The 72,089-nt window shown below is 32.4% G+C and overlaps 5 protein-coding genes and 2 pseudogenes across 11 annotated transcripts in view; 1 reads left to right on the forward strand and 6 right to left on the reverse strand.

Annotated features, from left to right (window-relative positions):
* The window catches only part of LOC144545508 (putative disease resistance protein RF9), a 3,986-nt gene extending 1,560 nt beyond the window's left edge, over positions 1 to 2,426 (reverse strand). Inside the window, exons 1-3 of the mRNA XM_078294076.1 lie at positions 2,422 to 2,426; positions 1,317 to 2,102; positions 1 to 92 (exon numbers count right to left, since the gene is read on the reverse strand). The exon at positions 1 to 92 is cut by the window's left edge and continues 416 nt beyond it. Of these exons, the coding sequence (XP_078150202.1) occupies positions 1 to 92; positions 1,317 to 2,102; positions 2,422 to 2,426 (883 nt within the window). The remainder of the gene's footprint in view (positions 93 to 1,316; positions 2,103 to 2,421) is intronic.
* A 2,762-nt stretch (positions 2,427 to 5,188) lies between these two features.
* On the reverse strand, positions 5,189 to 9,801 carry LOC144545973 (scarecrow-like protein 14). 2 transcript variants are annotated; one of them, XM_078294524.1, is made up of 3 exons: positions 9,527 to 9,801; positions 8,634 to 8,751; positions 5,189 to 7,465 (listed from the first exon to the last, which is right to left on the reverse strand). In XM_078294524.1, exon 3 carries the CDS (start codon positions 7,410 to 7,412, stop codon positions 5,331 to 5,333), a length of 2,082 nt encoding a protein of 693 aa, XP_078150650.1. In that variant the 5' UTR covers positions 7,413 to 7,465; positions 8,634 to 8,751; positions 9,527 to 9,801; the 3' UTR covers positions 5,189 to 5,330. The 2 variants fall into 2 exon arrangements, with proteins under 2 accessions (XP_078150650.1, XP_078150651.1); XM_078294525.1 differs by lacking the exon at positions 8,634 to 8,751.
* An 8,087-nt stretch (positions 9,802 to 17,888) lies between these two features.
* LOC144545944 (scarecrow-like protein 14) lies at positions 17,889 to 23,599 on the reverse strand. Of its 3 annotated transcripts, none has more exons than XM_078294493.1 (3): positions 23,377 to 23,598; positions 21,532 to 21,656; positions 17,889 to 20,264 (listed from the first exon to the last, which is right to left on the reverse strand). In XM_078294493.1, exon 3 carries the CDS (start codon positions 20,209 to 20,211, stop codon positions 18,763 to 18,765), a length of 1,449 nt encoding a protein of 482 aa, XP_078150619.1. In that variant the 5' UTR covers positions 20,212 to 20,264; positions 21,532 to 21,656; positions 23,377 to 23,598; the 3' UTR covers positions 17,889 to 18,762. The 3 variants fall into 3 exon arrangements, with proteins under 3 accessions (XP_078150619.1, XP_078150618.1, XP_078150621.1); XM_078294492.1 differs by having other exon boundaries at positions 21,532 to 21,668; XM_078294495.1 differs by lacking the exon at positions 21,532 to 21,656 and having other exon boundaries at positions 23,377 to 23,599.
* LOC144545509 (scarecrow-like protein 9 pseudogene) lies at positions 18,126 to 18,596 on the reverse strand (annotated as a pseudogene).
* Positions 23,600 to 28,867: 5,268 nt separating the features above from the next.
* On the reverse strand, positions 28,868 to 34,547 carry LOC144545943 (scarecrow-like protein 9 pseudogene; annotated as a pseudogene). Of its 2 annotated transcripts, XR_013508642.1 has the most exons (3): positions 34,421 to 34,547; positions 32,603 to 32,727; positions 28,868 to 31,184 (listed from the first exon to the last, which is right to left on the reverse strand). The product of XR_013508642.1 is annotated as a scarecrow-like protein 9 pseudogene, transcript variant X1 (transcript). The 2 variants fall into 2 exon arrangements; XR_013508643.1 differs by lacking the exon at positions 32,603 to 32,727.
* Positions 34,548 to 44,410: 9,863 nt separating this feature from the next.
* Positions 44,411 to 46,776, forward strand: LOC144545987 (G-type lectin S-receptor-like serine/threonine-protein kinase At4g03230). 2 transcript variants are annotated; one of them, XM_078294536.1, is made up of 6 exons: positions 44,411 to 44,609; positions 44,701 to 44,882; positions 45,092 to 45,314; positions 45,673 to 45,910; positions 46,107 to 46,257; positions 46,408 to 46,776. In XM_078294536.1, the coding sequence occupies exons 1-6, from the start codon at positions 44,426 to 44,428 to the stop codon at positions 46,714 to 46,716; spliced, it is 1,287 nt and encodes a 428-aa protein (XP_078150662.1). In that variant the 5' UTR covers positions 44,411 to 44,425; the 3' UTR covers positions 46,717 to 46,776. The 2 variants fall into 2 exon arrangements, with proteins under 2 accessions (XP_078150662.1, XP_078150663.1); XM_078294537.1 differs by having other exon boundaries at positions 45,104 to 45,314.
* A 9,457-nt stretch (positions 46,777 to 56,233) lies between these two features.
* LOC144545510 (cis-zeatin O-glucosyltransferase 2-like) lies at positions 56,234 to 57,625 on the reverse strand. The gene has a single exon (XM_078294077.1). The coding sequence runs from the start codon at positions 57,623 to 57,625 to the stop codon at positions 56,234 to 56,236; it is 1,392 nt and encodes a 463-aa protein (XP_078150203.1).
* Between the last annotated feature and the right edge of the window lie 14,464 nt (positions 57,626 to 72,089).

Raw genomic sequence — 72,089 nt, forward strand, 5'->3', positions numbered from 1 at the left:
CTTCATGAATAGCCAGGTCCCGTAGAATAACGTGCATACTGCAGTATTTGCAGTATCCATTCCAAGATTTTTCAGTGACTTGAATTAAGCACCTGCAACATTATTTTCCTTACAAATTGACATCAAAGAAGAGGAGAAATTTTGTTTTATGAATAAGTAGGTATTCCTTAATTCTAATTACAATGAAAAAAGATCAGTGCTCATCTATATCTTTCATCGAAAGAAAGTTCATATAAATGAAGATGTAGATGCAAGGAGGTGAGCTTGGATACCTAATGGTGTTGTAAAAGAAATATTAATATATTTAGGCAACTTGAAATGCTAATATTATTTTTAATAAAAGTTCTTACATGTTAATATACTTTATTATGTTGCAAAATAACTTTGTTTGAGTCTAGATAGTATAAGTTGCATTATAAGTTAGTCTATATGGAAAAAAATTAAGAATGTTCATAATATTGACGGTGAAACCATTAATAATAGGTCTCTGTTCAATTTATTTTGGTTTGATGACTCTCTAATAGAAGGATAGTATAAGTACTTAAACTGACTTGTGACAAGCTGCATACATATATACTAATCACCGAAGATGATCATTAGCATGTAAGCACTTGTTTAGTTTTTATTTTATTTTATGAAAAATAAAAAAATTGGGCCATCTTAGGGCTTCACTCTTTCCAAAATTTTATTTGTCGGTTATGTACTTTTAGATCGATGTCATATTAATTTGGATAGTTCCAAGGGGAAGTCGTAAAAAGAGAGAAAGACAACCTCTTAAAGCTTAAATTTTGTTTTTCTTCAGATTAGAATGTAACGTGAGAATAACAAAACCAATTAAGAGAATAAAATATGGAAACCTCCGTTTCGTAGATTTCCACTGCATCCTACTCACATCATATAAACCAAACAGATTGTTAGTTGGACGGCCGGGTAGGCATCGTCCATATAATATATATTTTATTTTGATTACATTTATGAATTATAATTATTGCTTATAAACTACCGACCTCTGAACCAACCTCTGAATCACTTGTATTTTTTCTTCAATTTTTTTTCTTAAGCCAATTTCTATAATTAGTATGTATGCATATCTATTATTTGTTACTCACTAAATTTCAATCCTAATTATATGTAGTTTTACAGTAGAACTATAAGTATATTATAGTAATGATAAGAAAATCATAGTAAAAGAATTAAATTTGGAATTAGCAAAAAAAATATTTTTTAATTAATCTCGTAATAAACCACTACTATAATATAATATATATTAAGAGCTGAAGTACCCTAAATAAATATAACTAAAAAGGAATGTATACCTATGCACTAGCTCTTCAAGGTAAGCCTCAGCTCTGTCCTCTATTGTTCCAGCTCCATGTTTCGGTATGAATCCTTCAGCGATCCACATTTTAGTGACATGCTTTCCTGAAATCTTGTAATCTTCAGGAAATGAAGCAAAATAAAGAAAGCATGGTTTGAGACGGTATGGCAAGGCTTCGTAACTCATGGCTAGGATCTTCATGCACTCTTCTCCATCATCAAGATGCCAATTCATGGTCTCCTCCAATGTGTTCCAACCATTGTACGTGCGCCCCCTCCTTGCGAGGATACTACCCAACACAACCAATGCCAAGGGTAGACCACCACATTTTTTTGTTAATCTTTTAGCAACTTCCAAGAGATCAGGAGGGTAATTATCTGGTTTTATATGTTCTTGAAAAGCATTTCTAAAGAGGAGGGCTAGACTCCAATCATCATTTAGGCAACGGAGTTCATATGGTCTTGTCTTGCAATCTGCCGCTTTAGCAACATCAAGCGATCTAGTGGTAATTATCACGCGGCTCCCATTGTTCGAATCAGGTAATGCTATTTTCAATTGATCCCAAGGATCAATCTTCCAAACATCATCTAGAATAATTAAGTACCTCTTATGTCTCACTGAGCTCTCAAGCTTCACCAGTAAATCCTCATATGTCACCGGTGGATTTTGTTGTCTTGTTGTAGGTTCGATTGAGTAAAGAATTTCTCTCAATAGATCAATAACATTGAACTTTTGAGAGATGGACAGCCATGTGCGACAATTGAAATGCCTCCCCAATTCTGGACTGTAAATTAATTTATATTGATTAAAATAAATTAATTGCCACACACTGTACGGCCAACAGAAAGTAACAAAAAAATTGTGTAAAACACATTTCCAGGTTGTTTTTCACTTCTGGGTAAAACATATATATATAGACCCACAATATGTGTTTCATCAATGTAAAACACATTAGCAGCATGCGTTACACCCCTCGATAAAATGCATTGTCAGGCTGCATTTAAGCTAATATTTGAGATATAAAGAAAATCATGCTATTTTTTTAATTTAATATTTTTTAAATAATACTATACAATTTTTTTTTAAATTTCCCCATTCCCTACCTCATTAGATCAATGAAATTGAAGTATTTCATCACTTCTTAAGAATGGAAACAAATCCAAACAAAGGATTAAATTTGTACAGTTTACTTCATAATAGACAGTTAGTTTTTGATTTTAAGCAATTTTCTTGTTATCGATTGTTCCACAATAATTTACCCACTTTATGTAAAAACATGGGTTTAAAAGAGAACACATGCACCTTTTGTATACTTTTTGAGCCAGGGTGGTCTTCCCAAGGCCGCCAGTGCCCACAATGGAGAGCACTATACGCCTTGAAATCTTTCTATTGAACAGCTGCTTGATGATCTCGCACTTGTCGGCCTCAATGCCAACAACTTGTGAATCATCAACATCAGAAGGTTTTGTCGGCCTCAAAGGTTGCTGACCATTTACTTCACTACCACCACCCAGATGCTTAATTCCCATGTCGGTTCCACGCCGGTAAATCAAATTTAGTTGCTGTGTGATTTCTTCGAGCTCATCGCCCAGGCTCAGCTTCTTATAGGTTTTTTTTAACCAAGCAGAACTTCTTGGACGGTTTTCTTCAATCTCAACAAGGAAGATATCAATCACATCTTCTATTCTGTAGGCCATGTCTCTGACCTGGTTCACCCACTCCTTTACAAATTCATTTCCCTTACGCTTGTAACCGGCATCTCTAAGAAAACCTTTTACCAAGCCAAGCTCCAGCTTCATCTGCTCGATCTGCCCACTCACACCCTGCAGGTCCTGAGCTTTCTTTTGCAAGATGTCCAAGGCATCAGTAAGCTTGCCCAACACATAGCTCACAGCTGCCTCTGACATGTATTTCTGATTGTGGGAAGTGTCTTTCTGGGTGGTGGCTAGGGTTGAAAAGTGAATTGAGCTCTGTTTGGCAGGGACGATTGGTAGAGCAGCTAGCTTGTGTTTTTTATATACAGAGAATATGGCTGCATTCAAAATTAGACAAACAACTGGTTAATTTTTAATTATATCCATGCTATTGCTATATAAAACAATATTAAAATCAGGGAAAATGAAACTTTATCCATGTTATGAATGATTTTGATATGTCAAATTTCGTGGTAAAATGAACGACCAAATCATATTAAAAAGATGCCTCGATCACAGGATGCCAAAATTACCCGTCTCTGTTCTTTCACTTCTTTGAGCTAAATGTTTTCTCTGGCCTAACATTGGTAAAAGGCTTTTGAGTCACAGCAGATTCTTTTTGATGACCTTTGGAGTTGATCAAATTTTGCTACCTCATAGTTATAAACTTATAATGGATACATATATAACAGATCTATAAAGTTATCACTATTACATTTCTTCTTTCCTAACTCACGCCTTTTTTTATTCTTGAAATATTCTTTAATAATTCATTCCATGCTCTTCTTACTTGATATGGATGCTAATTCTTATTTCTTAATATAATGTTCACAACCACTACTAGGTTCTATAAAATTTGCCAATTATTTCCTGTGCTAATTAATCTAATATCTCTAGTAGTTGTCCTCTCTATATCATCCACTCTGTGACTCATGGTTATGTACACATGTGACCATTGAAATACAAAGCTCAACAGCTAGTTTGAAACTTAGCTAAATAGATTGTACAAAAAGACAATCAAATAATTAGGTCCTCAAGATGTTAGGTACTGCTTTTTTCAAAGAAAAAACAAAGAAAAAAACAAAACAACAGAGAAATCTTTGAATATGTAACTCAGAGGATTCCCTTCCCCAGACAGAGACAAAATTGAGCTCTTTTTAAACTGCTTAAATTCCTCATATGATGCCAAACTACTTTCATATTTATCCTGCCTCTTTGATTGATTTTCAAACCATCTTAATAAATAATAAAAAAATTCCAAAAAATATAAAATTTAGTCTCCAAGCACATTTTAATATAGATTGAATATCTAACGGTTTGGATCGACTGTTTGGCCTTTGAAAATCGAAAAAATCAACTCTCATTGCTCAGTCTTTTCTTTTTGTGACGGTACTTTTTCTTTTGGCCTTTGGATAGACTGTTTGGCCTTTGAAAATTCCAAAAAATCGACTCTCATTGCTCAGCTCTTTTTTTTGCGACGGTACTTTTTGCGACGGACGACCGTCATAAAAGCGTTTTTTTCCTTGCAAAAAGTGTCTATTTTGTTGTAATGTAAGTACAAAGCCAAAGCACATCATCACAATTTCAAAATATACAAAATTAATTAACTAAATAAAAACTTGATATCAATGAATAGATTAACTACATATCACCAATCATTATAAAATTATCGCACAAAAATAAAACAATGGATAAAAATATATGTTTATTGTCAAAATTTACATCAAATATCGACATCATAATTAAATACAGAAACCCAAAGCACATCTTCTTAATTTTTAATTAACGCAAAAAGTTCTAATTAAAATAATAATACTTGAATTCAATGAATAAGTAATTAATCCCAACAAATTACGAAGTTACTCCATGAAAAACCGGTAAAAAAAAACATGAATTTGTTGTCAAAATCTATAAAATAATGCACTCCGAATATCAAATAACGATTAACATGAACTTGAGTAGTAATTGAAATTCAATTCACATATCAAATTTTTTATTATATTTTTTTATCTTCAATATACCATCCAGACCATGTAAATGTGAGGTTTATGTTCCATACGAGCTAGATTCATATTTTTCTTCAAAAAAAAAAAACTCGAGCTAACATTTTTTTTTTAGTGTGAGGTTTATGTTCCAATTGCTTCATCATAACACACTAAATATAATTTTAGAGATCGAAAAGTGAATTGTTGAACTTATAGAATAAATACACGTCCCATTCTTCAAATTAATTATAAGTGAAAAAGTAAAAAAAAAAAAAATATTCAAATGAAAGATCAAATCCATTAAAAAAATTATCAAAGCTTATCATGCCATTACTATTTGGTCTTGCAATCAATACTCTCATACTCATTTGGTATCCACGTGGACAACCCATATAAGATCGTTCCTTTCCATCCCAATAGAAGCCATTTGTTATCTTCATCAACTACAAACTCCTTGTGGTAAAACTCACTTACTGTTCTCTTTATCTTTTTCTTGATTAGTGAATCCACCGGCAATTGCACAAAACCGGCCCGAAGATTCCTAGCCTGCCACTGCCTATACGTCTCAGGCCTCACCCTCTCTGAACCCTCACAAGCTATTATATTAATTGCTTTTGGACTTATAAAATCCCTTTCTAGATGGAGCCTCCCCTCACTCTCTCGAGGCATAGTTGACTCAAAAATATCAAATATTGAAGAGTACTTGGATAAAACTTCCTTAAATCGACTTGTATAGAATGGCGTACTGTACCGGCCATTAACAATTCCATGAATAAAGACACGCGGTTTGATCTCTTTTATCATTCTTAGAACTTTATCCCGAGGGCAGCTCATGGCAATTGTCTCATCTGCAAGGTTTTCAAGTCGATACAAATAATTTACTACTAAAATCTCATCTTTTTCAATTTTGAGGTCTTCTATTCTAATGTTCTCCCATTTTGATGCTATACCTTCATACTTGAAGCGGATATTAAATCTCTGAGCATATTCTGACAACCGCCTTCCTGTCTCTTCAATAAGTTTGCTTGGACAGAAACCTTTTTCTGGAAATTCTACCCCAGTTATACGGATTTTAGGAGTACTTCCTAATCTTGAGATACGTTCCAAGAAAGATGGCCAGATGAATCCCATGTGGATGCCAAAGTCAATTATATGAACCTTTGTGGCATTTTTTGACACGTTAATAATTGTTTGGTTAGAGAAGTAAAATGATGCCCTCATAAATGGACAAATTGCATGATCAATGCGGAATGCCTTCAAAAAGTTAGTCACATTTCCTTGCCTTGCGAGTAGTTCATGATGGATGTCACTTCCCGTACCAACCAAACGTGCTTCGAGTCCATCCACCAAATAATATGCCACACGCTGGTCACAACTCCCCAGAGGTGATGAATGTTTCCTTATTTGATTGATGAGCTCAGAGGCCCAGCTGTAGTCGTTGGAAGAAACTGCTTCAGAACAACTAATTAGGAGAGAACGAAGATTCACCAAGCCATCTCCTGTTTCCTTATTTCCTAATGCCTTCTTACTCATGTGAACCTGATGCTCCGGTGACTCATTTTTCATGTCTTGTTTCATACTTTCACGTACGGACATAATCTCTTTCACATATTCGCCACCACGAGAAATGAGAAATTGATCCAAGTTCTCATTTCTTGCCGGTTCCTCTGAAGAAAATGCTTGTTGCTTGCAAGATCGCCCCTCTGATAGATCTGGTTCTTTTTCATTATGGGCACACCTTTTTGCACAGGTCTCATAACATATTGCTTTGTTCTCACTAACATTTTTTTGGTTGGGTTTCTCAGGGAGCTCAATTTTATTTGGCTCTAAACCAACAAACAACTTTTCAACAGCTGGAAGAAACTTCATTGCTTCTTCAGCACCCATTTGGACTTGTGTGGTCGGAAGGTTCTCCATAAATAAAGCAGATATACGGTCCTCACTGATCAAGAGGGGTTCGGAATTACTGTATAATGGCACATCATTTTCTGAAACAGTTTCAATAGTATTACTAGAACCACTATTTGTAGTATTATAGGTTTGAGGTGGATGGAATTTGGTCAAGGTAGGTGAAAGAGGGAGCTCTTTTCCAAGGAGATCATAGAACGATTTCTCAGTTTCTCGAATAGTTGCCTCTTCTTGATATACGTTTATATCATCATTTATATCTTCTTCTAACAGAATTTGGCCTATGTAGTTGATTACTGCATTGGATGTGAGATCACATACCTCTTGGCTCTCTGCACCATTGCTTATCACAGGATTAGGTGTGACATTCTGGCTTAGGTTGTCACTTGGAAAAGTTGGGGGTATTGTCGGGTAACATTCAAAAATGGCATGTGGTGCACTTGGTGTATCTACGACATTATGCCCATCTTCTTGAAAATTTCCATACCAAAAACCTTTTGAAGCCATATGAAGCTATGATATTAGAATTTCTGCTTTCCAAGTTGCAAACTGTCCAATAACTGCAATTTGCACCAAATTGACTTTTTAGTTTCGTATTGCTGAATAGAAAGTTACAACCCCAAACTGTTAAGGTAACAATTTGAGATGATTGAATTGTCTATAAAACGAACTTGCAAATTACTTAATTTTTCCTTGCTTTTACTTGTAAAAAAATGACAAGAATAACAACCTCTCTAAGGACTTGCTACTTCATCCAATTATCCTAATCATAGGCTGCTTGACAAGTTGTTTTAAGGGAAAAGGAAATGTTGAATTGTGCGTTCATTTACATTTAGCATTATATATATGGTTTAGATTTGCAAATATATTATGGATCAGAATTACATTCATTTCAGATTAGTAAAAACTTTTTTGATTTGTACCAGTTGGTTTTGGGTTGGACTGTTTGACTGTTTGCATGATTTCACATCAATTCACATCATAATGTACAAAAGAAACTTAATTGAAACATTAAAATTTGAAAAAAAAAAAGTTAGTAGAAAACTCGTTTAATGGTTTTCTCTAGTTTATTTGGATAAGTTATTAAGGTCTGGGTCAGGTTTGAAGTTCTCGTCATGGCTGGTACTGGCCTGATTAAATAATGTGGTTGTTAGGTACTTAGGTTCCAATGTTATGTAGTTGGTTCGAATTAAAATCAAGAGAGGTAATGAGGATCGACTGTTGATTCCAATGTTACGTAATTGGTTATAATTATAAACAAGTATGGAGTAGTATGCGGTATCCTCAGCGTTGATGTACCGTTTGAGTTTAGATCTGATCGGTTCGTTACAAATTAGCACGAATCTTAAAGGGGTCCTGCGCATTACAAGCGTGAGCCGGATTGGCCAATTCTGATCGGACGGTCCAGATCTAAACTCAAATGTTGTGTTAGTGCAGGGGATGCGGACCCATTAGCCGTGGTGTTTGGAATAACATTTTGTTTTTGTTGCTTCAGTTGCATTTTTGGTTGATGCATCAGTATGTAATTGTATAAACATCTATGAATGAATGGAAACATGTATATCTGTTTGGGATACCTCTTTCAAAAACAAAAAATGAAAAAAAGCAGTGTGCTACATATGCTTTGTCATTGAAAATAATAATGTCCGTAGATTATGGTTCTTTCAAATATACCACAAAAATTCATTAGAAAAACTAAAGTGTAGAGATGATATATCAAGCCAGTACCTTTTCCGTGGTCCTTCTGTTGCTATGTTCTCTCTGTTGTGAATACAAGAGAATACTTCCCTGTTTGGAAACACCTCTCCTCTTCAGTTCTTCTTCTATCTACCTTTCTGCATTCTCTCTGCAAATGGTGATAATAAAGTATACAAAAATCAACTATGACCGAGGAAGCTTGATACAGGTAGTCATCTCTTCTGGGCTTTATTTTTAATTTTTCTTTAATGATTGGAGAGGATTGTAAAGGCCAACATCATTATGTTTTAATCTAGAGAACTTATATATGGTATTTTATTGCCGATCTAGAATTGTCACTATACCTAATTCATTATACTTAATGATTGTCATTATTTTTAATCTTAAAGACCAACGAATAATTAAAGACCATAAGTCTATACCTAATTCTAGTAGGTGGGTCTCTGCAATTTTATGCCAGAACCTCATTCATGTAGCTCAGTAAATAAATATTTGGATTTATATTTTGTTTAATTCTTCAATTTAAATCTAATATAGAAATTCTATCTTAACGCTTTTGAACATTTCAATTTTCCTTGACAGTTTTTACATGCAACAACAAAGTCATAGGCAAACGGTAAAATGAAAAGTGTAAAAAGCAACATGTTCTTTCTAGGTAAAAATAGGAGATCATGAGTGAATTGGCTAAAAATGAACTTGCAAATTACTTGTTTTTTCGCTCTTTTACTTGTAACAAAAAATGGATGAGGAAAACAACCTTTCTAAGCTACTTACTCATTTATCATATCCCTGAGCAGCTGCTTGACTAGTGTTAAAGGAAACGGAACTTACAATTTGATTTGAGTCGGAATATCATCATGACCTCTGATTATTTGATTTTCTTACTATCGAAAGTAGGTTCAAGTCGGAATATAAAACCGTACCTCTATCCGCAGTCCCTCTGCAGCTATGCTTTCTCTGTTTTCTCTCTGTTGTGAATACAGAGAACACTTCCCTGTATGGTAATACCTCTCTTCTTCTTCTTCAACCTACCTCTCTTTTTTCTCGCTAATGAATTATGGAAAAATGAACTAAGACAGAAGGAGCTTCATACAGGTAGTCATCATTTAGTTGCTTTATCTGTTTTCTCTATGTGGTGAATACAGAAAAACACTTCCCGGTGTGGTAATACCTCTCTGCTTTCTCTCTGCATGTGGTGAGAATGAATTGTAGAAAAATCAACTAAGACGGAAGGAGCTTCATACAGGTAGTCATCATTTAGTTGCTTTCTCATCATGTGGTGAGAATGAATTGTAGGACATGAAGAGATAAGTATATTCTTTTCAGCTTGTGTTATTCCGCTCCCAGATATCATGGCCATTTTTATTAATATCCTTGAAAAAAAACTTAATTTTAAAAATAAACCTACATTGAATTTTTTATCAAAAATGCCCCAACCGTTAGGCCCACGGGCGGCCCAAAACACAAGCGGACCACCCGTGGTTGGAGCGCTCCATACCACTAGCGGACCACCCGTGGCTGGGGCGCCCCATGGTCTTTTTTTTTTTCTTTTAGAGATCTTAATATTTTGATTTGTGAAAAAAAAAAAGTTTTCTTATTTAAAGTGTATGCCAAAAAATAAAATATTTGATATATTTACGAAGTGATGTCGTAAATTTTTATAACTTTGATTTTTTTTTTTTTTTTTTTTGGTGAACTTTGATTTTATTTGACAGTTGGATATCACAAGTCTAAATATAACACTAATTAACGACTTGGCCTTTATTATGGTTTTTATAATATATGTATAATATATACATATACACACACTAGTGTAAAAACTGGAATCAGGATCGGCCTATTTGGATCGGTTATATGAGCCAACCGATCCTAAAAGGTATTTGAATTGGTTTTCTTAAAAAAACCGATCTTAAAAACTATTCATATCGGGTTTTATTGTCAACCGATCATGATTTATGAACTATCAGGATCAGTTTTTTGTTAGAACTGATCATGATACTATCAGGATCAGTTATTCTAAATAACCGATCTTAATAATTCAAATATCAGGGTCGGTTGTTTATAAAACCCGATCCTGATAGTATCAGCATCGGTTCTAACAAAAAACCGATCATGATAATTGAAATATCTCAAATAAATCTTATTAATTGAAATATATCAGAAAATAGCATCTGGATCGGGTCTATACATAATAACTGATCCAGATAACTTAAATACATCTAACAAATTAAAATATATCAGAAAATAGCATCTGAATCGGTTCTGTACATGATAACCGATCCTGATAGTATCTGGATCGGTTTTATTGCTAAAAACCGATCCTGATACTTTTTTTTTTTCAGAACCAACTTTGAAAAAAAAATAGTATTAGAATCAGTTATTTCAAATAACCAATTCTAATACTATTTTTTTTTTTTGTAGAACCAACTTTGTGTGGTGCGCTGTATGTAGTCTAAAATGCTCTGTTCGGATTGAAAGCAAATTGGCATAGTGACAGCTTCAAAATTGAGATAGCAAATTTCATTTTATAATTAGTTTTTTTTCAATATTTTAAAATATTTATGTTTGTAATTTTAATATTGAGAAGTATATGTAATTAGGCATTTGTGTTATATGTAATTAGTGTGGTGATTAATAGAATATATATATGGCTGTTGTATATGGCATATGGTTCAATTATAAAATTTTTTTGATGAAAATTAATGTAATTTATATTATTAAAATTTATGTGATAAATAATTAATTATTTGACATTGATATTTCATTTTGAAGTCATTTTGACTATTGAATTTTTTTATACAATCATGCATGATGCATCAATGACTTGTGCCATATAATAATATACATAGGACTTGAACCCTTGTTGTGTGGGGTTGTGAAGGAACGAATACGAATATTAGCATTTGGTCGATCGGAACCGTTAAAATGAAAGAATGTCATATTAATTTCACCATTATAAAATTTGATACAATTCGGGATTCGTGTACTAGTTCATCAAAGCAAAACAATATAGTAACATCGCACGGCCGTAAATAATTTACGTTGGATCAAAACTTACAGTTGTCTGGCCTTCGGCACTTTTACGTTATTAATGTTCCATGTTATATCTTGATCATTTTAAAAATTATTACATGTCATTTAATTACAGACCCACCGTTGGATGATCATGCAGAAATGAACGGTCTGCATTCCATTTAACAATTTGATGCCATTAATAATAATAAAATTGTACAAAATTGATCATAGTAGAGTTGATTTGGCCATACAAACACAAATAAATATTTTTTATATTTTTTACATTTTTCTTAATATTTATCTGTGTACATGCATTACCAAACAGAAAAGAAAATAAATGGTAGCCGTTTGATGGTTGATAGACCATCAATATGAGTGGGGTTTACCTCAGTGATCTTTCTTATATATAGTATCAGGATCAGTTTTTTATAAAAAACCGATCTTGATACTATTTTTTTTTTTTCAAAGTTGGTTCTGCCAAAAAAAATTAGTAGCAGGATCGGTTTTTTATAAAAAACCGATCCTGATACTATGAGGATCGGTTTTTTTATAAACAACCGATCCTAATACTATTTACTCCCTATATAACCTGATTAGGGTTCTTCTTATTTTCATTTCGCGCCTCTCATTTTCAACTTAGCGTCTCTCTCTCTGTGTCTCCGTATCTCCCTCTCAAATCCTCAGTACTCTTTGTGTCTCTCTCTCTGTCTCCGTCTCTCCCTCTCCTCCGTGTCTCTCTCTCTCTTTCTCTCCGTCTCTTCCTCTCAAAGCCGAGCCTCTCGCACCTCCGGCTCAATTGTTTCAGTTTTTAATTTTTTTTATTGTTTCAAAAATTAATTAATGGTGTTTGTATATTGTTTTACAGTCTTGAGGACATCTCGCTCAAGTTACTTAATCATCCGGCGGATCAACTATCACGGTATTAGCTTTATCTAATTTTCTCATTATTATACTTTAAAAACACATTTTTTTGTATTTTTTATTGTAAAATGTTTTTCCATCTAATTGTTACCTTTGTTTTTATTTTTAGGATCTCTTTTAATCTCAAGTGATGTGATTGCAAAAGAGGTAATTATTGATTTTTTTATTGGTGTGCTTTACATTAATTGCATAAATGTGTGTTAATTGAAGTAATAGCTCAATTAGTCACTTGTATGTTTGTTAATTAATTTTTTTTGGATTTAAATTTTTCTTGTTATAATATGTAATGCTTCACAAAACTTTGTATGAACATGAATTTTTTGTAATAATTTAAGATGTGTATGATATTTAATTTAGGATGTGTATATGATATTTGATTATTTTTTCTTATTGTGCAAAAAAAAAAATATTTAGGATGCTGGCCAGCAAAATATATATGGAAGCTGGTCAAATAAATAAAAATATTTTTTTTAGCTTCAATAAAACATCAGGATCGGTTATTTTAAACAACCGATCCAGATTACTACTATTAGGATCGGTTATTTTTTAATAACCGATCCTAAAAGTTTTTTTTTTCAGATCCTCATTCCAAAAAAAAAAAAAAAAAAAAAAAAAAGTATCAGGATCGATTTTTATATAAAAAACCGATCCTGATACTATTAGGATCAGTTTTTTATAAACAACTGATCCTAATACTATTTATTTTCAAAGTTGGTTCTGCAAAAAAAAAAATAGTATCAGGATCGGTTTTTTATAAAAAACCGATCCTAATACTATTAGGATCGGTTTTTTATAAACAACCGATCCTAATACTATTTATTTTCAAAGTTGGTAAAAAAAAGTAGTATCGGTAAGGAACCGATACTAATAGGTATTAATTTGGATCGTTTATTTTAGAGAACCGATCCAGAATATAACTATTAGGATCAGTTCGTTAAGAAAAACCGATCCAGATAACTGCTATTAAGATCGGTTATAATAAACAACCGATCCTAATAGTTCCTATTTGGATCGGTTCTTTAAAAAATAAAAAACCGATCCTGATAGTATCAGTATCGCCTTCATCAGGATCGGTTGTATTCCTATACTGATATGCGTATATAACCGATCCTGATTCCATATTTTCCACTAGTGACATATACACATATACATATACATATACATATACATACACATATACACATATACATATACATATATACATACACTTTTGCTTTGGTCTATACTACAATTATAATTTGATATTAGTTAGTAACAAAAAAATGTAGAAGATTACAATTCATGCAACATATATATATACAAAGCCTTTTGTACATGCAATCTCATGTAATAAAACATAACATATACTCCTTAAGATCCAATACAATGTTTGTATAAAAGTTATATCCTTACCACTTAGTAACCACATGATCAAGCTTTGGCCCAAAATTCTTGGTTATGATCTAGTTTGGACCGAAATTTCATACAAACTAAGGCGTATTAGATCCAACATATCAAAAAAAGAGTATGTATGTGATCCATGACATGATGTCTCTTGGTTAAAGATCTCCAACATATTGCATCTCCAAATGACATTCATGAACATATATGTGCATACATAATAAAAAATAAAAATTCTCAGTTAAAATTTTCGTTCAAAATTATAAGAAAATATTTATACATAAAATTAATTGAATCTGTATAACTTTTATACGAATCACTGAAAATCAATTTTGTAAAAAAAAAATTATTGCATATTATATGAATTTACGACATCACTTCATAAATATATCCAAATGTTTTATTTTTTTGCATACACTCTAAACAATAAAACTTTTTCTTCACAAAATTATTTAAATCAAAATACTAGTATATGTATATGTATATGTATGTGTGTATGTGTGTATGTGTATATGTATATATAATACATATATTATAAAAACCATAATAAAGGCCAAGTCGTTAATTAGTGTTATATTTAGACTTGTGATATCCAACTGACAAATAAAATCAAAGTTCACCAAAAAAAAAAAAATCAAAGTTATAAAAATTTACGACATCACTTCGTAAATATATCAAATATTTTATTTTTTGGTATACACTCTAAATACGAAAACTTTTTTTTTTCACAAATCAAAATATTAAGATCTCTCTAAAAAATAGTAAAAAAATTTCAAAAAATGTAAAACCAATCTTTGACTTGTAGATCACATATTTATTTTGTCCTCATAATATATATATATATAGAGTAAGGCTTGGGTGCTATGGATAGCATAGAGGCCTCTATGCTACGGCTCAATATTCGAGTTTTCAAAATCCAAACGGTCGATCTGAACCGTTCATCTTATTCTCCATATTAATATCTGCTTGGAGACCAAATTTTACATTTTTCTGAATTTTTTTTACTATTTATTAAGTATTTTACAAAATTGTTGATCCAACGGTGGCTGCACAAAACAATAAAACCGTTGGATTAGCGATTTTCAAAGTGGCTTAATAAATAGTAAAAAAATTCAAAAAATTATAACATTTGGTCTCCAAGCAGATATTAATATGGAGAATAAGATGAACGGTTCGGATCGACCGTTTGGATTTTGAAAACTTGAATATTGAGCCGTAGCATAGAGGCCTCTATGCTATCCATAGCACCCAAGCCTTACTCATATATATATATATATATATATATATATAACAACTGATCTTGATGTTATATTAGATCTAAAAAAAAAAAAAATTATTTACTATTGATTTATTGGAGCTCAAAACCAATTAAGAACACAAAATACAATTAATGAAACACAAAAAGAAGTGCAATAGTTGAAGAAATTTGGTGCAATAGCAAAATAAAATTCAGCCACATGTATGGCACTCCCTTTTTTATCGTGCATTTTCCGAACACCTATATTGTAAAATTTCCCATGGGTTAAATAACTTTGGTTTTGAGAAATTGAGAATAATCTCATATTAAAAAATTTCATTCACACAAAATTTTCTTGCTGCCGAACATGCTCTAAGTCAGAATATATGACTTGGAAGGAGTCCATTGAATAAAATGCAAAGCAAAAATTATGCTAAACTAAGAAAAAAGTGTAGATCCAAAACAAATATAGCCTTTAAGAAAATGAAAATAATCAACAAATATACATAAAGCATGGATAATTCTTGCAAGATCAATTTACATCTCAAAAATCAAAAGCGAAAAAATTCCATCTGCATCTGCTCATAATCGTTGTATATGCTCATCTGATCCTAATTTTTATATATACAAAAGATTATCCTAACTACATATTCGCCGATTGTGCTGAAGGTGCTCGCAATGAAGTCTACTAAACCACCAATTACAAATTATCCAGGCGTTATGAGCAGAAATGTGGTCCCTCTAAGAACAAAAAGTGTGGTTACTTGTGTTAATGATCTCAAAAACCACTTTATAAGCTTGAGAATCATCTCTTAATTATTTCCCACTATGTTCCCCCTCTAATGTAATTTGGGTTTTTTATTGGGAACATTGTATTTTGGAAACTGGAAAACTACATTTAGGAATTCGATAATGTAATAAATATAGAGAGTTCATGTAAAAATGGAAAGGTTTTTCTTTGACAATTTTTCAATTTTATAATTGAGTACAATTTCCAGGGTACTTGCTAAATTTTCAACTGTGCAAAAATATAATATTTCGTATTTGAAAGTTGTAAGTCGGCATCCTTCATATGCCTAATTTAGGTGGATAATGTCCAGACGGTATAGATATATACAAAATTATATATAGTACTAAATTTTATATTTGTACATACAGTTATATAATATTTAATATTATGATGACATTTATTTATACAATATTGATTTATACAATATTGATTTCTATAAAAAATATTAATTTATGACAAGATTGATTTATACCACATATTATATAATTTTATGAAATTAGCAAAACAAAAAATTAAATTCGGTTGTTTCAAACAACTGATCCTGATACTATCAGGATCGGTTATTGCGAAACAACCGATCCTGATAACTCCCTAGGGTTCTTATTTTCATTCCACGCCTCTCATTTTCAACTTAGCGAAAATCAAACTCGCCTCTCAACTCCTCCATCTCTCTCTCTGTCTCCAACACCTCTCAACTTAGCGATCTCTGTCTCGATCATGTCAAAAAAAGGCGAAGAAGACAAAAATTGACAAGGATGTGCTACCCGTCTCTTCCAAGTTCATGGAATGAGATGAAGGATGATGCCCCGGCTTATGCCCTTAAATTATACTTAAGGTACATACTGTTTATTTCCTCAAATCTCTTATGTACATTTGAGCATCTTTTATATTTTTAATTTACAATAAATTGCAGTATTACAGTTCATGGTTTCAAATTTTTTTTTTTTTCATTTGAGCAAGGCTTTTTGAGATTATTCCATTGGCGATGAAGAGGTACACTTTGAGGTATGCTAGCTAGGTTTTCCTTGTCTTTCAATTTAAATAATACATGTATCGAAGATGCACAAGCAAGCAATTAATGATATAAATATTTGTTTAGATTTGAAGTTTGCACTGGTGGAGACGATAAAAGAGGGAGTGCCATACATGTGGCTGAATTTTATTTTGCTATTGCACCAAATTTCTTCAACTATTGTACTTCTTTTTGTGTTTCATGATTTTTTTTTGTGTTCTTAATTGGTTTTGAGCTCCAATAAATCAATGGTAAATAAAAAAAAAATTTATGCTGACCAGCAAATATATATGGAAGCATGCCAAATAAAAAAAATATTTTTTTTAGATCCAATATAACATCAGGATCGGTTGTTTGAAACAACGGATCCTGATAGTTACGATTAGGATCGGTTATTTAACCGATCTAGATTAGTGTAGTATCAGTATCACCTTCATCAGGATCGGTTGTATTCCGATACTAATATGCGTATATAACCGATCATGATTCCATATTTTTCACTAATGTATGGTTTTAACTGATGTATTAACAAGATGGTGTATGCTTATCATCAACTCGCGCAACCTTGCATTTGTTAGACTGCTTGCTCAATTGATTCGATGAAGAGAACATTTTTCTCATTATCCGATTAAGAAGATGCGTCTAGACAATACTGGTGAATTTACATCTCAGACATTCAATGATTACTATATGTCTATTCAAATTGATGTCAAATATCTTATAGCTTATATTCATACACAAAATAGACTTGCAGAGTCGTTCATAAAGATATTACAATTAACTATAAGATCATTGCTTATGTTGCATGCAGCAGTACTAATTCCCATCATACCAACTAACTATAATAAAATTTCTCCTTTACATTTGTTTGGATGTGAGGTATATGTTTCAATTACCTAATATTTCCATATTACCTAATTCCCATCATATACCTAATATTTTCATATAAATTTGTTTGGATGTGAGATATATGTTTAAATTGCTCCATCACAACGCACTAAATATAATTTTAGGGATAGAAAAGTGAATTATTCAACTTCTACAATAAATATACGTGTCATTCTTCAAATTATAAGTGAAAAAGTAAAAAAAAAAAAAAAAAAAAAGTTCTTCGAATGATAGATCAAATCCCTTAAAAAAATTATCTAAGCAATTACCATGCCATTGCTATTTGGTCTTGCAATCAATACTCTCATACTCATTTGGTATCCACGTGGACAACCCAAATAAGATCGTTCCTTTCCATCCCAATAAAAGCCATTTGTTATCTTCATCAACGACAAACTCCTTGTGGTAAAACTCTCTTACTGTTCTCTTTATCTTTTTCTTGATTAGTGAATCCACTGGCAATTGCACAAAACCAGCCCGATGATTCCTAGCCTGCCACTGCCTATACGTCTCAGGTCTCTTCCTCTCTATACCCTCACAAGCTATCATATTAATTGCTTTTGGACTTATAAAATCCCTTTCTAGATGGAGCCTGCCTTCACTCTCTCGAGGCATAGTTGACTCAAAAATATCAAATATTGAAGAGTACTTGAATAAAACTTCCTTAAATCGACTTGTATAGAATGGTGTATTGTACTGGCCATGAATAATTCCATGAATAAAGACACGCGGTTTGATATCTTTTATCATTCTTAGAACTTTATTCCGAGGGCAGCTCATGGCAATTGTCTCATCTGCAAGGCTTTCAAGTCGGTACAAACAATTTACCACCAAAATCTCATCTTTTTCAATCTTGAGGTCTTCTATTCTAATGTTCTCCCATTTTAATGCTATACCTTCATACTTGAGGCGGATATTAAATCTCTGAGCATATTCTGACAACCGCCCTTCCAGTCTCTTCAACAAGTTTGCTTGGACGGAAACCTTTTTCTGGAAATTCTATCCCAGTTATACGGATTTTAGGAGTACTTCCTAATCTCGAGATATCTTCCAAGAATGATGGCCATATGAATCCCATGTGGATGCCAAAATCAATTATATGAACCTTTGTGGCATTTTTTGAGACGTTAATAATTGTTTGGTTAGAGAAGTAATATGATGCCCTCATAAATGGACAAATTGCATGATAAATGCGGAATGCCTTCAAAAAGTGAGTCGCAGTTCCTTGCCTTGAGAGTAGTTCATGATCGATGTAACTTCCCGTACCAACCAAACGTGCCTCGAGTCCATCCACCAAATAATATGCCAAACGTTGGTCGCAATTCCCCTCAGGGGATGAATGTTTCCTTATTTGATTGATGATCTCAGAGGCCCTGTTGTAGTCGTTGGAAGAAACTGCTTCAGAACAACTAATTAGGAGAGAACGAAGATTCACCAAGCCATCTCCTGTTTCCTTATTTCCTAATGCCTTCTTACTCATGTGAACCTGATGCTCCGGTGACTCATCCTTTGTGTCTTGTTTCATACTTTCACGTACGGACATAATCTCTTTCACATATTCGCCATCACGGGAAAGGAGAAATTGATCCAAGTTCTCATTTCTAGCCGGTTCCTCTGAAGAAAATGCTTGCTGCTTGCAAGATCGCCCCTCTGATAGATCTAGTTCTTTTTCATTACGGGCACACCTTTTGGCACATGTCTCATAACATATTTCTTTGTTCTCACTGACATTCTTGTGGTTAGGTTTCTCAGGGAACTCAATTCTATTTTGCTCTAAACCAACAAACATATTTTCAATGGATGGAAGAAACTTCATTGCTTCTTCAGCACCCATTTGGACTTGTGTGGTCGGAAGGTTCGCCATAAATAAAGCCGATATACGGTCCTCATTGATCAAGATGGGTTCAGAATTACTGTATAATGGCACATCATTTTCTGAAACACTTTCAATAGTATTACTAGAACCACTATTTGTAGTATTATAGGTTTGAGGTGGATGGAATTTGGTCAAGGTAGGTGAAAGAGGGAGCTCCTTTCCGAGGAGATCATAGAACGATTTCTCAGTTTCTCGAATAGTTGCCTCTTCTTGATATACGTTTATATCATCATCATTTATATCTTCTTCTAACAGAATTTGGCCTATGTAGTTGATTACTGCATTGGATGTGAGATCACAAACCTCTTGGCTATCTGCACCATTTCTTATCAAAGGATTAGGTGTGGCATTCTGGTTTAGATTGTCACTAGGAATAGTTGGGGGTATTGTCGGGTAACATTCAAAAATGGCTTGTGGTGCATTCGGTGTATCTACGACATTATACCCATCTTCTTGAAAATTTCCATACCAAAGCCCTTTTGAAGCCATATGAAGCTATGATATTAGAATTTCTGCTATCCAAGTTGCAAACTGTCCAATAACTGCAATTTGCACCAAATTGACTTTTTAGTTTCGTATTGCTGAATATAAAGTTAAGGTAAAAATTTGAGATGATTGAATTGGCTATAAAACGAACTTGCAAATCATAGGCTGCTTGACAAGTAGTTTTAAGGGAAAAGGAAATGTTTAATTGTGCGTTCATTTACATTTAACATTATCTACATGGTTTGGATTTGCAAATATATTGTGGATCAGAATTACATTCATTTCAGATTAGTAATTTTTTTTAGATTTGTTCCACTTGGGTTTCACTTAGAATATTTGACTTTTTTGCATATTTCACATCAGTTCACATCATTGTGTGCAAAAGAAACTGAATTGAAACATTAAAATTTGAAAAAAAAAAAAAAAAATTTCAAAGAAAACTCGTTTAAATTTCTGCTCGTGGCTGCTGATAGTGGCCTGATTAAATAATGTGGTTGTTAGGTTCCAATTTTATGTAGTTGGTTCGAATTAAAATCAAGAGATGTCATGAGGATCGACTGTTGGTTCCAATGTTATGTAGTTGGTTCGAATTATAAACAAAGTGTATGGTAGTATGCAGTATCATACAAATAAATATATATGCGGTATCATACAAACATGTATGCGTTAATATACGGTAATATGCGGCTGAAAATGCAGAACCGCATATTTGATCAAATACAGATTTTCTATTCATATTGTAACCGAATAGGCATATGCGGCTGAAATGACCGAATTTTAATACTTTGGTGGTGACTAGTACTTGCTTGATTTGACCGCTGAGGGATACTTCACGAAGGACCCCATTAGCCATGAATTCATATCCTCTGCATTGATGTACCATTTGAGTTTAGATCTGATCTTTTCGTTACAAATTAGCACGAATCTTAAACGGGTCCTGCGCATTACAAGCTGGAGCTGGATTGGCCAATTCTGATCGGACGGTCCAGATCTAAACTCAAATGTTGTGTTAATGCAGAGGATGCGGACCCATTAGCCGTGGTGTTTGGAACAACATTTTGTTTTTGTTGCTTCAATTACCTTTTTGGTTGATCATCAGTATGTAATTGTATTAACATCTTTGAATGAATCGAAACATGTATATCTGTTTGGGATACCTCTTTCAAAAAAAAAACAATGAAAAAAAGCAGTGTGCTACATATGCTTAATTTGTCATTGAAAATGATAATGTCCGTAGATTATGGTTCTTTCAAGTATACCACAAAAATTCATTAGAAAAACAAAAGTGCAGAGATGATATATGTCCATATATCAAGCCAGTACCTTTTCCGTGGTCCTTCTGTTGCTGTGTTCTCTCTGTTGTGAATACAAGAGAATACTTCCCTGTATGGAAAGAACTCTCTTCTTCTACTTCTTCTTCTTCTTCTATCTACCTCTCTGCATTCTCTCTGCAAATGGTGCTAATAAAGTAAAACGTAGATTAGATAAACTAAAAGAGTCAAAGATAGTATGCGCTTGGATGCTCTACAATTGTAGGATCTAATAGCACGGTACCCATCTATACCTAATTCTTTTACTGATCTAGAATTCTAGTAGATGGGTCTCTGCAATTTTATGCCAGAACCAATATTCATGTAGCTTAGTAAATAAATATGTGGATTTATATATTTTTTAATTCTTCAATTTAAATATAATATAGAAATTCTACTTTAACACTTTTGAACATTCAAATTTTCCTTGACAGTTTTGACAACAACGAAGTCATAGGCAAACGGTAAAATGAAAAGCGGAAAAAGCAACATGTTCTTTCTAGGTAAAAATAGGAGATCATGAGTGAATTAGCTATAAAAAGCAACCGTGTTGTATTGGATAATATTGCCCTTTTGTTTTTTCATTGCTTTTAGGTATGTAATTGTATGAACTTGTTGGAAGTACCTCTTTCAAAAAGAGAAAGAAAGCATCTTAGATATGCTTTGTTATGGTAATTAATATGCTAGAAGAATTAATTCCATGACAAATTTACACCATGGTTCTAAAAATCTGAATCGGAATCAGAATCAGTCACTTGATCATGGAATCGGAATCGGATAAATTGGCAAGAATTGAATCGACAACCCGGATTTTTTTTGCAGAAACTTGTTTTCTACTAAAAAAAATAGAAAAATTGGTATTTTGATAGTTAACATTTTAAATATTTATAACACTCATAATAATTAAATTCTGATGCATAACAATTAATTTAATTTGTAGTGTAATTACTTAAAATATTAAAATTATCTAATTTTAATATAAAATAGACAATTTCATAAAATAAACTAAAAGTGAATGATATTCACAAAAGAGAAATAAAATATTTAATTTCTACATTTTATATTTTCTTAACAATCAAATTTAATTTGTAATATAGTACAATCTCATTCTTTACTTAGTAAAATATTAAATAAACAAACCACGATGTATGCATCTCCTACACTAGTTAAATATAAAAACTATAAATAACATAAAATAGTAATTAATGGCTTCACAGGCTACAAGCTTAGCAAGGCACTCAAACAAACTAGCTAAAGATTCTAATAAAATGGACAAGGTTTATTATGAACCATTACAAATTCCAATTTTCTGTAGTACAAAATTATACACCAAGTCTAGCCATAGAAATAACTAAAGATTCTTCCTCCTAACTCAGCCAAGGACTTCCCCTTTCCAAATTTTTTCCAAGCACCATTTCCGTTTTCAAAAGATGCAAAACTGAACTTAAATCTCAAATCAATAAGAATGATTTTCTTGTTCTCAACCTCAAAAGATACAACAGAAAGCTAAGCACGGGAGACCAAATTAGTCTAGGACAATGATTTTCACTGCCCCTGTATGATTTGGGTGAAAGTCGATTTGACTCGGCCTGACTCTACCTAACTCGGGTGAACTCGGTCGGACTCAGCTTGAAAATTGGATAACTCAGCCGAGTCAAACACTATTTATCTGATTTTTGATCAAAAACTCGCACAGGCGCGAGACTCGGGTGAAACTCGGACCGGTTTGGTCCAATACCGAGTTGACTCGGAATCGGCCGAGTTTCAGAACCATGATTTACACGGAGAATAATAATGTCAGGGGGAATTCATTTGCAGAACAAAACTGTAAAGATGAGGTTCATATATAAAGCCGTACCTCTATCGGTAGTCCCTCTACAGCTCTGCTTTCTCTGTTTTCTCTCTGTTGTGAATACAGAGAACACTTCCCTGTATGGTAATACCTTTCTTCTTCTTCTTCTTCTTCTTCTTTAACCTACCTCTCTGCTTTCTCTCTGCAAGTGGTGAGAATGAATTGTAGAAAAATGAACTAAGACGGAAGGAGCTTCATACAGGTAGTCATCATTTAGTTACATTGACAATTCAGAGAAAAGGAATAGTAAAGCGACATGTTCATTGACAATTCGTAGAAAAAGAATGTAGATCAGATATACCAAAGGAGTCAAAGATAGTCTGCGCTTCGATGCTCTCCAATTGTAGGTTCTAAATGCACGGTACCCAATCATAATGACAAATGAAAAATTCGGATTCAGTTCGGCAAGGTTAAAATTTTGTGATTCGAAAATAATTTGAGTATAATTATGAATAATTCGGAATTATGCTTTGAGTTCGAACCGAAAATTCTAGTCTAATGCGAATTCTAATTGGACTGTTCAGATCAAAACTCAAAATTTGAGTTACTTTAGGGATCCAGACTGCCAAATATGGACTGCCAAACTTGCAATGCTTTAAGTCCATGGATCAAAACTTAATGTTTAAACCAAATCCATCTGAGTTATTACCCTTCATTTTTTAAATTTAAACCAAACTTTGGGAATCACAGCATTATAGTGGACAAAAGAGGACCCACCACGCGACAAGTCTGGGAAATGAGAAGTTTCAACCACACGTTGCTTCTACAGAGTACATGATATTTTTTTCTGAACGAGTGCGACAAATTGTTAGTAGAAAACGCGAATAAAATGGGAAATTCCTCAAATACGTGAATAATTCGTGAATTGACCGTTTAATACGCTGGTGACTCCAAAACGTTTAATTCGTAGATAATTCGCAAATTATATCCAAATTCTGTTACTATGGTACCCATTTCTTCTGGGCATATCTTTTACTATTTTTTTTTAATGATTGGAGGGGATGTCCAACATCATTATTTTTTAATCTAGATAACTTATATAGGGTATTTTATTGCAATATAATTTGTGATAATCCAGAGAAAATTATTCTGTGCAAGATAGTGATTATTTCAGCTTGTGTTATTTCGGTGGAAGGGATAATTGTGGAAAGCAAAAAAAAACTACATTAGGCCGCTAACCATCTTTGACTCGTTACATGTGATGTTGATGGAACCTTGAACTATATATATATATATATATTTTCCAAAGGGAAATGTTTTGTTAGCATGCCAAACCAGGACCAATGCTGTCCTTTTCTCACCTAACCTTACTTAACGACTAATTAAAGAGTATACCTAATTCTTTTACCGATCTAGAATTATAGTATGTGGGTCTCCGCAATTTTATGCCAGCACCTTATATTTCAATTTTTAAAGTTCAAACAGTCGATCCAAACCGTTAGATATTCAATCTATATTAAAATGTGCTTGGAGGCTAAATTTTATATTTTTTTTTTTAAATTTACTATTTATTAAGATGGTTTGAAAGTCGTTGTTTTTGGTGCGGAAATTTAATAAAAACAACCATTTTCAAACCATCTTAATAAATAGTAAAAAAATTCCAAAAAATATAAAATTTGATCTGCAAGCACATTTTAATATAGATTGAACATCTAATGGCTTGGATCGATGATGACTCTAAATGAGACTAGTAATTTTTAGTATATATAAATGAGTATGGCTAATATAACATCAATGTCATATCAGTCTATATAACACCAACTTCAAAACCTATCAAATCGAGTTCAAATGGTGAATCCAAACCGTTCAAACCAATTTACTTTATGAGTGATGCATTTACATGCAAACTTTTTATATTTTCAAGTTATTTTAGTATCAAATCAAGCGGCAAAAAAATTGAAAAATGAATGTATTAAAATTAACTTAAAAACTCAAACATTTGACCACTTGACTTGATATCAAATAAACTCAAAAACTTATAAATTTTACATGTAAACGCACAACTAATGAAGTAGATCGGTTTGAACGGTTTGGATTCACCATTTGAACTCGATTTGATAGGTTTCGAGTTGGTGTTATATAGACTGAAATGACACTGATGTTATATTAGCCATACTCTATATAAATATATACTTAGTTACCATAATGCTACTCTGTCGGATTACAAGCGCATAATCCTATCGTGTAGTAGTGTCGGGTGTCGATCCACAGGGATAGATCTTAGTAGTTCAAGAATAATAACACTAGTCTAAGTTCTTCGGGTTTGTTTAGGTTGCGTGAATACTAAATAAAATAAAATAATCAAATGCCTCCATGTTTTTGTGCCTCCATCATGCCTCCATCTTTCTCCATCATTTTAAAAGTTCAAACAGTCGATCCGAACCGTTCAACCTAACCTCCATACTAAAATATGTTTGGAGACCAAATTTTATATTTTTAGGAATTTTTTTACTATTTTTTTATATAGGTACAAAATCAGTAAATCTGAACCATCTAAAAACAGTATTTTTTTACCTATCTAAAAAAATAGTAAAAAAATTCCTAAAAATATAAAATTTGGTCTCCAAACATATTTTAGTATGGAGGTTAGGTTGAGCGGTTTGGATCGACTGTTTGAACTTTGAAAATGATGGAGAGAGATGGAGGCATGATAGAGGCACAAAAACATGGAGGCATTTGAACCCTCCTCTAATAATAATAATAATAATAATAATAATAATAATAATAATAATAATAATAATAATAATAATAATAATAGTAATAATAATATAAATAATAATATAAATAATAATAATAATAGTAGTAGTAGTGGTAGTAGTGGTAGTAGTAGTGGTAGTAGTAGTGGTAGTAGTAGTATGTTTGTCACACAAGGACGCAACGACTATGCAACAAGTGCTAATACTTACATGTTTGTCACACAAGGACGCAACGATTATGCAACCTCATAGCATGTAGGATACAAATAATAAATAAATTCCTAATTAAACCTCGAGATGCTATCAAATCTATGTCCTGCTAAGGGAGCCCACTGGGTTCGAATCCTAGCCTTTGAACTACGGCCATGCCTCATTAGCCGAAGTGTTTATAGTACTTACATGTATCCCCTCTCACACCGAGATACAACAACTAATAAGACCTATTGGTATATGGAGGACACTGGACCATCTGTAGATAGAACTATGTATGCAAGGACATATTTCAATAACATTCTAAGTATAACGAAATCTCAAATAGACATAAAAGAAAAATAAATATTATAGCAAAGAGCAATTATAATTCATTACATCCATCCCTAGAGAGGATGAGCTTAGCTACTCAAAGCCATGACAAAATAAAAGAAGTAATAAAAAAAGACATAACCTAAAACCTAGACACCTCTTCCTTAGAAGACTCCTTCTTCTTCCGCCTTGCACTTCAAGCGCCTCTTCTTCTCCACGACTCCAAATATTTCATGCAATATTCTGTTCTAAACTATGGACTTACACAACTAAAACATGCACACTAATTCCTATTACAAGAGGGGTTTATATAGCCTAGCCTATAGTTGAGGAGTCATAGAGAACATGGAGATCATGGGAGATCATGAGTTCCAAAAATAACATAAAATGCTACTTTTTGGAGTATTAAACTTAGGATCCAAGGCGAGGCAAGGCCTGCCACATCTGGAAACACGTCCTTCTAGAAGCTTACTATCCAACGACTGAGATTTAATCCAAACTAGACAGTCCACGGATTAAATCTGTGTACCCCTGCAGTATAGGCAATTACGCCGCATGCGACATAGCTGAGGCCGTAGGGCACTGTACTTAGCCGAATTTCAGTGAATTTTGCCATGTTGCATGTTGTGCACTTCGTGTGATGTGTTTACATACTCCATGTGTTGCCCTATTTTGACGCCTTCTTCAGAATTGGCCTAAATATGACATTTTTGCTCCGTTTTCGGCCTAAATTCACAAATTTCTCCAAAACCTACCAAAATAGCCTAAAAACACATTTGCGATGAATAATTTGGGAAAATGAGTACTTTGCATATGCATTTCCACCATTTTCCGTACTAAAAAGTAGTAATTTTCGCTATATGTTTTAGCGTTATCAATCGACTATTTGAACTCTGAAAATCGGAAAATCGAGTCGTTTATTCCTGGAACTAGAAAAAAACGTTTTGAGCTTAGCCAACCTCTATATATATATATAATTTGATCTTCAAGTACATTTTAATATAGATTGAACATCTAATGGCTTGGATCGACTATTTAAACTTTGAAAATCGGAAAACTAAGTCGTTTGTTCCTGGAACTAGAAAAAAATGTTTTGAGCTTAGCCAACCTCTCTCTCTCTCTCTTTCTATATATATATATATAGAGGAGGGATCAAGTTACAACAATTTTTGAGTTACAACAAGTTACAACAACGATTTTCTACATTTTCAAAGTTCAAATCGTCGATCCAAACCGTTAGATGTGATCTCTACAATAAAATGTGCTTGGAGACCAAATTTTACATTTTTTGGAATTTTTTTACTATTTATTAAGATGGGTACAAAAACTAGTCAAATTCATACCATTGAATTTTGTACCCATTGTAATAAATAGTAAAAAAATTCCAAAAAATGTAAAATTTGGTCTCCAAGCACATTTTATTGTAGAGATCACATCTAACGGTTTGGATCGATGATTTGGACTTTCAAAATGTAGAAAATGCTTGTTGTAACTCAAAAAATGTTGCAACTTGATCCCTCCTCATATATATATATATATATAGAGAGAGAGAGAGAGAGAGAGAGGGGGGGGGCTGGCTAATATCAAATCGATTGTTCCTGAAGTCCCGTGTGAAAATACTTGCAATGCAACTTAAGGCAACAATTTGACAAAGTCAATCATATGAACTCGAATTAAAAACATAAAATATTTGCTCAACGACACCAACTCTATCACAACGAAAATACATAATGAATGTCTTCCATTTCTAGAACATATACAGGATAATATTTGCAGACAATACACCCACCATGTGGATTATTTAGATATTTTATGGTTTTAACTGATGCATCAACAAGATGGTTACATGTATGCTTATCATCAACTCGCGCAACCTTGTGTTTGTTAGACTGCTTGCTCAATTAATTCGATTAAGAGAACATTTTTCTCATTATCCGATTAAGAAGATGCGTCTAGACAATGCTGGTGAATTTACATCTCAGACATTCAATGATTACTATATGTCTATTCAAATTGATGTTGAATATCTTATAGCTTATATTCAAACACAAAATAGGCTTGTATAGTCATTCATGAAGATATTACAATTAACTATAAGATCATTGCTTATGAAACCTAAATTTTCAATATCTTGTTGGGAACATGGTATGTTGCATGCAGCAGTACTAATTTCCATCAGACCAACTAACTATAATAAAATTTCTCCTTTACATTTGTTTGGATGTGAGGTATATGTTTCAATTACCTAATATTTCCATATTACCTAATTCCCATCATATACCTAATATTTCCATATAAATTTGTTTGGATGTGAGGTATATGTTTAAATTGCTCCATCACAACACACTAAATATAATTTTAGAGATATAAAAGTTAATTATTCAACTTCTATAATAAATATACGTGCCATTCTTCAAATTATAAGTGAAAAAGTAAAAAAAAAAAAGAAGTCTTCAAATGATAGATCAAATCCCTTAAAAAATTATCTAAGCTTACCATGCCATTACTATTTGGTCTTGCAATCAATACTCTCATACTCATTTGGTATCCACGTGGACAACCCAAATAAGATCGTTCCTTTCCATCCTAATAGAAGCCATTTGTTATCTTCATCAACTAGAAACTCCTTGTGGTAAAACTCTCTTACTGTTCTCTTTATCTTTTTCTTGATTAGTGAATCCACCGGCAATTGCACAAAACCGGCCCGAAGATTCCTAGCCTGCCACTGCCTATACGTCTCAGGTCTCTCCACTCTCTCTGAACCCTCACAAGCTATTATATTAATTGCTTTTGGACTTATAAAATCCCTTTCTAGATGGAGCCTGCCCTCACTCTCTCGAGGCATAGTTGACTCAAAAATATCAAAATTTGAAGAGTACTTGGATAAAACTTCCTTAAATCGACTTGTATAGAATGGTGTACTGTACCAGCCATGAACAATTCCATGAATAAAGACACACGGTTTGATCTCTTTTATCATTCTTAGAACTTTATCCCGAGGGCAGCTCATGGCAATTGTCTCATCTGCAACTTTTTCAAGTCGATACAAAGAATTTACTACTAAAATCTCATCTTTTTCAATCTTGAGGTCTTCTATTCTAATGTTCTCCCATTTTGATGCTATGCCTTCGTACTTGAGGCAGATATTAAATCTCTGAGCATATTCTAGCAACCTCCTTCCTGTCTCTTCAACTAGTTTGCTTGGACGAAAACCTTTTTCTGGAAATTCTATCCCAGTTATACGAATTTTAGGAGTACTTCCTAATCTCGAGATACGTTCCAAGAAAGATGGCCACATGAATCCCATGTGGATGCCAAAGTCTATTATATGAACCTTTGTGGCATTTTTTGAGACGTTAATAATTGTTTGGTTAGAGAAGTAATATGATGCCTTCAAAACTGGACAAATTGCATGATAAATGCGGAATGCCTTCAAAAAGTCAGTAACAGTTCCTTGCCTTGAGAGTAGTTCATGATGGATGTCACTTCCCGTACCAACCAAACGTGCCTCGAGTCCATTCACCAAATAATATGCCACACGTTGGTCACAGCTCCCCACAGGGGATGAATGTTTCCTTATTTGATTGATGAGCTCAGAGGCCCTGCTATAGTCGTTGGAAGAAACTGCTTCAGAACAACTAATTAGGAGAGAACGAAGATTCACCAAGCCATCTCCTGTTTCCTTATTTCCTAATGCCTTCTTCCTCATGTGAACCTGATGCTCTGGTGACTCATTTTTCATGTCTTGTTTCATACTTTCACGTACGGACATAATCTCTTTGACATATTCGCCACCACGGGAAAGGAGAAATTGATCCAAGTTCTCATTTCTTGCCGGTTCCTCTGAAGAAAATGCTTGTTGCTTGCAAGATCGCCCCTCTGATAGATCTGGTTCTTTTTCATTACGGGCACACTTTTTTGTACATGTTGCTTTGTTCTCACTGACATTTTTTTGGTTGGCTTTCTCCGGGAACTCTAAACCAACAAACAACTTTTCAACGGCTGGAAGAAACTTCATTGCTTCTTCAGCACCAATTTGGACTTGTGTGGTCAGAAGGTTCTCCATAAATAAAGCAGATATACGGTCCTCATTGATCAAGAGGGGTTCAGAATTACTGTATAATGGCACATCATTTTCTGAAACACTTTCAATTGTAGTATTATAGGTTTGAGGTGGATGGAATTTGGTCAAGGTAGGTGAAAGAGGCGGCTCTTTTCCAAGGAGATCATAGAACAATTTCTCAGTTTCTCGAATAGTTGCCTCTTCTTGATATATGTTTATATCATCATTTATATCTTCTTCTAACAGAATTTGGCCTATGTAGTTGATTACTGCATTGGATGTGAGGTCAAAAACCTCTTCTCTATCTCCACCATTGCTTATCAAAGGATTAGGTGTGGCATTCTGGTTTAGGTTGTCACTCGGAAAAGTTGGGGGTATTGTCGGGTAACATTCAAAAATGGATTGTGGTGCACTCGGTGTATCTACAACATTATACCCATCTTCTTGAAAATTTCCATACCAAAGCCCTTTTGAATCCATTTGAAGCTATGATATTAGAATTTCTGCTTTCCAAGTTGCAAACTGTCCAATAACTGCAATTTGTACCAAATTGACTTTTTAGTTTCGTATTGCTGAATAGAAAGTTAAAACCCCAAAGTGTTAATGTAAAAATTTGAGATGATTGAATTGGCTATAAAATGAACTTGCAAATTACTTAATTTTTCCTTGCTTTTACTTGCAAAAAAATAACGAGAATAACAACCTCTCTAAGCACTTGCTACTTCATCCAGTTATCCTAATCATAAGCTGCTTGACAAGTTGTTTTAAGGGAAAAAGAAATGTTGAATTGTGCATTCATTTACATTTAACATTATCTATATGGTTTGGATTTGCAAATATTCTGGATCAGAATTACATTCATTTCAGATTAGTAATTTTTTTTTAGATTTGTCCACTTGGGTTTGAGTTGGAATATTTGACCGTTTGCATGATTTCACATCAATTCACATCATAGTGTACAAAAGAAACTGAATTGAAACATTAAAATTTGAAAAAAAAAAAAAAAAGTTAGTAGAAAACTCGTTTAATGGTTTTCTCTAGTTTATTTGGATAAGTTATTCAGGTCTGGGTGTTCTGGTCAAGGCTGGTACTGGTCTGATTAAATAATGTGGTTGTTAGGTTCCAATGTTATGTAGTTGTTTCGAATTAAAATCAAGATAGGTAATGAGGATCGACTGTTGGTTCCAATGTTATGCAGTTGGTTATAATTATAAACAAGTATGCGGTAGTATGCAGTATCATACAAACAAATATACAGTAATATGCGGTATCATACAAACAAGTATGCGGTAATATATATACGGTAATATGCGGTCGAAAATGCAAAACTTCATATTTAACCGAATACAGATTTTCTCTTCAGATTATAACCGAATAGGAATATGCGGCCGAATATACTGAATTTTATTACCTTGGTGGTCACTAGTACTAGCTTGATTGGACCAATGAGGGATACTTTACGAAGGACCCCATTAGCCACGAATTCGTATCCTCTGCATTGATATACCGTTTGACTTTAGATCTGATCGGTTCGTTACAAATTAGCACAAATCTTAAAGGGGTCCTGCGCATTACAAGCGTGAGCCGGATTGGCCAATTCTGATCGGACGGTCGAGATCTAAACTCAAATGTTGTGTTAATGCAGAGGATGCGGACCCATTAGGCGTGGTGTTTGGAATAACATTTTGTTTTTGTTGCTTCAGTTACCTTTTTGGTTGATGCATCAGTATGTAATTGTATTAACATCTTTGAATGAATCGAAACATGTATATCTGTTTGGGATACCTCTTTCAAAAAAAAAACAATGAAAAAAAGCAGTGTGCTACATATGCTTAATTTGTCATTGAAAATGATAATGTCCGTAGATTATGGTTCTTTCAAGTATACCACAAAAATTCATTAGTAAAACAAAAGTGTAGAGATGATATATTTCCATAGATCAAGGCAGTACCTTTTCCGTGGTCCTTCTGTTGCTATGTTCTCTCTGTTGTGAATACAAGAGAATACTTCCCTGTATGGAAATAACTCTCTTCTTCTACTTCTTCTTCTTCTTCTATCTACCTCTCTGCATTATCTCTGCAAATGGTGATAATAAAGTAAAACGTAGATTAGATAAACTAAAAGAGTCAAAGATAGTATGCGCTTGGATGCTCTACAATTGTAGGATCTAATAGCACGGTACCCATCTATACCTAATTCTTTTACTGATCTAGAATTCTAGTAGATGGGTCTCTGCAATTTTATGCCAGAACCTTATTCATGTAGCTTAGTAAATATATATGTGGATTTATATATTTTTTAATTCTTCAATTTAAATATAATATAGAAATTCTACTTTAACACTTTTGAACATTTAAATTTTCCGTGACAGTTTTTACAACAACGAAGTCATAGGCAAACGGTAAAATGAAAAGCGGAAAAAGCAACATGTTCTTTCTAGGTAAAAATAGGAGATCATGAGTGAATTGGCTATAAAAAGTAACCGTGTTGTATTGGTTAATATTGCCCTTTTGTTTTTTCATTGCTTTTAGGTATGTAATTGTATGAACTTGTTTGAAGTACCTCTTTCAAAAAGAGAAAGAAAGCATCTTAGATATGCTTTGTTATGGTAATTAATATGCTAGAACAATTAATTCCATGACAAATTTACACCATGGTTCTAAAAATCAGAATCGGAATTGGAATCGGTCACTTGATCATGGAATCGGAATCGGATAAATTGGCAAGAATCGGTTGAATCGGATCGGCAACCCGGATTTTTTTTGCAGAAACTTGTTTTCTACTAAAAAAAATAGAAAAATTGGTATTTTGATAGTTAACATTTTAAATATTTATAACACTCATAATAATTAAATTCTGATGCATAACAATTAATTTAATTTGTAGTGTAATTACTTAAAATATTAAAATTATCTAATTTTAATATAAAATAGACAATTTCATAAAATAAAATAAAAGTGAATGATATTCACAAAAGAGAAATAAAATATTTAATTTCTACATTTTATATTTTCTTAACAATCAAATTTAATTTGTAATATAGTACAATCTCATTCTTTACTTAGTAAAAAATTAAATAAACAAACCACGATGTATGCATCTCCTACACTAGTTAAATATAAAAACTATAAATAACATAAAATAGTAATTAATGGCTTCACAGGCTACAAGCTTAGCAAGGCACTCAAACAAACTAGCTAAAGATTCTAATAAAATGGACAAGGTTTATTATGAACCACTACAAATTCCAATTTTCTGTAGTACAAAATTATACACCAAGTCTAACCATAGAAATAACTAAAGATTCTTCCTCCTAACTCAGCCAAGGACTTCCCCCTTTCCAATTTTTTTCCAAGCACCATTTCCGTTTTCAAAAGATGCAAAACTGAACTTAAATCTCAAATCAATAAGAATGATTTTCTTGTTCTCAACCTCAAAAGATACAACAGAAAGCTAAGCGCGGGAGACCAAATTAGTCTAGGACAATGATTTTCACTGCCCCTGTATGATTTGGGAGAAACTCGATTTGACTCGGCCTGACTAAAAATTGGATAACTCAGCCGAGTCAAACACTATTCATCTAATTTTTGATCAAAAACTCGCATAGGTACGAGACTCGGGTGAAACTCGGACCGGTTTGGTCCAATACCGAGTTGACTCGGAATCGGCCGAGTTTCAGAACCATGATTTACACTGAGAATAATAATGTCAGGGGGAATTCATTTGCAGAACAAAACTGTAAAGATGAGGTTCATATATAAAACCGTACCTCTATCGGTAGTCCCTCTACAGCTCTGCTTTCTCTGTTTTCTCTATGTTGTGAATACAGAGAACACTTCCCTGTATGGTAATACCTTTCTTCTTCTTCTTTAACCTACTTCTCTGCTTTCTCTCTGCAATTGTAGAAAAATGAATTGTAGAAAAATGAACTAAGACGGAAGGAGCTTCATACAGGTAGTCATCATTTAGTTACATTGACAATTCAGAGAAAAGGAAATAGTAAAGCGACATGTTCATTGAAAATTCGTAGAAAAAGAATGTAGATCAGATATACCAAAGGAGTCAAAGATAGTCTGCGCTTCGATGCTCTCCAATTGTAGGTTCCATCAACATCACATGTCACGAGTCAAAGCAAAAAAAATACATCAGGCTGCTAGCTAGCCATCTTTGACTTGTTGCATGTGATGTTGATGGGACCTAAAACGATAATTTTATCAAGTTCTTTTTTTTTTCCCAAAGGGAAATGTTTTGTTGGCAAGCCAAACCAGAACCAATGCTGGCCTTTTCTCACCTAACCTTGCTTAACGACTAATTAAAGAGTATACCTAATTCTTTTACCGATCTAGAATTCTAGCTCAGTAAATTGACTTTAATTAGGTATACTCTTATTCATGTAGCTCAGTAAATAAATATGTGGATTATATATATATCGATTGTTCCTGAGAACCCATGCAATTATATAAGTTTTTTTTCAGTTTTTAAAGTCCAGAATGTCAATCCAAACCGCTAGATGTAATCTCTATATTAAAATGTTCTTGGAGACCAAATTTTATATTTTTGAATTTTATTTTTATTATTTATTAAACCACTTGAAAAATCATTGATTCAATGGTGGTTTAACAAAATAGTAAAACCAGACTTTCACAAAGGATGATTGATAAATAGTAATATTAAATTATTAGGTCTTAGAATCCTAATTAATTGGTAGATTGAATATAAAGTTATTATGTTGTATAACACAATTATTTAATGGGTTTGAACCCAATCAGCTATTAAACCCGATTCGATAATATTTTGTTATCAAATCCTGCATTCACCGCTAAACAAAGTCCTATATGTCTGGTATTTGTTATCAATACAAACTTAGAATATTTATATTCTAAATATTCTGTAAATCTACACAGAATTTTCGTGTTAAATCTGATAAAATTTTGTTTATATTTTGCTACGTTGGTTTTCACTTATATTTTTTTTGGGCTTTGAGTTATTTGAAAGTTCAAATTTGTAAATCTGAATTTCGTTAAGGTTAAAACTTGTTATAAAGTTTTCATTTTACTAACTGTTATAATTTACCGCATTAAGATCTTAATCAAGTGTAAATTTTTAAGCACAAACCGAGAGGCTAAAATTTTCAATTCTGAACAGAGCCCAAAATAAATGAGCCCAAGTTCATTTTATTTATGTTCCTTCCTTTTTTTTAAAAAAAAAATCTGAAAGTTCAGGAGCCCAACAGATTTGGGCCCAATAATTGAAATCAATTTTCCACATAAATCCCCAAAATTGCAACAGAGCATACCAGTTTGTAGAAAATATCGGTACCAACTGGTACCGTTGTCGATGAAGTGTAATAAAAACTGAAAATTTTAGATAAATATTGTGATATTCAAATTCGGCATCCAACGAAAAGAGCCTCTCAATTATAAAGTCAGGTGCTAGCTAGCTAGTTTGAGATTTAATTAGTCTGAAATATCAAATTTATTACAACAATCCAATTGAGGCTTGATTAATAAACATAAGAGCATCTACTGAAACTCAATTGAGTTTCTAAATAACTGTTAATCAATTTTTAGAAATTAATATCTCTAAAGTTTCTAACTTTTATATTCCTAAAATTAATTTTAGAATTTTTATTAAATCACGTCAGTAACAAATAAAAAATGAAAAATAATTTAAGCCAATCATTTAATCAGTGTGGAGTTTATAAATAGTTTCTTAATAAAAAACTTTACTCTATAATTTTTAAATAAAAAAACTCTCTTACATCTCTAAAACTGAAGTAAAAATTTTTACATCAGATTAGAAATACATCCCTAGAAATACATTCCTAAAAATCTAGGATGTAGTCATGTAGATGCTCTAACCATTTCACACATTGGAATAAAAAGGACCCCATTATGAGAAAATTTTCAACTCAAAATTTACGAACGAGTCATACTGTATGATACCGATTGATCTGATATGTTCATATCTGTATGATACTTTGTGTTGAGCATTCTAATTAGATATATTTATCTTTTCGCAACACGAAAAATTATAAAGCTTAAGTCGTAAAATCCTGCTGCAATGATTCTCAAATCACAAAAGATAGTAGATATATGCATTTTTTTTACGTAAGGTCCTTACAATTATAAAAATTGTCAAATATTATAGCAAAATAATACTTTCATATTTTAAACGTGTATAAACTCTATGCAGATATCAATTTGAGTCACTTTTATGTCAAAATGCTCGTTTCATTTTATTTTTTTAATAAAATGAGTCCAATATTAAATAACTTTCAAAACTACTTCGATAGTTAATTGTCCTTTTTCTTCTGAATTGAACTCAAAGAATATATAGAAATATTTTTGAATTTAATGTAGAATAAATATATATTTCTTGGAGTTTAATATTTGGCCATATGATCTATGAAAATATATAATTGATGTTTAGTGCGCATTAATATTATTCGGGACAATATAATTAATGTAGACCGTATAAAATTTTAAGAATTTATTACAATAAAATGGTATATATATTTGTATTTGATTGGATTGAAAAATTATCCATTCACATATAAGTGCATATAAAGTAGTAAAATATATTTTAGGTGGTATTTCAATACAAAATATTTATTGACCAAAACATATTTTTCATTCTTAATAATAGAGCACATAATATATAAATAAATAAATAAGACCCTAGTTTCATGCTTTGAAGTTTGAATCTTTGAACGGCTACAAATAAAAAATTCAAAACTAGGTGTGCTATTATATTAAGGAAAAAAATAATAACAATAAGTGTGCTTGTCATACTAAATTATTGTGTGAATATAAATGGAGCTCAAAAATGTATGTTTTTACATGTTTTTTGTATGATGCATTAGAACATTATTTTTATGATATTTTTGGTTGAGCTTCATATTAATTACATGACCTATTAGTTTAATATATAACAAAGCTTTTGAAAGTAGTTGTTATATTAGTTTACCTATTAGTTGTTTTATCCAAGTAGTTGTTATATTAATTAAGAAATATTGAAATTTAACTAATTTCTTTTACTCTTATTTTGAAAAATATTCTAAAAATAAATAAAAGTAATATATGATTACATATAAGTTATTGGAGAAAACTTATGTTAATTTGATATTCTATTATTTCAAGAACTTATAAAATTCACAAATTTTAACACAATTCAAATATAATATGTTAGTGTACACATACTTAATTTTGATACATGTAATAAAAAAAGATTATATATCAAAACTAATTTATCAAAAAAATGTGTTACTCAAGTTCAAAAATATACTAGATACAAATTTTTTGAGTTCAAAAAACACGTTTTAATCTTTTCAGAATCACTAATCTATGTAACTATAGATACTGTACTAGAGCTAATGCATTCAAAATGTTTCCAACACTTGTGATTAAGTTGTTTGGTGAGTTTAATTCATAACATTATAAGTTAAACTGTATCGTATTAGTAATATTTTTTTTATTCTCATTTCTTACATTGCTATGCCTTCTTGAGATAATAACAGGTCAATAGTGTTAGGTGCATCAAATATATAAATAATCTTTGATGGCATAATAAAAGAGGGGGGAATTTCACGTATACCCCTCAAAAACTTGAAAATTACGTATTTCTCCCTCTAAAGTTTGAAATTATGTATTTCCCCCTCTAAACTTCAAAAACTCACAAATTTATTTTTCCGTATAAAAGGAAAAAGAAAAAGCTAAATTTGCTAGTCTTCCTATTCAATTAGTGTGTGACTATAAAGCCTAAACATGCACATGTTGTTGCATGTTTTTTGTATGATATGTCCGGTTGAAGCTCAGATTAATTACATGACTCATTGGTTTAATTAATAGTATAAAAGAACTTTTTGAAGAGACAAAATAATGTATTTCCAAGTAATTGTTATATTTAATAAGAAATATTGAAAAGAGAAGTTATCTAATTTCTTTTAATTACTTTCTTATTCCGAACAATATTCAGCTTATCTTTGCAAAGAAAATTACACGTCTTTATTCCAAAAAAAAAATGAAGAATGAGAAAAGTTAATTACATATAAGTTATTGGAGAAAACTTAAATTAAGTTGATAACGTTCCATTTCAAAAAATGTTAATTACATATAAGTAAGTTATTGTAAAAAACTTCAGATATTTGCTTTTATAAGTCTGATCAATATTGTAAGTCTTGTTTGTTAGATTTTTTAAATGAGATGTTACAGGGGTAAACCAAAAAAAAAAAAAGATTGACCTTATTAGCTTTTTTACAAAATTAATTCAAAGCAATTAAAAAATAAAAACAAGCAATTGCATAATGTTAACCACAAGTCTGACACATTCTAATTTTTTTTTTTTTTTTGAAGTCTGTAGTAGAAGAGATAAAATTAAAAAAAAGATGAGATAGATGGAATGGCGCGTAGGGTTAAAATGCCTCTTCTATAGCTAAAAAGTATGGGTAAAATGATGGTAGTTGAGTGTGAGATATTTGATTTTGAGTTGGCTAGTGTTCTTTGTTGTATATTGTTAATATATTTTTGAGGGACACAAATTTGCTTCATTTTTGAATGAAGAACAAAGCTTTATAGGCAGATTACGACAAAAGTTTAGTGAAGCTAGATATTTGATACATTAGTTGATTATTCTTTTTAAAGTAATATATCTCTAATATTATGTCCTTGAATCATCATTTGTGCATTGGAGAACTATAAAAAACTTGGATTCTAGTTTTTAAGCATATTGTTCTACACGTGCAAATAGTAAAATCTCCCGAAGTAAAAAACAATGATGTTATTTCCATAAATGAATAGATTTAACGTTCTCTGATTTTTTTGTACTTTGCAATGATGGATAAAATAATCCGATGTGTACTGATTTAGTTTTGTGATTAAAATTGATCATGAAACAAATTATTCATATTCTCTTTACTTTTGCTTTTCAAATTATTAACTAAAAAAAATGTGATTTTAGCATAATAGAGATGCAATGTAATTTTGTTACTTTTGTTGTGTATATACATTGATTTTGTTTTTGTTTCCTAAAAAAGTTCTAAAAGACCGAAACTACAAAAATAAAATTAAAAGATTCAACAATTGATTCTGCTACAAATAAAAATAGAAGAAAAAAGGGCAATTAGTTGGAATATAAATTAACATTAAAAGGTCCAACTAATTACAATTGATTCTGCTTACAGTGGCCGGAAACAAATGAACCGAAATAACATTGTTCTAGATAAGCCGAAACAGGTTAATAATTGATAAAACATGTAAATAACATAATAATGTATTTAATTGTAGAAAATATATATTATAGAACATGAAAAAATGTATTTAATTGTATAAAACCAATGAATTATAAAATTGCATATTGCAGAAAATTCAAAAAATGTATTTATTTAGATTGAATTTTATCTAAGAAATTTTAATGATTTAAACATGTACAACAATTTTATTTTGTTTTGAAAAATATTATCAAAGTGATACAAAATAAAAGTAAAATGCAAATAATTTGGAAAAAAAATTTTAAACTTTTTGCATTTTTTATGACAAAATCACACTTATAATTGATAATTTTATATAATTGCATCATTATTAGCTCCTTCGACATGTGTAAATATTTGGGAACCGTTTATTTTTGCATGAGCGATCAACGGTCGATCTGTAATGGAATGATTTCAAATTTATTTTTAAATGATCGAGAGAAAACATTATACCTAATTAACATATATAATAGTTCTAAAGTTTGATTGTGTCCGAGCTTCGATCCAACGAGAAGTGGTCATAACCCTTCGATTTTACTATATTCCGTCAACTTGATGAATAGGTAAATGAAAATAAAATTTAATCAAAATTTGCTGCAGGAAAATATATTTTTCGTCCGCCTTCATTAACTCACAAGGCGAAAAACATATTTTTCGACAAATTTGAGCATTTATTAATTTGAACAACTCAAGCGAAATAATTTTATTAGTCGTTTTTAAATAATTAGCATTTATTTTAAACTAACTCATTAAGTATTTACCAAAAAAACAATCAGTAGGAGATGGGTTCAAGCGCAGCAACCGTGGAGATAGCAGAAGGCAAAAAGAAAGTTGGAGAAAACCCTTCTCCTCCCAAGCAAATAAATGAGGGATATACGATCAAGCAACCAAATGGAGATTCTCTCAACAGAGTAAATGCAGGGTGTACGGTCAGCTACCCCAAGGCTGACCAATCCTTCAAGAAAGACATTAATGAAAATGAAGGCGCGCTGGCGTACAGTCAGTTACCAGAAGAAGCATAATCAGATAGAATTTAAAGAACAGACCAACAGGAGGGAAGTTCAAAAGATGTATCAGATAGCATTTAAAGAACAGGAGATGTCTTAGGTGCTTGTCCAAAGGACACAAGAATATCCAGTGCAGAGATCCTATCAGATGTTTTCAATGCAATTAAGGCGTCTGGCCATTATTACTCTGGTAGATTTCCCTTAATAAATAAGATACAACATCCGCCTATAAAAAAGCCCAAAGGACCTCGAATTCGCATCCTCTGAGATATCTCATATTTTGCGTGACTTTTTGAAAAACCTCAATCGTTTCATTTACTTCGAAAAACAAAGTTGTAAAATATTGTTGAACATCCAGTCATGATGAATCTCTTAAAATGCCTCATTGCCATGCATATTCCATTTGGGGTGCAGTACGAGGCAATTTAGTTTTATTTGGAATGAGTTCGATCCAACCAAATATCAAAATATGTGTACAAGTATGTTGAATATTTGTTGAAATAGTTGTAGATGTATATTGAATGAACATTGCAATACTATTTTTTGTTTATTGAACTTTAAATATTGAATTTTGTTTATTGAATGTTGAATGTATATGATTGTTTTTTATATGCTGTGAATGTTGAATATTTATTTAATTATGGATGTGTAATATTGTATGTTTAATGGTTGGCAAATATGGATACTAGCTAATTATTATCTGAATAAAAAAAAAAATAGAAATTATAGACAGTTCTTAAAAACAAACTGTGTACAAATTGAAAATAGTCATGTATGATTTCGAAAAATCATACACGGATCCCTTATAAAAATAACCGTGTCTAAATTATAAGTTTCAGCGTTTTTTTTTATTTTACATATTTGACACAGTTCAGTTATAGAAACCGTTTATGTTAGAATTAAATAGGCACGGTTCTGTAACCATGTGTCGTGCACGTATCGATCTTTTCATACATGATCTTTGCGAACACGATCACCGAACTGTGTATCATTAGCTTTTCGGATCATGTATAGTCACATTTTCTGTAATTGATAGTGGACGGACAGATCTGATAAGGGCTTAATCGGTTTGTTAATTAACAATTGATTACAAGCACGAGAAATTAAGCCATGCAGTAAATTATTTCGTATGCTAACTGATTAACATTGTTACAGTTAATATTACTTTTGAGCTTTGTTACATATGAGACGACTCGATCGCTCAAGTCGCGTATTCTAGGAATAGTCAATACGCAATACTTGATAAGTATTTTTTGGAACTTATCGTCACAATTAAAAAGACAATAAATAAATTAGTCTAATTGCATCTTGCTGATTAGTCTAATTCTCTCTTCAATTTTATCTGCATATATTTTCTTTCAATTACAACCAATCTACATCAGTTTTTTCATTTCTTTTTCTCTAATAAAATTATTAATACATCTCCTTTTCATTCTCTTTCACAATAAATTGTGGATCCATTAAGTATTCTATATATTCAAATATTATTTTTGTACACATTTTTTTGGTATATTATTTATTTTTCCTATGAATATATTTCTATAGTTTAATTCTTATTCTAATTAAAGAGAGCAAAAAAATGCAAATATATTTAAATTTAAAAGTGAACCTCCCTGCTTTTGTTCATTGCAACTAAGGCAGATGAAGTTGTCAACGTTTTGTACAATAGGTGCATGATTTTTAAAAGTGTACACTTGCCAAATCTTGCATTACCAACATTGACCCTACCTAATTAAATTACCTGTCCATACAATCTGAATTGAATCTCACCTGATAAATCTCGAAAACTGAAACATGCTAACTAGATTCGACTTAAACCAGAAATGATCGGCATTTAAAATGACCCAATATACCCAACAAATTCAAGGACCAGAAACCTGAAATGATCTTTTCTAAAGACCAAACTTAATTTAGCCTCTCTGATAGGGGTGTCAATGGCACCCTTTTAACCATTTATCCATCCGACCCATACCGTATTCGATAAGACGGGTATGAGTAAGATTTCTTTTTCGATAAGGTACAGGTACGGGTAAGTATATTTTTTCCATTATCAAAACCGGGTAAGGATATGAGTAAAGCCTATTTAATTCATACCCGTTATCCGATCGGATAATTATATAAAAAAAATATACATATTATATATCTTAATAACCATTGAATTATTATCCATCTCCAACAGTCCAACTGACAACTACTCTTGATCTTGGAATACAAAATTTATTAAATTTTCTAACTTGAACAATTAACTATTTATGTAACTGTGTTAAACATAATTCACCATTAAAGCACTTAAACAATTGACCATCTTGCTTTTATTTGCATGCCTGTTTTTTTTTTAATTTGTGTTTTGATAAAAAAAAATTAGTTGGAATTAATTTTCATATTAGTAATTTTATTATATATGTGACGAATAAATGTGTCTTAGTGTTTTATTTAATAAATAATAAAAATAATTATTATACAAATATTAACTATATATATTATTTACCCGTGTCAAAACTAGCACTATGACACATTGTAATATTTAGAATCTACAAAAAAAGAAAAGCCGAAATATGGAAGGAGATCATATCTTGGTGGTGCACAAATATGGCGCAGGATTTTTTTTTTTTTCTTATATTTGTGGTAATTATAGCAGGCGCAAATATGACAATTATGATAGAAGGAAATATATTTGGTGGTGTGCAATTATGGCAAAAGGCGGGCAATATTTGTTTCCTTATATTCTTTATATTTGTTTCCTTATATTATTTATATTTGATGTATAATATAGAAATGAATAGGCTAGAAAGGGAAGGAAATAAAATGCATATTATGGTTGATTACCAATCCCATTATCTATATAAGGCTCATGCCTTCTCATGTAATGATATACAAAAAAAAATATTGGATGAAATAAAAACCAAGGGAGGGAAGAGAGATTTATGGAAGTGCTTGTGTTTGTGTTCTTGTTATGCAATTTTAATAATTTTAACAATCCGCTATCATTTTGTTATGCGACAACTACAACGGGTAAGGGTAGGGTACGGGTAAGACAATTTGTAGCGGGTAAGGATAGGGTACGGGTAAGGATAATTTGTGACGGGTACGGGTATGACAATGCTTTCATCCGACCCTTACCGTACCCGTTGACACCCCTACTCTCTGATCTGGTCCTGACATTTTCTTTTACTGCAACACTACCAGTATCTACCTTAATACTATTTAACCAAATCATTCGAAGAGCAAACAGAAAAAACATGCTTAAATACAATAAATTACTTAGTTGAAGTTAGAGGAGGTACCCTAAGTCCGTAATGCCGAACCACCTGACCCAAAATTCTCTCTTAATAGTACAATGGTACATGCTAACCTTAATCTCACTGCCCCTGGTACTCTGGAATTATAGGATCTTAAAGTACTCTTGACTCAATATAATCCAAACTCTACTCAGCTGTACCTGAAACTACACAGCGATAATAACCCAAATCTGAAGCCGGTCTGACTATAGCTGAAACTGAACTAACCTGAATCCAACTTGATGTTTTTTTCCTTTACTTTTCCATTCTTTCGATGTGTTATTCCATCAGTTCCCTACTCAAAATTTTCTTCAAGAAGAAAGAGCAGGCCTAGGCACCTCATTATCATCATCAGTGTATCTGTGTCATTGCTTATTATTGGCTGCTTCCTCAGCTTTTTGTTGATCAGAAAACTGAGATATAAAGGTTAAACTCTTTATTCAATTGAACAGTACTTGTCAACATGCTCATTGCATGAAAACTTAGCTAACATGTAATATGTTCTTTGATAATTTAGAACCCAACATTTCTCAAGAAGAAAAAATGCTCGCAACTAACAATAAAATATTAATGGATCAGTGGATCAGAGAAAGAAGTTCAGATTTTCCACTCTTTGATTTCAATCAGATAGAAAATGCGACAGGTCAATTCTCATTGGACAATAAACTTGGTGAAGGTGGATTCAGACCTGTCTATAAGGTGCTTCCTATTTTCTTCCATCTCGATACTGCTTTCCTTTTCTCTTTCTTATTTAAATTCATTATTATGTTTTTTAGAGCAAGAAAAACCATAGAGTTTAATGTGGCCATTTAAGTAAAGGAAATCATTAAAAGAACTGAAAATTAGAAAAGTAAATATTTTTTTAATGATGAATTTACAAGAAATGGTGGGTTTTATGTGATTCGAAGTTCTTCTTCCAGGGGGTGCTACAAGATGGACTTGAGATAGCTGTCAAGAGGCTTTCTTCATATTCAGGTCAAGGTCTAGTTGAATTTAAAAATGAAATCCAACTTATCGCAAAGTTGCAACGCAGAAACTTAGTCCGGCTGGTCGGTTGGTGCATCCAAGGAGAGGAGAAAATATTGATTTATGAGTTTATGCCAAACAAGAGCTTAGACTATTTCATTTTAGGTATGTCACTAGAAACCTATTTTGCAAGGGTTTTTGTAATTTTTTTATCCGTTTGGCCATCTGATTCATGAACTTGGAGTACCATTTACAAAAATCATTTCTTCAAGTACTTACTGAGTCATTTGTAATAAATAACAGGGATTATTAGTTACCCAACTAGTTTTTAATCATATAGTGTTCTGAATTTGGAGGACTCTCAGATCAAAAGGATTCTCTCTGTTCCATTCTAAGAACCCATTCACCCATAAGTTCCATTTAAAAACTAACAATTCAAGACCAAGGAAATTCTGAGTTGTTGGAATATAATAACAAAGATAAGACTGCTCCTTTTCCTATATCATTATGTGTTGTATCACAGATAAAAGAAGAGGATCACTCCTAAATTGGGAAAGGCGTTTTGAGATAATTAAAGGCATTGCTCAAGGACTCCTTTATCTCCACCAATACTCCAGGCTAAGAATTGTTCATAGAGATTTGAAAGCGAGCAACATTCTCTTAGACTCTGAAATGAACCCAAAGATCTCTGATTTTGGATTAGCCAGAATATTCGGTCCCAAGGAGCTCCAAGCAAATACCAATAGAGTGGTAGGAACATAGTAAGTTTGATGCTACGTGTCAAATAAATTATGTCCAATATTGATTGGTGCTTAAGAAAAGAGCATAATTCAACAAAAAAAACACTAACATAACGTAAATCAGTCTATATATAATATAAAGTTATTTCATGAAATGTAATACTCTGATCATTTGTATCATATAAGACGTTTTCTCTTTTCTTTTCTTTTTTATCAGCGGTTACATGGCTCCAGAGTATGCATCTGAGGGTCTTTTCTCAATCAAATCAGATGTATTCAGCTTTGGTGTATTGCTTCTGGAGATTGTAAGCAGCAAAAGAAATACGGGTTTCCACCAAGATGGAGAATTTCTCAACCTTCTTGGATATGTAATGAAACATATACTCAACTTAATTAAACTCTTAATTATACAATATTCATATATTACAAACTTAAAAGACAATTTCGTTTCTGAACTGGATTTAATGTTGGTATTACGGTAGCAAAGAGCGGTATTGATATTTTTTTATGTTTGTCAGGCTTGGTACAAATGGAAAGGAGGAAATATTCCAGAGCTAATATGTCCAACTTTAACGGAAGTGCCTCAAAGACAGCCAGAGAGATGCATTCATGTGGGATTACTGTGCGTACAAGAGAATCCAACCGATCGACCCATCATGTCTGATGTGATCGTGTTTCTTACCACAGAAAGTATAATTTTGCCAGAGCCTAAGCAGCCAGCATACTTCAATATGAGAGTTAAAGAGGAAGCAGTGGACCCATCTAATTTTAACGGCTCTGCATGCTCTATAAATTATGTCACCTTGACCAACCCAGAAGTGAGATAATTTTACTCGAGGTGATTAGTTAATTATTGCTGTAATAAGTTGATTTCATGACGACCGTACAAAACGTTGTCAGACCAAAACTTTAAAATGGATTATATTGAGTAATGCCACTCCAAAATGGAAAATTGGTTATTTGCCACTTCAAAACTTTAAAATTTGAAAAATACCACTCCAAAATTAGAAATTATCCTAATACCACTCTAAACTTAGTTAATTTTTAATTTTGCCACAAATAATAATTAATCACTAAAATACCCTCCCATCACAAACCTTTGAAGGAAAAAAATGGAAAAATAAAACCGAGCTTTAATTTACCACCGACTTTCTCCCCTATCAGCTCAAATTCCATTGTCATCTCCTCTCACCTCTCATCCCATCCATTTCCATGGCCGATCCCTCCCCTTCTCCATTCCACCATCCCTCTTGTACTCTGGAGTTCCCGTGCTGCCGGATCTGCTCCTTCCTATCAGAAGAAGCTTTGATCCCCTTCAATCTCCTTTCTACCATCACTCTTCTCGTAACTTCCCTTGTCCCTTTACATATTCTTCTTTAGTCTTTCGATATTGTTTTGTTTGCTTTTATATTGATCAGGCCTCAATATATCGTATTATCTTAACAACTACCCTCTTTAGCATAATATTTGTAAGCGACTAGGTTGAAAATCCTTTTTCTAGACTATTTGGTAGACATAAAGTGCTCTGGTCTATATTAATAGTTGACAACAGGTCTATTGGATTGCCAGATGTATCCTAATTTTTTTTATTTAAAATCTAGGAAAACGAGTAATGAGATTTTATAAACCAAGTGGCATGTCTTATAATTTTTATAAAGGAATTGTATTTGATAAAAGAATGTACTACATAGTGGAGTACTACGCTTACTATGTGGAGAGTATTTTAGTCATTAATTATTATTTGTGGCAAAATTAAAAATTAACTAAGTTTAGAGTAGTATTAGGATGATTTCTAATTTCAGGGTGACATTTTTCAAATTTTAAGGTTTTGGAGAGGCAAATAACCAAGTTTCCCAGAAAAAAAAACTGATAGTTAATGCATAATTTTTTAAAACAATAATGAATTTTAAATATCGTTTGTCTTTTAAGTATGATTTAAAATTACTGAAATTTACTTTGCTGTTTTCATGGATATTTGAGCACCAATATACTGTGCAGTATAGGTTTACACTTTACAGTAATCCTATTTTGATTAACTGCTGTGTAATTATGGTATCATTTTAATGAAACGGATTTTTATCTCTTTTTTAAAAAAAATACTGAAATTAATTCTGTTTAAATTCATTTTTTTTTCCATTTTTATTGACTCTGTTGATTGCACACGTACTTATTTTGAATAATTTTTCGTTAAATTTTATTACATGCTTCATTTTAATTATTTCTGAGGTGTTGTTCTTTCTTCATATAATGATGACTTGATTATAATATTAGGGAGAATTTTCACATTTTTTTTTGTTTCTTGTCAAACATACATATGTATTTTTTTTTTCTAAAAATCTTCATTCCAACAGATAAAAAATATTACATTACAGGAAAAAAAAAACATTACGTTCATTAATATGAGATCAAAGCCTGTCACATCCCTACAACATGACAGACAACTCGCCATGCTTTTCAGCGCAAGGCGATCATATTCTGAATTACAACATATACATAAATACATTACCAATGACACATAATTGAACCCACAATACATGAAGTAAATTTCTGAAGTGTAATTTGTTTTACATGTATCAATGCAAGACAAAATGAATCTGCTATAGTTTAAATAAGTACAATTGAAGAACCATAACAGATTCATTTGATCAGAATTATAAGAAAAATTACTTGTGTTTGTGGCAACCCCTGCAATCATTCGTTCTGACATCTCACTTTCATCTCTTGGACTTTGTACCTGGAACCCACAAAGTGGAAAAGTGAGATATTGAAATCTCCCAGTGCGGTATTCAATTCCAGTCGAGTTATTCTAAGACGCGACCAACATAAACCAAACAACACACTGAGTTCAAATATAAGAAAATAACATTATTAATTCAAATTCAAGAAACATCTCAAAAAGAAATGAAACCAATCAAAGTAGCATGTAATTAAACCACTTCCTAAGAAATAAGTATTTGTCTTAATACCTTATCATAAACATTAGTTACTGTTATGCAATGCCCCTTCTAATTTTTACGTCAAATGCAAAAATGGTCAAGCAAAATTAACTAACATAGCACATAAACATCTCACCAATATTTCCAAACCGTATAGCTTTAATATAAATTCACATATCATCTAAAATTATTTCAATGTCCATGTGCAGAAATTTATAAGAACTCATTTGAATTTTGAAAATAAAACATCATGAACAAAATCATGCTTATGAAAAGATAAATTTCTCCAAATACATTGTTCATATAAATTAGTAAATGCACAACTATTCATATTCTCAAATCTTCATTAAGTCCAAGTCATGCTCTATAATATTATGCACCAAAAACAAATCTGGTCATGCGCTACTCCGAATATGGCGCCTACAGAACTTCAGTGCACACCACTGAAGTTCTACGCTTACCCCGAATATATGGCGCCTACAGAACTTCAGTGGTGTGCAACGAAGTTCTGCACATACCCCGAATATATGGCGCTTACATAATTTCAGCTCACACGACTGAAATTATGCGCTTACCCCAAATATATGGCGCCTATGGAACTTCATCCCACACAAATGAAGTTCCGCGCATACCCCGAATATATGGCGCCTATAGAACTTCATCCCATACGAATGAAGTTCTGCGCTTACCCCGAATATATGGGTGCATACATGACCATCATTTTTCCAATTCCAAGTTATGTACATGCAAAGCTTACAATATTACATAGCTCATATACAACAATTTCATGATTCAAGTCATGATAAGTACCATACATGCAATTTATGCAATATGAAGACTTTGTCTAAGCTCATGTTATAAGTTGTCTATGCATGCCATGCAACTCAAATATATGAGTATCTCTCATCCAATATAACACGCCACATATCATGCAATATCAGAACTGAAGAAAGGATTCAATTACACAATTATAAAAGCTCCAAAAAAGCAAGCACACAAAATCAACGGAAAGCACAAACGAATTGAAAGAACAATTGAGTAAACATGACACCCGCACATTACATCATGTGCTACAAATTAATAGAGTGTGCTACATGTGTAAACCTTCCCTACTGTACTTATAGTTGTGATGGGCTACTATGGGGTGTTACTTCTATCTTTTTCAAATTTCATCACAATTCATTTTTAACAACATTATATTTTCAGTAATACACACAATTCACTTATATTGTAATTTCCCATGTTTAATCAAACTTTAATGAGCCATACCGAGGTCTGGTTTAGGATTGACACTTTAAAATTCATCATTTCTAGCACATAATATAATCTCATGTTATCACTAAACACATCCAATCATGCTATCTCTTAGTATATAAGTAATTATGTTCATGCACCCTTTTAATTCACTAGAGGAATATAACTTATAATCCAACTATAACTAATGTTTCAAGGCATATGCTTAACATCAAGTCATACTTATTTTCAGAATATAAAATCATGTTTCACATGCAAGGTTATATCTTCATGGTATGCTCTAGCTTTAGAAATTGCGACAAGTGAATATAATAAGATAAAGAATGGAGACATCCATTTGAGCTTGCACTTGAGAACAATATTTGTTATATTAATTCTACCCACTGTCACGAAATCATCAGATTTCATTCCCAGTATTTCCTTTGTTTCCTTAACAACGTTTTTACCATTTACAATTTTATTTGACAGCTCAATCTTTCCATGTAATAATTCTGCCTATATATGAGGCATGTAATTCATCCCGAGAGGAAATGAGAAATACAATATCAATTACCAAAATTATATTTCATTCTCTGTCTAATTTTAACACAAGTTTTATGGTATCAGAGCTATTTTAATGGCCGCCGCCGCTACACCAACTCCACCACTACCTCCTCCCGTTGCAGAACAAATTATTCCCCTTAATTATCCTATTACAACCAAACTTAATCATTCCAACTTCCTCACATGGAAATCTCAAATCACACCTATTGTGCACGGCTTCAACTTGACTCGTTTTTTAGAAGAAGCACCACCAGCCCGTCAAGTTACTTCAGCCAATGGTCAGCTCGTCGACAATCCATCTTTTTCTGCCTGGGATCAACAGGACCAGCTATTATTAGGTTGGATCCGTTCTTCTTTGATTGAAATGGTTCAAGCCCAAGTTTCCTCTTGCAAAACTTCCTATGATCTGTGGAACTCCCTCAAACAAAGCTTCTCTGCTACATCACGTGCTCGGCTCACCGATCTGAAGCGTCAAATCCAATCTACCATCAAGGGTTCATCTTCTTGCAGTGATTACCTCCAATGCATCCGCCACCTTGCCGACGAGCTTGCTTTCATCGGTAACCCACTCTCTGATGATGATCTCGTGCTAAACAATTCCCTCATATTATACATCAAACCACATGTCCTTATACACCCGAGCAAAATGGCCTTACCGAACAAAAACATAGACATATAGTCGAACTTGCCTTAGCCATCATGTCCCATGCTTCCCTTCCAACTATCTATTGGGATAAGATTTTCTCAAGTGTGGTTTACCTAATTAACCGACTCCCTTCTCCCTCTAACTCGGCAAAAATTCCATACACAAAACTCTTCCATAAACAACCCGATTACTCACTTCTCCGGGTTCTTGGTTGCCTTTGCTTTCCACACACACGACCTTTTAACTCAAATAAATTAGAAAACCGAGCACTTCCTTGTCTCTTTCTTGGTTATGCTACCAACCAAAAGGGCTACCGCTACCTTCATCTTCCAACCAACAAACTTTACATTTCTCGGCATGTAATATTTGATGAAGACTATTTCCCCTGCAAAAACCCCTCCTCTGCCTCAACCAATGCCTCTACTGTTGCCCTTCCTACGCATCAAAATCCCCTCTCATTTTTACCAATTTCGGTCCAGCCATTACCTATTAATTCCTCTTCAATGCAACCCCCTTCGGCCTAGCAACAAGTTGAATTAACGGCCCAACAGCCACCTATTTTACCTCCTCCTAATTCGGCCCACAATATAACAAATAATTCCCCCTCACTACTCGGCCCAGCACCAACACAACCCAATATACTAAATAACTCCATCCCACCTGATACTAACCGAACCATCCAACCAATTTCGCCTCAGCCTACAAATAACTCAATTTCGCCCCAGCCTCAAAATACATCAAATTCGCCCCAGCAGCCGAACTTTTCAAATAACATCTCCCTGTTACCTGTTACTAACCGAACCAACACTGCAAATACCTCTTCTCAGCCTACTCTTCCTCCCTCCTCCACTCATCAAATGATTACACGCAACCGTGACAATACTCGCCGCATCCAAGACTTTCCCGACCATATTGCTTTCAACACAACCCTTGAGACCGAACCACACACCTTTCTTCAAGCAAACACAAAACCTGAGTGGAGACATGCGATGGCAGCTGAAATGAATGCATTAATTCAAAATAACACCTGGACTTTGGTACCTCCTCAACCAAATCAACAAATTGTCAGATGTAAATGGGTTTTTAAGATCAAGCGTCGAGCCAACGGTTCAATCGAGCGCTACAAGGCACGTTTAGTGGCTAAAGGCTACAATAAAATTGAAGGTATCGACTATTTTGACACATTTAGTCCTATGGTTCGACCAACCACAATTAGACTCATACTTTCTATTGCGGTTTCCTCTAGTTGGTCTATCCGACAACTTGATGTTCCTAATGCCTTTCTCAATGGAGACCTAACCGAAAAAATGCTTATGTGTCAACCTCCCGGCTTTGTTGATCCGGACCGACCAAACCATGTGTGCCTTCTCTCCAAAGCCCTCTATGGCCTAAAACAATCTTCTCGGGCTTGGTTCACCAAACTTAGCTCGGTCCTTATTGAACTTGGTTTTGTTGCTTCATGCTATGACCCCTCTCTTTTTATTTCTCACTCTACCAACCATACTACATTGATTCTAGTTTATGTTGATGATATTTTTAATAACCGGTAGCAATGCCTCTCATATCTCTTAATCTATTGCCTACCTCCATGACAAATTCTCAATTAAAGACCTTGGATCTCTAAGTTATTTTCTAGGGATTGAGACCAAAACCACCCCTCTCGGCCTCCACTTATCACAATCCAAATACCTTCATGAACTATTAACAAGATCAAACATGCATGAAGCAAAGCCAAGCCCTACACCCATGACCCCATCCTCTTCCCTCTCTACAAATGATAGTGAACTTTTCGACAATCCACACCTATATCGAAGCATTGTTGGTGCTCTACAATACGCCACAATTACTCGACCGGATTTATCTTTTGTAGTTAATAAAGTCTCACAATTCACAACTACCAATCATTGGTCCGCGGTTAAGCGTATCTTGCGCTATATCCGTGGTTCTCTTCACCATGGTCTCACTATTTATTCGGCATCTCCCATGTCCCTTCATGCATATAGTGATGCCGATTGGGCCGGTTCCATTGATGATCGACGGTCTACTTCGGGCTTTTGCATTTATCTTGGACAAAATCTTATTTCTTGGAGTGCTAAGAAACAACCCACGGTTTCCCGTTCTAGTACCGAGGCTGAATACCGAAGCTTAGCCATCACTTGTGCCGAAATTCTTTGGATCCAATACTTGCTTCGTGAGTTACATGTTCCTCTCACCTCACCTCCAACCTTATGGTGTGACAATCTTGGAGCTACTTTTCTTGCCGCCAATCCGATGTTTCATGCAAGAACTAAACACGTGGAAATAGATTATCATTTCGTGTGCGAACGAGTGGTTTCTAATGAACTCTTTGTTCGGTTCTTATGCTCCAAGGATCAACTAGCTGACATCATGACCAAACCACTCCCTACACCAAGATTTGAATTCCTGCGATCCAAGCTTGCTGTGACTGAAGCCACTTTCCGCTTGAGGGGGGTGTAATAAGATAAAGAATGGAGACATCCATTTGAGCTTGCACTTGAGAACAATATTTGTTATATTAATTCTACCCACTGTCACGAAATCATCAGATTTCATTCCCAGTATTTCCTTTGTTTCCTTAACAACGTTTTTACCATTTACAATTTTATTTGACAGCTCAATCTTTCCATGTAATAATTCTGCCTATATATGAGGCATGTAATTCATCCCGAGAGGAAATGAGAAATACAATATCAATTACCAAAATTATATTTCATTCTCTGTCTAATTTGAACACGAAGTTTTAGAATATATGCAATTGATGCCATGTATCTCAAAACCACATCAAGAATTTAACTACATGCACGTTAACTAGTAATTGAGCAAACCAACAAGTAAATTGACAAGCAGACAACAAAATCAGCAAGCATACAACAAACAATAATATATATGTTGGAAGAATCTAAGAATAACTTGAAACCCGTACCTTTTAACATTGGGAACGATAGAACTCGAAGCCAGTCCACTGTTCAAAATCAAGCTGATCGATTCACTCAAGGACAGTCCCAGGAACAAAATCAGTCAAGCAAGTTTCCTTCTCTGCCTTGCTCATGTCTCGGCCACCTTGGACTACCGACGTGTCTTCTTTCTCCTCTCTATTTCCTTCTTTTCAGTTTTCCTTTCTTCTTCCCTTAATTTCTCCCCTATTATTTACCGGTCTCCCTTTCTATTTTTGTTTTTCGATCTCTCCAAAGACAAAAGGTGGTTCCGCTTTTGTCTCCTCTTGAAAAATAAAGAATGCACCGAACAGTAGGGATGCAAACGGATCGGATACGGATCGGATAGTGGTAAAGATAATATCTGATATGTATCCGTTTTTATTTTTCGGATACGGATACAGATATCCACTTTTATAATAGTAAATGACATAATTTTTTTCAAAATACATATTAAATTATATAATATATATCTACTATTTGGATACGGATAATTAAAATTCAAAACCATATCCGTATTCGTATCCGCACGGATATTCGAATATCGGATATCAGTATTAAATTTTCGGATACAGAGTCGGATACGGTCGGGTAATATCCAACCCATTTGCACCCCTACCGAACAGGAAGGAATATAATATATTTTTTTAACCAAAGCTTAGAGAAATAATTAAGTGCCAATGAGTATCATTTAGTGGAGTTAGGTGGGAGGATAAATGGTTGGACACGTGTACCTTTCATGCAAATTATTTTATATAAAAGATAGTCACCTATTTTTCTTCTTACCTAATTAATAATTAACTTGTTTGTACTAAATTCCTTCACTTTAGATATAAAACATGGCATCTAGATATTATTTTTAATAAAATTTAAAATAAACTAAAAATGGAAAGAAAACATGTATAATTACTTATGTGATCTTATAATTAAATAACTTTCTTAATTAATAGAATATTACTTAATTATTTATATGTATGTATAAATATATTAATTATACTTTTCAAAATACAAGAAGTTTGTAATTGTACTTCAAAATTCATATTGGTAAAAAAAAAAAAATTAACACACTTTATTTCAAGTCAAATAAAATTTTCATATTTTCAGAAATTGGGATGTTACAAAGCCAATGTTAACCGTCCATTTTAAATGAAGTTCGGAATCAAACCATCTAACTGAGATAATATCTGCTAAGGATTCATTCAATTTTTTTTAATCTGCAAACTCTTACAAGAAGAAAATTCCCTTTATCACTAAATTTTACCTCTGAATGTGAAAAAAAATAATAATAATAAAACAGAGATAGTAAAAGAAATGTAAAATTTAATAAGATTTAAAATAAAAAATTATAAATATGACCAATTTAGTTAAAGTCAGGTCTGTGACTGAAATACAAACTTTTACCCTGAATCTTTGAAAATGTAAAAAATATTTTTATATACAAGATCAGCCATCCAATTTTTATTGAATATACCTCAATCAAACAAAGAAACTGTTTCATTTCACAAAGAAAGTAAATCTAATATAACATCTTTATATATATATAGAGAAAGAGAGAGGAGGGTTCAAATGCACCATAACTTTGTGCTCTAATATATATACTTCATATTTTTTATCTCCATTTTCAAAGTCCGAAAAGTCAATCCGAACAGTTCAACATAATCTTCATAATAAAATATTCTTGGAGAACAAATTTTATATTTTTTATAATTTTTTTACTATCTTTTTACATAGGTACTATATCACTTTATCGGATGGTCAAGAATCTCCTTAAAACAGTGGTTTTGTATTTATATAAAAAAATAGTAAAAAAATTCTAAAAAATATAAAATTTGGTCTCCAAGCATATTTTATTATGAAGATTATATTGAGCGGTTCGGGTCGATTGTTCGGACTTTGAAAACAGAGATAAAAGATGTAGAGCATATTAGAGCACAAAATTTATGGTGGATATATATCTCTTAAACATGCCTTTCTCATTTCTAACATTTGAAAAGTATATAAATGGCCCTAGCTAGGATCTTGTAATATGATTAATAAATGAAATGAACTCGGCATTGGAAGAGCCATCATGAGCCACTGCCCCTCTGACAGCCTCTCCTAATTCTTTGGCCCGCTGTTTGATCTTCTCTCCTTTATCACAAACCATCACATCTTTTATAACCTTCTCTAGCTCCTCCGCAAGCAAAACATCTTTTCTACGGTCCCAATCTCTAACAATCACCCCAACCTTCAGATAATTTGACAGTAACACTGAATTCCATGGCTGGTCTGAGTGCATAGGCCATGCTAACAATGGCACTCCCATGCTAATAGATTCTATACATGAATTCCATCCACAATGACTCATGAAACATGCAATTGCTTTGTGCGACAATATCTCTAATTGCGGCGCCCAATCTCCGATTATTATTCCCTTACCGTGAATCCTTTCCATGAAACCTGAAGGCAATTTGTTTTGCCGACCGTTTTCATTTAATTCTGTGAAGGCATAACCACGATCTGCTTCCCGCAACACCCAAACAAACCGCTGCTCACTGTTCAACAATCCAATTGCTAATTGTTCGATCTGGTTGTCGGAGATAGATGAATTACTTCCGAACGATACATAAATAACTGAACTGGGAGGTTGTTTGTCAAGCCAATCCAAACAGTGATGCCTTGGCCTTGTTGTTTCTGTTATAACTGTTGGATTCAATGGACCGATGGCAAACACTTTCTTTCCGAAATAATTGTTTTGTTGTTTCATAAGGAAGTCAAGGAACTCACCTTCTAACAAACGACAAGTGTTTATGAGCACACCGGAGTACTCTTGTCTCTCGCATCGGGTAATCAACGCAAGAAATTCTTCTGAAAAGCAATCATCCGTAGATGGTGCATTGAGGCCTAATGATTTTAGTAGGGCCCCAGCTGGACTATCTTGATCTTCCCACGGTAAAGCAGATGAAGACGGTACACACCAAAAAGTGTACGATTCGCAATTACATAGTGCAGCAATTTCTGATGCTACAAAGGAAACCAAATGGTCGGATATGACCACGACGCGATGCGAAGAGATAGACAAGGAACGTAAAAGATCAGCCAGATGAGGTCGTACATGCTCAAATGCTTCAAACAAGGGCTCGAGATGAGACGGGAAGAAGGGGGATGAGTTCGAGTTGAGGTTTGGTGCAGGGGAGGCAAATGAAGGGATGGGTAGTTTGTGGAAATGGAGCGAGTCGATGGCGGAAGCATGCCAACCTTCAAGACGAGACGTCGCTTGATGGATGTGGATTGCAGGGGCCGCATAGTACACAGTCAAGCCGTGACCGGAGAGGACGATGGAAAGGTGGAGAAGTTGGTTGAGGTGACCTTGCAAAGGGAAAGGCACCACCACAATGCTTACATCCGCTTTGCTTGCCTCCATGTATTCTTCAAAAGGTGCTTGTTTGAATTATTGGTGAAGAAAGAATATTGAAGAGATAGTGTTCACAGCTCACAGCTCACATGAAGGTATTTATTTATTTTTGCATTGACGAGTCAAACTTTTCAACTGAAGATCGAAATAATTAATTACACAAATCATGATGTTTAATAAAATTATATTGAACAAAAAATAAGAACCATATACTCATGTACCAAATATTCTGCTCGGCACATGGTGTGTTTTTTTAAGTAACAATTGGAGCAATAGGTGTACCGACTACCGAATACAACTAATCCGTCGTATGCTTTGATTTGTCGTATTTGGATTTTTTTTTTAAATTATCTTAAATAATAATTTTATAAAATTTTATTAATTAAAAATAAATTGAGTTAAATAAATTTATTTAATAAGTTTGATAAGTTAAATTAATTAATTTTTAAAAACTATGAATTATTTACACATAATTTTAATAAAAACATAAAATTATCTACAAACCAATTAATTACTTAATGATATATATACCATCAGTTCAATAAACACATACCGTTATTTATTACAATGATATAAAAATACTAAGCATTACTCCAAAACAAAACAAAAAATTAATGATCATAGCCCTAATATAGACAATTTTCCAGCTCAAAAAGGCAAAAACCTACATTTGCTAAAGAAAAATGAAGGGGTATTTATGGAATTGGTTGGAAGAGTATCAAATTCCCAATTAAATTCCTACAGCTGTTTGGATGTACAGCATTTTTCCCATAATTCTCATTTTATTTCCTACATCAGTTCCTATATCAGTGTGAAATTGGTTGGAATAGTATCAAATTCTCAATTAAATTTCTACAGCTGTTTGGCTGTACAGGATTTTTCCTGTAATTCTCATTTCATTTCCTACATCGGTTTCCTATATCAGTGTGAAATTTTGGATTCAAAAACAACACCTCCTACTTCATTTTTTTTTTCCAATCATCTCTTCTCCTTTACTTTTCCATGCTGAGACCCACTTTCTTTTTTCTTTTCTGCCTCCCAACACCACGTGACTCTCTCTTTCCCCTTCTGTTTCTGTAACGCTCAATCAACTAGCTCATGTATATATAAGAAAAGAGGAAATCATTTTATTTTCTAAAGTGGGACTAAATAGTCCGGATCCGGTCCATCATTATTTTTTTTTGTAATTCATATTTTAAATATTTGTTTGTTTAATGTTTGTAAGTGTTTATATTTTCGTAAATATTTTTAATTTGTGTTTTTTTATTATTTTTATTTATAAACATTTTTTATTTTATTTGTATCCATTTTAGTAATATTTTTTAATACATATTTTACATATTTATTTGTTTTCTAATTTTTTAATTATATATTTTTAAATATTTGTTTGTTTATAAATATTTATTTTTTTGTAAATGTTTTTAATAATTTATTTTTTTTAAATATTTTTAATTACATATTTTAAATGTTTATTTGTTTTCTAAGTTTTTTTCAGTACATACTTTTTTTTTAAATGTTGAGAACAACATGTGGTGGGTTGGTTGGTAGACGTAATTAAACCCACACCGATCCCAAGAAGTTGAACTGCTGATAGGGACCAATTATCGAGTCAAATCATATAGGGGTCTCCATTGGCTCCGGTTTATTCGGTTTGAACCGAACCGAATTAGTTTGGTTCAAACGGTTTGGTTTTTGCAGTTTAATGGTTTGGTTTGGTTTGATTTTAAAACTTCGGTTCAGTTTGAAAATTTTCAAAACCGAAATAACTGAACCGATCGAACTTTTATATAATATGAATTTGATCCGAATCGCCTCGATTTATTTCTTAATCAATTGCTTTAAATACTTCGGTTTATTTCTAAATATCTTAGTTTATTTCTTAATACTGCAGTTTATTTCTTAATATACTTTGGTTTATTATAAATCAATTGTTTTAAATAAAAAATATATATATATTTTAGTTTGAACCAAACAAAACGAACAAACTGAAATAAAATATTGGTTCGGTTCGGTTTGATTCTATTTTAAAAACCGAATTATAAAACCGAACTGATGAAGACCCCTAAAATCATGTCCTTTTCTGCTGCACTGGACAATGTTAGCTCCAATTGTAGCCGATAGGAATAGAGAATTGACTAATTAATGACTACCCACCTTACCACCTACTTTGGAGTCCACAATACAGCTAGTTAATTTTATGATTGTTACATTTCGAAATTTTAAAACTTGATTAAAATTGATAAATCGATCAATTGGCTTAAATAAAAAGTTTAATTAACTTAACGATCGTTCAGAAATTTTCTGACCGACTAAAACGGAACTAAAATTTCGTAATATAAATAATGTATGAAATTATGTACAATAAAATTTAGAGATTTAGAATAAAATAAAATATAGCACTATAGATAAATTGTAACTATTCGGTAAATTCATAACTTAGAAAAATTTGTTACAAGTTCATGGAATTTTAGAAAAGGAAATAAATTGACTCGTGTAAGTAAATGACCTAGTTGAAATCTAGATTTAAAATATAACAATACGAATTATTTGTACACATAAATTATGAAATTTATAGATCTTGTTTATTAATGAATTATAGAAGTTTAATTAAATAAATATATATATAAATAGAGATGTACAATTAATACCAAATGATTTGAATATTAGAATAGAGAAATAAAAGTACAAAATATTCATACGAAATTAATTGCAAAATTTTACGAAACTTCGATTCGAATTCATAGGAGAAACAGATTTTTAAACCAATCAAATGAGATCATATTGAAATCCTGAATTGTTTGGACCTTTGGATTAGATCCAACACGAATCTTGAAGCACCCCCTTTAATAAACCCTTCCTCTCTTTCTCTCCTCTCCCTCCCTACCCGTGAGACCCAGCCCCCCCCCCTCTGTCTTCTCTTCTACGCCAAACCAAGGGGGTCTCCGCCCCCTCCCCTTCCGCCGCTGCCACGGCCAGCCCGCCGCCCCATCTCTCTCTCTTTCCTTCTCAGTCCGACCCGCCAGACCTGCCAGAAACCCCTCTCTCTCTCTCGATTTCTGCCTCCACTGCCCCTCCGCACCACCCCTCCTCCTCTCTCGCTGACCCCCGCCATCACCACCAAACCTTTCATCTCTTCCCTCTCCAACCCGTGGACCTCCTCGTCCAATTAATATCTCTCTTTTGCACCGATTGCCTCTACACTCGTGAGGACCCGAAACCCTAGAAATTGGGGGTCCGTCCTTGTTGCTTGCGGGTGCTAATCGGGTGTCTCTTGGTGCTAATGTGGTGTTTGGAGACGCTAAATCGGTGGTGGTTGATTCAATTTTGGTGGCCACAAGGCACGGCGAAACCCTCGGAACCGGCCACTTTCTTTCGACATTCCCTCTTTCGGGTAATTTCCAAAATAAATTCTAAACTTCTTGATTGGTGTCTGGATGAACCGATTAATGTCGTAGGATGTGAATTTGCTAGTTTTCGAGTACGGGTTGTTGATTTTCCTGACTCGATCGATTTGTTCGAATAAATTAAGTATAAGGGACTATATTGTAAAATGATTTTTATTAATGGTCGGAATTGTAAAAGATAGGACCATTGTGATTTGTATTAATTAAAGGGAATTGTAGTTAATTTCACCTTTGCTCGGGTTGTTGATTTTCCCGAAAAATGGTGTTGACTTGAGGCTTGAGCCGTGTTGTTGATTTCTGGTGTGTCTATTCTGATCTGACCTGTGGCTTGTTTCTGTTTTGCTGGTTCGCTTTGTTGTCTTGCTTTCTGTTCTGTTTTGCTGGTTCTGTGTTGATGTTGTACTGGTAAATTGCGACTAGTATCTCCATGTTGTTGTTGTGTATGTGCTGCTGGTACCAGTCGGTACTGGCCCAGTGATACCACTGGTATTGTGCTGATTTTGTGTGTGTACCAGTCCTTGACTTGACAGGGACCAAAAATGTAAATAAATTAAATTGAGGGCTGTTTTGTGCAAAATACAAGCCTTGGAAATTTTTATAAAAAAAATAAGGGGTATGAATTATAAAATATAAGGCTTATATGAGTTGTATAAAAATAAGGGGCCAACTTGTAAGATGTAAATTGTTTGAGGCTATGGCCGGCCTATGCATTAGAAATGTTATAAATGGACTTGGAATAATTGTGAATTGTTAATTAGAGGCGTAAACCTTTGCTAAATTATGGGCCTTTAATTAAATTGAATTGGAATGAAATAATTGATATGTAAATGGGCCAAGGTGAAGTAATTGAGTAAATTGGGCCTTTGAATGTTTAATTGGATAAATAAGGTGAATTGGACTTGAATTAAATGATTATAAATGAGCCGAAAGGTATAAAAGAATTGACGAATTAAAAGACGACTTTTGGAATTTAAGTTTTGATAATGTAACCGAACTAAACCAAGTAAACGTATAATATAGGTGTAGGCTCAGTCGAGCAAGATTTCGCGAGGCAATTCGAGACGCCCGATCCGTAACTAAGCGGTACGCTCGTCATAATAAGGTGCGGGATTCTTGGACTTGTTTGATACTTTATTTTCAGGAATTAAACTGTGTATTCGTTTGTCATGTCGAATATCATTGATTGCATTATTGAATTGTGTATAGCATTTGCATAGCCCAATCAAATTAAACTCAAATTGATGTGACTTGAGTGATTTGCATGCTGGTATGGTTGTAGGTTGTGTCGATCTATTATGATCTGATTTGATTGAAAGTCACCACGATTTGATTTGATATGTATGTGAATGTATGTGAATGGATTTACGAAGTTAAGCACTTGGATCCAATTAATTTGCCAAGTCGGGTTGTATGCTGACTTGGATTCCCAGGATCCTAAATGGCCTTAGGTGAACGGCCCTCGATATTCCCAGTACCGGTTGGGACGAGGGAGGGTGATTATGTTATGAGATGTGATTGGAAATATTATGTTATGAGATGTGATTGGAAATCGTGGGTGACATGTGTAACGTCTATGGCTCGGTGGCATTCTCCTATGTGTTAATGCATTTGAAAGGTCAATTGAATATTACGACTATTGGAATGATTCCAGAGAGGATTTTCTTTATATGATTCAAACCAGACCTTAATAAACTGTTAAGCCAAGCGATTGCAGATGGGTGTCAGATAAAGGGTCCAGCGGTTGGCCATCTGTAGGTGTCAGTAATCCTACAAATGTGGGTTTGATAATGGTTCAGCTCGAAAGAACATCTGTAATTGCTACAAGCCCTATTGAATTGAGTTAAGCCAAAATATATGTTGTGTTTGAAATTCATCTTGGAAATTCCGTAAACTGTCTTTCAGGTTGATTAAATTGTTGTCGAGCATTGGCATTCTGTTATTTATGATTATATATATCTGTTTGAACTGTTATTGTTTGGGTTTCATTTTTGAATGTAGAGTCTGATTGCAAGTCCAATAATCTAAACTGTGGCAAATTTTGCACTGAGAATTTATTCTCACCCCCACCCTCCTGATTATTTTCAGGTTCATTACACGGACGCAGCAACTGAGGATATTAGCAATGCATATAAAAGATCCACTGCCTCGCGTGTATATGTGACGCTTGATAGATACACGCGGCAGGCTGTCAGACCCGCGTGATTTGGGGTGTGACAATGATTAAGATGAAATTTCAAATGTAAATATCTTATTTTAAGACATTTATTTATCTATTTTTTTTCTATCAATTTTTTTTTTAAAGTTAGTGGATTTAAATGCTTACTAACAATTTCATTGATAATAAAAAAAGGACTTACAACAAGTCAAATGATCCTTTTTCTTAGATCTAAAATTATTTATTTTCATAAAATCTCGTAAGTTACTCTAATCACTTAATCTTAATATCTACTTTTAAACACCCTATTACCTTTTTCTCCATCTCTTTTCACGACCGGATCCGCTTTTGTCTGATTGGATTTGCTCACCGCCATGCTCCAATCGACATGGAGGTAGTAAAGGCTCTATGCTTTGAGATCCGACGATATCACACTCTCGGCTCCGGTCGGCTCCGCTTGGCTCCCTCCCCTCTTCCTCATTTTTTTTTTCGTTTAAGAAGATAAAAACGAGAGAGAAGAAGGTATCACTATATCCGAGATGGAAACTAGAAAAGGTGAAAGAGACTAAATGGAGAGATGTAGAAGATTAAAGGAAAATAACGGCGACGGTTAGTTTTTTTTTTCTTCTTTTTGTCGCTTGAAAGAAAAGACCAAAAGTTGTTCTGTCTCCCTTGAAACAATAGTTGAACTTTTCTATCAACCTGCCGAGTTCATTTTTTTTTTTTTCCAATGCGGGTTGCTCGAGAGTCAATAACCTGTACCAACTTCAATTTTTTTTTAAAATAAAAATAAAGAACAAGAGACGAAATTTTATTTGCCCCTTCTATCTTCCCGATGAAATATTCTCTCAAATTTCATGTGCAATTTTTTTTTATTAGGATGAAAGGCCCATAGGTTGTTTCCATGTGCATTTGTAACTCAGAAAGAAATGAATTATTTATCCACTAGGTACAATATGTAATTTGGGCCGTTGTTACTTGTTAGCTGTCTATAGAGTGAGTTCCATTGCTCATTACTTGGGCCCTGATTTGGGTTGGGCCTTCTATTTCTAGATTAAACAGTCAATTATTCCTACTTGGATCAAATCAGCAGGAATTATTTGTTTCTATAGTCAATTTCCTTTATTGCAGAGGGGAAAGAAATAGGGGTGTCAATGATACAAATACAATATGGATATTTTGAAAATATTTTCATACTCATATCCACTAGACCACTAAGAATTGATTTTACTCATATTTTATTTTTACTTATTAATAATTTATTTTATCTTATTTTATTTTTATTCTTTAAAATTATTAGAGGAAAAAGTAGTAACAGATGAATAACGAATAATAATAATTTAATAATTAATTTTATTATATTTTACAAATAAAATATCAAAACTCATTCATTTCATACATATGAAATCACATTACTAACAATAATAAAAAAGGACAAATCAAATGTGCAATCAATTTCAACTAAAAGAATTCAAAAACACGATTCAGAAAAAATCAATTATTTCACTAAATAACAAGACATGTAGATAAAATAATATATTTAACATTTTCATTATAACAAAAAACATACACTAAATAACAAAAGTACATTACTAATTATTGCTCAAACATTATCATATACTTTTATTTTATAAAATTACCCTATAAGATAATGGGTACAAAATTGTGTTTACTATCCTTATCCGTTTAGCGAACAAAAAAAATTCATTACTCATACCTTATAAGTTAACAAAAAAAAAACTTATTCATACTCGTCTTATCGAATACCGCACATGTCAGATAAATAGTTAAAAGGGTATCATTGACACCCCTAGAAAGAAACATATTAGTTTGTTTTAGGGGAAAATTAGTTCCATGTCACTTCAAAATTGTGAATTTAGAAAAATGTCATTCCAAAATTTTTCTTTTGCTAAATACCACTTCAAATCACATTTATTAAGAAAATTACCACAAATACCATATTAATGTATAATTTTAAATAAATAATTTACAGTATAAGTGAACTGACCGAAATAGCCTTGATTTTCAAAATTTCTTTCTCTTCTAATGCGAGTTCTCTCCGTGGCACTGTCCCTAAACCTCGCCTCCTGATGAAATTTCTTTTTCTTAATCCGTGGCAACTGATAAAAGAATCTTTTTGTCTATAAAATGTTTCTGTACCGTCCAGTAATTATTTTAGTTTTAATAGTGTATTAATGTACCAGTTGGGTGTGGTGAATTTCAATTGGTATGGAACAAATTTGGTTCTTTGTGTTTTTGCTTGATTAAATTTTCATTCTGAGATTGGGCTTTATGAAAACAAAGGGTAAATACAGGGGAGGTGTATCCGAGTCTCAAACCCGTCTTTTTATTTTAAAACTGAACAAATACCTCTTGCATTCCTAATTGAGCTTATATTTCGCCATCGTACTATATTGTTTTTGATAGCTTTCTCTATTATTGTAGTCTCATTGTTAGTGGGGAAAGTGAAGTGAAACATGGATTTTCTATTAAGAAAGGCCTGGTTGAACTCAGAAGCTTAGTTTCTCAACAATATATGGCTGCTTAGTTGTAGTAGGGGCTAAAGAAAATCCATGTTCTTTTGAGTGTTAGTATCCTTATTGGAAAACTCTTAGATGTAGCGCCATATGAGGAGGATGTTCTCAGGCTTGGGGAAGCTTATATTGCTACTTATGAGGAAAACGACTGGGAGACGACTAGGAGACGAAGAGAGGAGATGAATTTCTGATCGGACCCATTAAGGAAAGGAAAGGGTTAGGCACTGAGGGTATGATGAACCATAATTTGACGCGTTATTTGACACATAGTTGAGCCCAAAATTAGTCCTAATCACCATGTTTTATTGTATTTTATTTATCATCTAGTTCAGTTTTAATTAATGTTAGTCATAGCACAAGATACTGCGCAAGTTGTTAATTATTGCAGAATTGGAGTACGAAACCACGTGATCTGCATGTGCATAGAAGATCAATGATATCAAGCCGAATGTTGCAACAAATGGAGAAGATCAATCTTTAAATTCTCACTAATTAAATTTGGCATTTTATTTGGCTGGTCGATTAATGCATGGATTTAGCATTCCATTTTGATGCGCTGCCAATTAAGGCATTTGATTATACATTTTTTATTTGGCGCATACTGGCGCATTTATTTTCTTACCAAAAAATATTCAATTTGATTAGAGGATATATTGGGCTCTGGCTTGAAACCGAAGGCATCTTGATTTGAGTTTTTTTTTTCATTTTTGCACTTTGAATATTATTGGAGAGTTCGGCCAGAAGCAAACTGAAGGAAGCATAGAGCCGTGTCTTTTTTAAGGGATCCCTTATTCTTTTCTTTTTATTTTATTTTTTTGATTTTAATGGAATCAAATATGACTTGTGCTTGTATTGAAAGTATGCTTGGCTAAATATTTTATCTAGAGATATGGGAGTAGCTTGATGCTTTTGTTATGTTAATTGAGTTGTTTGAATTTTATTTGTGGTTGTGATATTGATTTGTTTATGAATGCTTGAATGGTTTGTTTAGTTATTTTTTATTTTATTAAGGGATCTGCTAATAATAAATTGAGACCAAAAGAATAAATTTATATTAGAAGTACTTTTTAAAATAGCGATGTAAATTTGGTGATGGACCGAAATGAGAAATTGAATTACTTGAACAACATAAACAAATTTAAAGTACTCGGAGCTACGAAAGTAGTCCAAAAGACTTTTGGGGAAAAACATGGGTTATCAAATAGCTTAATGAGTTTAGATTAAAACTGATAAGCCATGAATGTAGGAGACTTATTTAATCTAGATACGGTGCGAAGTCGCGAAAGTGGATAAACATTTATCTTAGGATAACACTCCCTCAACAATTACAACCCAAATATTAGAAAAATAATTAGAAATACATAATTAAAAGTATCATAGTGAAACCATAACCCTATATATTCATTTACTTTTATTTCTCTCATCATTTACTGTTTCTGGAATTCAATCTGCATTCTGTTAATTTAAGTTGCATTCAGATTTTTAGTACCTACTCATGTGTAACTCAGGTTAGCATATTTAATTTGTTTTTAAAGAACCTGTCTCGTCTTTAAATACATAATAAATCTAATTTAATATATTTTATCAAGGTTCTAAATAGTGTTTATCGCGTTATCGCAAGAAGGCTACAAAAAAAACTATATAGCAAATAACGGAGCTATAGCAAAAGCTATGCTACATAGTGTTTGTTTAAAAAAATATATATTATGTATTTGTACTAGATATGAAGAGCTTATTTATGAAGCGATTTGCTCAGTTAATGTTATATTTCGAAAAAGTGAAATAGGAAGAAATCAGCTTTCAATTAAAAAAAAATACTTAAAATTATCTAAGTTGTTGCCTTGTCGAAATGGTTGTTCCTTGAAACCTTTACTATTTCTACCTCGCTGTAGCTTTATTTTATTTTTATTTCGTTTGAACGAGAAAGTCGTCAAGGTGATTTGAGAAGGTGGCTTACTTAGAATTTTTCCAAATCAATATCAACGACAAGTCTTGACAACAAAAGATCAGCAACTAGCAAATTGCTTTGGGCTTTTATTTAACTTTTTAATTTACCCAATACGTAATTGATCTCTCATTTAATAATTAATAGTTTAATACATAGCATATATAGTACATTAATTGCAAAAAAAAAAAAATCATATTGCATAGCTCACATTATTTGTGCTACAGCGCTCGTAGCTCAATTAGCACAATTTGATGTCATAGCTTAGATTTTAGAGTTCAAAAAAAACTATAGTGCTCTATATTTAGACCACTATATTTTACACACAAACTCATAATTGTGTTTTATATGCTCAAACCAAATTCCTAGAAAATCATGCATGTTGCTTTTAGTCCAATATTTGATTAGATAACAGAGAAAAATAATGTAAAATATTGTTCTTATCCCTAGAAAAATACTTTATATATATACCGCATGATGCATAAATAATAATGTACTTAAAAAATGTGCTACTTTTTTGTATCCTCATACAATAAAGAATACTGTTAAATCTTTCTGTTTTTTTTTTTGTACTTAAAAAATGTTAGATCACATGGTTGGGAAAAACGATGATGTGTTTATAAAATAGTAAAATAGCATGATTTTGACCGTTTAATAACTAACTAGTATTATACCCATGCATTCATTGACAATGAAGACATATTATAAGAAATAAATATATCAATGAAAATAATAATTAGTAAAAATTAAGACACATGTTAATAGAAAATCTATATGATTATGTATTTTTAATTAATTTTAATCGTGATATCTGATAACAATTTGATGAGGTGATGATTCTTTATTTTTAAGTACCAATGATATCAAATAATAGCTCGATTTGAGTCTAACATCAAATATCATACAAACAATTCAATATTGACATATAATATGATATCAAAAAATATAAATAAAAAGTGTTATCGTGTGTATGTATATGATATATATACACACACACATATTATAAGAGAAATATATATTCACACACACGTTTCAATTTATATTTATTCTTTGTTTACAATTTATATTATTATTTTTCTTTGTTTCCAATTTAGAATATACACACACATACACATTGATATATTATATATTGAAAATATATTCTAAATTGTCCACACCAATATGTATAGAAACAAAGAAAGAGAAATAAGAAAATAAAAAAAAATTGATTTTCATTATGATCTGTATAGAAATGAAGAAGAAGGAAACAAAGAAATAAGAAAATAGAAGGTGAAGTCTTCTTAATTAAAGAGGAGAAATATGAAAACAAAAAATAAGAAAATGGATAAATATATTGCTAAAATTTAAAATTTTTTCAATTTTAATTGTAACATATCGTGTGACAGCATATGTGATGAGTATGTTTTTAACTAAATTTAGACTTCTATACATAAAACAGATGCATTTAATCAAAAGAAAAAACAAATTATGTAATTGGAGGGCTAAGATCAAAATTCAATGTTTCATCTTTCAATCGTAGCCGTTGGCGAATCAAACACCCAACGTGCTTAATAATAGAATGGAGATATGCGGTACAGAGGAAAACATTTTTTGTACATCTTACCATTTAATAAATTTGTATGTTACATCATGAATTAAACAAGTAATCTTCATTGATTAAATGATGTGAAAAAGAACAATCAATTCGTTAATCTTTCCGGGACACATGATGCGCGCCCATATTAATATACTTGTAAATATTTTTTGGGTATAGAGATTTTAAAATAATTTAAAATTGTTACAGACTATTCGAGTGGATAGTGTGGTACTAAAAAAAAATCATATTCTTATTTTATTTGGGACATAACCTCTAATTATATAAAAAAAATATTAAGTAGGTTTTAATTTTAGAATTCTAATTACTATTTTAATACAATATATTATTGAAAACATTATTCGCATTTTTATCCTAGAACACATAATAAATAAAATAATAAATAAATAAGACCCTAACCTTTTATAAATTTTCATTTTGGCGTATGGGGTTGGTGAAGAAAATTGAGGACCTAGTACTGTAAGATTATATTAAGGAAAAATATAAAAAATAAATAAAGTTGCTTCGTACATAATTAATGTGTGAATGTAAAGTGAGTCCAAACATGCATTTTCTTACATACTTTTTGTATGATATTGTTCTATTGTTTTGAATAGCATAGAAAAAATTTTGGAAGAGGCAAAATATTCTTTAGTTTCTTTCTAAGTAGTCCAAGTAGTCTTTATATTAATTAAGAAATATTGAATAAAAAGGTTACCTAGTTTCTTTTGTTATCTGATTCTTAACAATACTCAACCAAAATAATAGAGATGATTACTTGCAAGTTATTGGAGAAAACTTATATTAACTTGATAATTAGGTTTGATAACTATTCAATATTTTTATATATAAACATTATCAATTAGAACAAGTGGTTAATAAATAAATAATAAAAACCAAATTGAGTATCAAAATTATCCAATTCTCCATTTTGAACCAGATGTCATCACAGGTAATGCAATGATTGCAATTAAAAAGTCGTTAATTAATTATCAATTATATATGATCAGACCAATAAGAAGTTAATCAGATAGTAAATAGCTATTAGATATACATGTAAATACCTTGTTGGACAAGTATATAAATTATTAAATCTATAGGTAAATACATTATTGGACAAGTAAATAGCAAATATAATCTGAATATCTCTAATACAGGCAATTAATCCTAATTTCTAATTATACACAACTACTAACAAAAATTCTTCAACCTTGGATCCATGGAAAAAGCAACTACGTTGTTGGTCTGAGTTGGCGATTGGAGATTAAAGAAAATGAAATAGTTGGCAATTGGAGATTAAAGGTCCCCCTATATCATAAATGGAGGCCGAATTGGTTCTATTTAAAATTAGACGGTTGAGATTCATTAACTCAAAAAAAAAAATTTTGAGTTAATGCAGAGGATACGCATTCCAAAATAAGTCCATTTTTTATATATATTTTTACGCACATGCTTATAATTATGTGTTGTACTTTCAAACCAGATCCCATAAAAAATCAATAATTTTTTCCTTAATAATTTTTGTTTTGAAATTATAGTTAGTATTTCAGTACAAAATATTGATCAAAACGTATTTTGTCTATGATCATAGAGCACATAATAAATAAATGAGACCCTAGTCTAGTTATTAATGTTTCATTCTGAAGCTTTGAACGACTCTCTGATGGAAAATTTAGGACAAAAAGTGTATGATTTTATTAAGTGAAAAAAAAAAATTGCTCGTCTTCGCACTCAATAAATGTGTGATGTAAAATGAGTACCAAAATGTATGTTTTAAAATGTTTTTTGTATGATATGTGTGGTTGAACCTCACATTAAGTACATGATCCATTGGTTTAATAGTATAGCAGAGTTTTTGAAGAGACAAAATACTCTTTAATTTCTTTCTAGGTAAAATGGTAAACCTTACATTAATTGAGAAACGTTGAGAAAAAAGTTACCTAAATAATTTACTTTCAAATTCTGAAATATATTCAGGGTAACTTTGCATAATAATGACAGCATAACTTTTGGAGATATATTACATATTACATATTAGTTATTGGAGAAAACTTATGTTACCTTAATCTTTTTTTATTTTCACAAAATACAAATTCATAAGATTTGCATAAATTACAAATTGATATGATTGTGTTGCAGGTTTGAGTGTTAAAAAAAGTATTATTTAATTAATTTTATAATTTGGCCTAATGGCATTTTTTTTTTGTTTTAATTTGAAAGTTAATCTAAAAGAGAGTCCAAATTGATGTTTTAATTAGATATTTGATTAGTATTTTTTTCATAATTATTGGTACCATTTAAGAAGCCTTTTATTTCATAATATAAATGATAAATATTTAAATTTCTATTATATTACTTGTATCATATTTCATACAAACAATTATGCGTAGAATCCAAACTCTAAACATGTATATATTAAGAGGAGGGATCGAATGACACTCTTTTTTGGTGACATCGGATGACATCATGTATTTTCAAAGTTTTCAAAGTCCAAACAGTTGATCCAAACCGTTCAACATAATAGATATGTTAAAATGTGCTTGCAAATCAAATTTTACATTTTTTGGAAGTTTTTTACTATTTATTAAGTATTTAACAAAATCGCTATATGCAGACCGTTGAATTTTTGTACCCATCTTAATAAATAGTAAAAAAATTCAGAAAAATATAAAATTTGATCTGCAAGCACATTTTAACATATCCATCAAGTTGAACGGTTTGGATCGATTGTTTGAACTTTGAAAATGTACGGTATCATCCGATGTCACCAAAAAAGGGTGTCATCTGATCCCTCCTCATATATTAAATTGATTTTTTGTTTGCACTCTTCTTATATAATAAGTGTTAAAACATTCTAAT

Source organism: Carex rostrata, chromosome 28, assembly GCF_964058835.1.
Source record: "Carex rostrata chromosome 28, lpCarRost1.2, whole genome shotgun sequence".
NCBI lineage: Eukaryota > Viridiplantae > Streptophyta > Magnoliopsida > Poales > Cyperaceae > Carex > Carex rostrata.

Bases quoted from the DNA above. Each gene is read 5' to 3' on its own strand.
- LOC144545973 (XM_078294525.1), bottom strand. From the start codon at position 7,412: ATGGCTTCAAAAGGTTTTTGGTATGGAAATTTTCAAGAAGATGGGCAT.
- LOC144545944 (XM_078294495.1), bottom strand. From the start codon at position 20,211: ATGGCTTCAAAAGGGCTTTGGTATGGAAATTTTCAAGAAGATGGGTAT.
- LOC144545987 (XM_078294536.1), top strand. From the start codon at position 44,426: ATGTTTTTTTCCTTTACTTTTCCATTCTTTCGATGTGTTATTCCATCA. The intron at 44,610-44,700 runs GTTAAACTCTTT...TTGATAATTTAG, and splicing joins CAGAAAACTGAGATATAAAG to AACCCAACATTTCTCAAGAA. The intron at 46,258-46,407 runs GTAATGAAACAT...TATGTTTGTCAG, and splicing joins TTCTCAACCTTCTTGGATAT to GCTTGGTACAAATGGAAAGG.
- LOC144545510 (XM_078294077.1), bottom strand. From the start codon at position 57,625: ATGGAGGCAAGCAAAGCGGATGTAAGCATTGTGGTGGTGCCTTTCCCT.